Below are 71,841 nucleotides of genomic sequence, written 5' to 3'. Positions count from 1 at the left end.
TATGGGGATTTGCTTTCTGCAACGTGTTCCTCTCAGGGACTACTGTCTTGGTTACCGTCTTGATTTGGCATCCCCAGGCCCCACTGCCCCTCCAAATGGACAAGGGCCCCAAACCTTGCTCGCAAGCATTTCCAGGAAAGGACAAATATTGAGGTAGGCTTGCTTTGAAGTTTGACCCAGATACCTGAGGACTCGGTGAAAATTCTTCACTTCTGGCCCCATCGTCAGCAGCACCATGGGCAGCAGATTTGGTTTCCTCAGCCTCCTCTCAGCCTGGCTAGAGTGAGCTCACCTGACCAGCTTCCCAGAGCCCCTGGATTCTAGCAGAGTGGAGCAAAGCCACCATCCATTCTGCTCCTTTTCACCCCGGAGAGGTGTGCAAGTGTCAGAAGATGAACAACCGGTTCCTGGAAGAGTCCAGCACTACCTGCCCTCAGCAGGGACGCTCTATAACCAACTTGAGGTTTCTGCAGCAGGCAGGACAAGAGAGTCCATTTCTGCCTCTTCAGAGGAGTCCTCCCTGATCTGCCCAGTCAGGAGTAATGAACTGTCCTCTTTAAATTTGGAATACTCCTTGTCTGTTTCACTCATGCTTGCGCTGCCTTATTCTGTAGGTTAAGTCTCCTGATACATGGTGTTAGCCATCTCACCGCAAGCACACCACCCTCCCACCACCCACTCCCCTTTTCCTTAATAACTCCAGTGCAGGGTCCTTGGAAACACCAAATGTGTCTTATCCCTTGGGGTGTCCTCCATCGTGCCCAAACGTTTTCTTCTTGATACTTATTTTCATAACTCGGGAAGCTACCACATGGCTGGCAATGTGCTGGGTGTTTTGTGTATCTGCTTTCAGTCTACCCTTCCAGGCTTCTAAGCGGTATTCATTATCACTGCTTAACAGATGAGCACAATTGTTTCATGATCATTTAGTAACTTCCCAATGTCACTCAGAACCAAAATTTGAACCTGGGTCTATCTGATGGAAGCTTGTAGGAAACAACCCGTGGGCAGTCAGTCGACCGCCAGCCAGTGCTTGTTCTAGAGCACAACGCCAGCTTGCCACGTCTCCATGAGTCTCCTTCTGGCTCAGTTTCCCAACTCTGTGGAGGCCCTTCTGCCATACATAGGAATGACTCTTGGTCTATGAATCTTGCAGCGAGAAGAATGTCCAATAGTAGAGGGAGCTGTAGTGAGCCCCGTTCTGGCTCTGTCACAGAGCTCTAGCTTCCCTGTGTCCCTCTTTCACCTCCTCTAGGCAATCCCTTCCACCTCCAGGCTGGGACAGCTGGTGAAATGGGACTTCCTTCAGTTAATTAAAAAGGGCCTTCGCTGACTCCTAGCAGAGACCCAGAATAGTCATCCAAGAGGGCTTACAAAACACTCTCTGGATCCCTCATGCGCTGAGAAATCCAGACCAGCTGGATGACATTTTCCTCTGAATACTCGTAGGGCTACAACAATTAGGAGGAAAGGGCTTGGCACCACGGTGTTGGGGTGGAGTCCAGCGCAGAGCTCTGGAGGAGCTGCCCAAGGCCGGGGTTGACCTCCTTTCTCTGCCCCGCAGTGCGCCCCTGCCCCAGTGGTGCCTCCCGGGCTCTCCAGTGCAGTGCCAAAATGCTGTAGGTCACTGGTCAGGACTCCGGCTGGTTTTGGCTTCTTTTCCTGCAATTTTGCAAAGGAGGCAGTAGAATTAGATGGGGAGAATTGGAGATCCAGAGAAGCAAGCAGATTTAAGCTGGAGTGAGTGAATGATTTCACAGGTTTCAGAGTCTGTGAGTGTCTCAATTTCCATAGCTGTAAAACAGGAAGAAAAACTCGGCTTCTCTAGCTGCTCAGGGCATGTTACAGGTGAAGGAAATGATAGGGTAATGGTAATACTTCCTTAAATTTCCTGAACCCACGAGCGTCGCCATGCAGAGCCTTCCTAACCAGCCCAACATCCCCTGCACTTCTCACTCCAACAGTGGAAGTGTGCTTAGGAAATGGAATTATAAAGTTCCTCTGATTAAACCATAATCGGGAAGACAAATCTGCTGTGAAGACATACAGGATTTCAGTCCAGAAAGGAATCGTAGAGTTCATTTATTATAATGATATCAAAACTAAATAGAAATCGTATTTAGAGCATCTACTGTCTGAAGTTTTCCATTCCTGTAGCATGGAGAATCAGGAATCGATCAGGTAGTGGCAGCATCCTCTCTCTGAAGACCACTGTTTACTTCATAAGGATCACAATATTGTTCGCAAGACCCGTGTGGAGTGAAAGGAAGACAGGGACTGTTATCCTGATTTTTGCACACTTGCAAATGGAAATATAAAGACGTGAATCAACTTTGCCAGAGTCGCACAGTAAGCTGGGGCGGGAACTGAAATACAAGTCAGGCCTCTGCCCTGACATAGGGCCACATGCACAAGTTGCAGTAAACTTTTTTTTTTTTTTTTTTTTTGAGACAGAGTCTTGCTCTGTTGCCCGGGCTGGAGTGCAGTGGCCGGATCTCAGCTCACTGCAAGCTCCGCCTCCCGGGTTTATGCCATTCTCCTGCCTCAGCCTCCCAAGTAGCTGGGACTACTGGCACCTCCCACCTCACCCAGCTAGTTTTTTGTATTTTTTTTTAGTAGAGACGGGGTTTCACCATGTTAGCCAGGATGGTCTCGATCTCCTGACCTCGTGATCGCCCGTCTCGGCCTCCCAAAGTGCTGGGATTACAGGCTTGAGCCACCGCGCCCGGCCATCAAATTATAACAGTCCCCATCTCTAAATAAAATACAAAAGCTCTTCATCACAACGCATGGTAAGAACAGGAAAAGGGCCACTAAAAATACCAAAAATACGTTCTGCAATTTTATGGTAAACTGTGAAAAGCATGAAAAATTATATTATAAATTACAAAAATATGTGCTTGAGAAAATAAAATGTGGGTTACAGTTTCTGCTTTGTGCAAAATGATTAATGAACAATTGATGTGTTTGGGTGTAAATTTTCTTGTGCAATTTTATGACGGCACCATAAGGCATCTTTCAATTAATTTTTGCCTTTCGAAGTGCAGTTATGGAGAGGGTCACTTTATCCATTATGCTAGGGGCTCTTCCTTAATTCTTTGATGCTGAAATATGTCTGTTTGAAGCCCGACACCCTCTTTGTTAATTTCCCCTTTGGCGTCCATTCCCTTGCTAACTCCAGTTCCCGGCTCTGCATGTGATTTCAGGAGTTCCCCTGACATCTCTTTAATCAACCTGGTAAGATTCCGTATCTTCTGCAAGATTTGCAATTTTATTTTGCAAGGATACAGAAAGGGATGTTAAAAAGGGACATTTGAAGGTGTACTAATGTTAGGTCAGTTCATTAACAAGTATTTTTGTGTTGGTATGACATTTCCCCCCTGGTTTATTTCATAACTCAAAGTTTGGGACAATGAATTTTCAGATGACAAGTGTTGTTCCTCCACATGCCCCTTTATTCCTAGCCCACCTTGGGAGGATCAAGTTATGTTGGATTATTTTTCAAGCGAGGCATCTGAGCTTGTCCCTCCGGTCCTCGTTCATTCTTGATTCTCTTTGGGGCCTGAACAGTTGGGGAAGACTCCACGCCAAGCGCAGTCTCTGAACTCCCACCGATCTTTGCCTAGGACATTGTTTCCAGACTGAAAGTCTGAAAAAAGCAATCGTGCAATTTCTGGTTTTCATAGTTTTCCCTTTCAGGCCGCACTGCAAGGCTGGGCCTAGTGCTGCACAGCTGGGGAGAGGGAAGGCAGAGTCCTCTAATTTCAGGCCAGATGCTACTGCTTCTTTTCCACCACTCCAGTCATTCAGTGAATACTGACTGAGTGACCTGGAAGAAGGCACTCTCCTCACAGGTCAGGTAACACTTCCTTCATTCACCTTTTCAAGTAGTTATCTATCCAAGGGGCATGTACTGAATAACTAGTAAGTGACAGACATAATTCGAAGTGTCATGAAGGTAGAAACGAGTATGACATAGTCACTGCCTCCAAGGAACTTAAAACATAGTTGTAGAGAAAAGAGATATACTTGAGACATTTATTAACAGTTATCGTTAGTAGTTTCAAATGGTTATATTTTTAAAATGTATTATTATTTATAATTACATCTCCTTTTGTCTCTTAAACTTTCTTTGAGGTGAATTGGATTAGTATTATCACTGCCTACTTTATGGGCTAGAAAACTGAGGTTCAGAGTAACTTGCATTTGGTAGAGTCAGGTTTCTCCGTATTAAGTTCAGTGGTCTTTCTTTTTTTTTTTTTTTTTTTTTTTTTTGAGACGGAGTCTCGCTGTGTCGCCCAGGCTGGAGTGCAGTGGCCGGATCTCAGCTCACTGCAAGCTCTGCCTCCCGGGTTTTTACGCCATTCTCCTGCCTCAGCCTCCCGAGTAGCCGGGACTACAGGCGCCCGCCACCTTGCCCGGCTAGTTTTTTGTATTTTTTAGTAGAGACGGGGTTTCACCGTGTTAGCCAGGATGGTCTCGAACTCCTGACCTCGTGATCCGCCCGTCTCGGCCTCCCAAAGTGCTGGGATTACAGGCTTGAGCCACCGCGCCCGGCCTAAGTTCAGTGGTCTTTCTAAAACATCCATTTGTTAACCTTTATAAAAATGTCAGAGTTACTATTCAGCCATAAAAAAGGAGTGAAGTATTGATCCATGCTACATGTATGATCTTTGAAAATGTTATGCCAAGTGAAAGAAGCTAGACACACGAGGTCACATATTACATAATTCCATTTGTATGAAGAATCCACAATATGCAATTCCATAGGAACAGAAAGGAGACTGGTGTTTGGCAAGAGCTGAGAACGGGGAGGAATGGGAAGTAACGGCTTCATGGGTTTTATTTCGGGGTGATGAACCGGGTTTGGAACTAGATAGAGGTGGAATTGTACAACATTGTGAACGTACTAAGTGCCACTGAATTGTTCACTTTAAAATGGCTAATTTTATGTCACGTAAATTTCAGTTCAACTTAGATACTGTTAAAAAGATACTGGTTAATTTTGCTGTGAACCTAAAACTGCTCTTAAAAATAATGTCTTAAAGGAAAATATCAGAGTCAAATAACCATAGAAGAGATGACAGGAGCCCAGGTGTGATTAGGGCTGAGGACCACGTGCAGGGCACCCACCGGAAAGGTGGTACTGACTTTGCTTTTCCACTAATTGGCTTCCCCTGTGGACTGAGAAATAAAGAGGTTGGCTGGGCCATGCTTGCCTCTGACGTGCTGTCATGGTGCCCAGGCATTCTCCTTTGGAACCCTTCCTGTAGTTGTTTCTGCATGTGTGACTAGCTGTTGGCTGTCTGTCTTCACCGTTAGCCTCTTAGCTTCTTGAGGGCTGGCCGTTCTTTTTCTTGTTTTCTTTTCTTTTCTTTTTTTTTTTTTGAGACGAAGTTTCACTCCTGTTGCCCGGGCTGGAGTGTAATGGCGCAATCTCATCTCACTGCAACATCCACCTCCCGGGTTCAAGGGATTCTCTCCTACCTCAGCCTCCCGAGTAGCTGGGATTACAGACATATGCCTCCATACCCGGCTAATTTTGTATTTTTAGTAAAGACGGGGTTTCTCCATGTTGATCAGGCTGGTCTCGAACTCCTGACCTCAGGTGATCCATCCGCCTCAGCCTCCCAAAGTGCTGGGATTACAGGAGTGAGCCACGACGCCCGGTCGTTCTTTTTCATAACCATCTCCACTAACTGCTAAGCACAGAGCAGGAACCCAGTAAACAAAAGGCGCCCTGGTCCTAGTCCTCTTCCACTCCTTAATTGCTGTGCTGCCTGGGGCAAGTGATTGAACCTCTCTGGGCCTCAGTGCCTGGGCTTCTGATCTTCACTCAGTTGTCTTCCTTAGCTCTGCTGACGGATGTAATGCGAATGATAAACCTGGCTTAAGTGCGTTGCTGCTGAGTTACTCTCTAACATGATGTTGCTACCTCTGTGCATTTCTTCATTGCTGTCAGAAGCCTCGATTTGTTCTGAGTGAATGACACCAACGCAGTATCTTTGTGAAACCAGTGAGGATTTTCTCTCTCGGGATATATTGCCACTTCCCGTTGTAATCCATAGGGCAAGAAGGCGCAGTGAGAATAGGCCGCTGTTTCAATGAGTAAAAGGTTAAAATCTTAAACCTCAACGAGCTGATGGGAGAATGCTGTCTGGCCTTTTATGCACGGCCCCTTCTTGGGTACAAAGCTCTTTTCCGTTTTGTGTTACGCCTTAACCTCAGGGCAGCAAGGCAGGTACCAACCTTCCGCATTCTATAGATTGGAAAACGGGCCAAGACAAATATCTTGTTCAGTCCCCACAGTGGGTCAGTGGCTGGGCCGAAATTAGACCTAAAGTCCGTGAGCGCAGTCTCCTCTGGAATGAGCTGCTGAGTCAGGCTTCAAGGGTTTCTCCTGGAGATCTTCAGCAGACGGGGGACAGTCGCCATCTGGAAAGAGTTAGTTTCACTCCTGCCAGGAGGCCGGAGGATGGACTAAATGACCCCTGCAAGTCCCTTTCTGCCCTAGGCCTCTCCAGTTACCTTCTCTCATTTCCAGCAAACATGCTTTCTCTAGGGAAAAATGAATCCGGGGCTCTCGGGTCCCTTGGGAGTCTGCAAAGATTTCACTTTCCAGTTTGGGGAATCTGAGCTCCATGAGAGAAAATGCTCAGCGCGCTGTCAGAAGGAAACATTGCAACCACACGCTATATATTTAGATTCTTCCTAGCAACAAAGCCTCCTGGCGGATGCAGGCCGAGCTGGGAGGCAGGAAGCTTGACTCCTCCTCCTGGGTCCTCTACCCTCCCATCCCCACAAGGCCCTTGACTGGCTGACTTCTCCGCCTAAGGCCTGGGTCCCCTCCCTACCTGGCATGGTCGGTTGAGGTTAATGAGGCTGTCCCTACAGAGCCCCAGCTTTGTCCTTAGGGACTTCGGAGTCTTGTACAGCTCTGAGAACGTGGGCCGTTTGTTTCACATCTTGTCCTGTCCTGAGTCTTACTTCTCTGAGTTTCTATTTTCTGAACCTAACCTAGGACACATGGCCTGACAAAGGATTTCTCTGATGCTTTGGGGTTTAAGGTTAATGATGACAGTAGTCTCCATTTAAATGATTTGACACATCTCTACTTTGCTGGGCATTTTACACGTGTTATTTCATTTAATCCCATACCAACCACAGAAAGAAGTGAGGTTCAGAGAGCTTTCATCCAAGACCATCTTGCTGGTAAATAGCAAAGCAAGGATTGCAACCCCGTCCCGTCTGACTCCACAGCTCATACCCTTTACCGTAACACTAAGTTCTGAGATATAAGTCTGGGCTTTGTAAAGAGTCACATATCATTTTGACACCAAAACACTGGTATTTCCCAGACCTTCTTTTAAAAGCTTTTTATAATGAAAGTTTTCAAACATTCAGAAAAGTTATAGGAATAGGAAATGAACCCCCCATCCCCCAGGTCTGGCAGTTACCAATGTGCATCTCTCCATTTCTCCTTTTTCTTTTCTTCATGCAGTACTTTAAAGAAAATTCCTGACATTGTGTGTCATTTTGCTCCTAAATACTTCCATATGTAGCTCTGAAAAGAGGGGAGAAGGGAGGTAGGAAGGAGGGGCTTCTTATATAACTACAAAACCACATACCTCACACAAATAATAATGTCTTATCACCTAATACCCAGTTCAATTAAAATTTCTCCTAGTGTCTTAAAAACTGTCATTTTGTATTTGGCTTGTTCAAATAAAGGTCCAGCGAATTCACATACTGCATGTGGTTATGTCTCCTCCTAAGCCTTTTAATTTGAAACTGTATCTGGTTTTTCCCTTTTCTGTGGCATTGATTGCTAAAGAAAGTGTGCCCATCGTCCTGCAGACCATGCCACATTCTGGATTTGGTCGGGTTGCCTCCCCGTGGTGGTATTTACTTTGTTCTTCTATCGCCTGTATTTTCTGCAAAGGTATAGATCTAAAGGCCTCATGAGGTGCACTTTGCAGCAAGAACACCACATAGATGGCACAGAGTACTCCCTGTTGCCTCATTCAGGAGGCACATACTACCCGGTTGTCTCAATTTTAGTGCAGAGAAAGGTTCATGGGTTCAGACTGGTTTCCAGGTATTTTGACAGCTCGTAGAGACAAAAGATAGAACATTTAAATTCCACAGTATCTGAGATTATCTGGACTATCTACCATATTCCCTCGGATGCCAGGTTTGAAGGCTGCTCTGAGTTACATTTAAAAACCACAGTTTTGCAGCTTTAATGGGGCTGCAACCTTTGCCTAAAGCCTTCTTTGCTTAGGAGAGAAGAGTCTCATCTAAGATGTGGTAGAAGAGCTGTCAGCCATTTATAAGTATAGGCAATTTTTCCTTTAAATGGTATCCTGTGGGTGTGATCCGCATTCATGAGCTAGTCATCCAGAAATTAGAAAGTGCCGGGCGGACTCCCTCCAGAGGGGTGTCCCAGAGACAGGAAGCATGAAGCAATCGAGGAAGAGCCTGGTGCAGGTCCTGCCGGCTGAGGGAGGTAGCTTGAGAAATCGTGGGGCAGAGAACCTGGAGAAATGGAGCTACTGTCAGAAGAAGGGAGCTGGAGGAGGCAATACGTTGGCAGAACCTGGACTGAGGAAGAGACTAGTTAGAGAGGCTGTATGCAAGGAACTTGATTGAGAGTGAGAAACCCTAGCAAAGCACAGAAAGAGTGCTTGGGACTTGGGAATTATCTGTGGAACTCAGCCAGAAGGGACTCAGCAGCATGGAGTCCTCAACAGGAAGTGCTCTTATAAATAATCTATCCCACCCCTCTCTTTTGCAGATGAAGATAGTGCGGCTGAGAAAAGGGAAGTCTCATTTAAACTGATGTAGGACTGGGCGTGGTGGCTGACATCTATAATCCCAGCTGCTCAGGAGGCTGAGGCAGTAGAATGGCTTGAGCCCAGGTGGTCAAGGCTGTAGTGAACTATGATCCTGCCATTGCACTCCAGCCTGGGTGACAGAGTGAGACTCTGTCTCAAAAAAATAAATAAAATAAAAAGTGACACAGGGCTGCAGCTAGGACAAGAGCCTAGTTTACCTGGTTCACACCAAGCCCTTCCCACTCTACCACACTGCATGTCCTTCTTCCTCAAGAACCAGTGGCTGCCACAGGGAGAAGTCTGGCAGGCCTGAGGTGAAGAAGTTCCGAGCCGAGAAGCCAGACTTCTTTTGTGGTAAACCAGATCCAGCCGAACATCTGTGCCAAAGCTGGTTGCCTATAATTTGCTTAAGTCAGTATAGCTTGTGCCCTGTTACTCCTTTTACTGTGTGAACAAACTCACACAGATGACGATGTGCTGTGGATTAGAGTAACTATAGAAGGTGAGGTGCAGGCTGGGGCCAAACCGACCTTGGTCTAGGTCTAAAGAATGACATCTTCGCACATCCTCATCCACTGAGCCATTACGGCCATCAAGGCTGCAGGGCAGGAGTAGACCCAGGCACTCCACAGAATGGCGATGTTGCTCATGGTTTCTTGGCAAGAGACGCTCTCCTCCTGGAGGGCTGGGACTTTTAATTAGTCACCTATATATTTCTAGCCCTTAGCAAAGAAAGTGACACATGATAATAAATGGTACTTAATAAGTACAGGTGGTTGAGTGGGTGAATGAATGAATGAAGAAATACCCAAAGAGGTAGAGCATCTTGATCATGACTTCATAGTCTCCTTAATCTTCACCTCCTTTCTGATCTTGGCTTTGTATCCAGAACAGGGAGCTTCCCATAGTGGTGCTGACTTGACCCCCTCCCCGCAAAATGTGACAAATCATGTATTCCGTCATTTATTTTTGGTAAGTCAACATCCAAAAGCTTACGTAAAAAGTTTAATTATGTAGTTAAAATAGAAACACTTTTCAGATTATTATAAATATTAAAAATTTTAAATAAAATTATTCGGTCTTGCCAGGCGCGGTGGCTCACGCCTGTAATCCCAGCACTTTGGGAGGCCGAGGCGGGCGAATCATGAGGTCAGGAGATCGAGACCATCCTGGCTAACACAGTGAAACCCCGTCTCTACTAAAAATGCAAAAAATTAGCCAGGCGTGGTGGCAGGCACCTGTAGTCCCAGCTACTCGGAGGCTGAGGCAGGAGAATGGCGTGAACCCGGGAGGCGGAGCTTGCAGTGAGCCGAGATCGTGCCACTGCACTCCAGCCTGGGTGACAAAGCAAGACTCCGTCTCAAAAAAATAAATAAATAAATAAATAAAAATAAAATTATTCGGTCACATGTTTACATCATATATCCAATGGTAAATAGTTGCCATAAATATTTGCTATGCAATATCTCACGTTTTAAAAATTGTAAACCAAACATATTCTTCTGTTTGTTGTTGTTGTTGTTGTTGTTGTTGGAGACAGGGTCCTGCTCTATCACCCAGGCTGGAGTGCAGTGACGTGATGATGGCTCACTGCAGCCTCAACCTTTCTGGGCTTAGGCGATCCTCCCATCTCAGCCTCCTGAGTAGCTGAGACTACAGGTATGCACCACCATGCCTGGCTAATTTTTGTATTTTTAGTAGAGGTGAGGTTTCACCATTTGTCCAGCCTGGTTTTGAACTCCTGGGCTCAAGCCATCTGTCTGCCTCAGCCTCCCAAAGTGGTGGGATTGCAGGCATGAGCCACCAGACCCAGCCCAAATTCTTCTGTATAGTTGGAATTCTTATATTGTTTCCTTTTCATTTTAAAATTATACTTCTATTTCACTTCACCTGCCAAAATTTTCTTCAACAAAAATGTGTTCAAAAACATAATATTTTGTTAGAACTATTATGTTCTAGTTGTTGAGATTGTTCTGTATTAGGTTATAATGACCATTATTTTTAGTACATAATTGATGAAAATATAAAATATTATACGTTCTGATATGACTTAAAAAAAAACAAGTACCAATATAGACAACATCTTGGTTCATAAAACAACCTCAACGAATCTAAAAGAATTGGAATAATACAGTGTGTTCTCCAACCACAGTGGAATCAAAGAGAAATAAATAGCAGAAAGATAACAGAAAAATATAAAAACACTTCTAAATAATCCATGGGAAGAGAGGAAGTCTCAAGGGAAATCCAAAAATACATTGAACTGGAAAAAAAAAATGAAAGTACTGCATATCAAATGTTATGGAACAGAGCTAGGCAGTGCTGAAAGGAAAATATGTAGCCACAAATACTTATATTAGAAAAGAGGAACAGTCTCAAATCAAAAACCAAATACCCTACCTCAAGAACCTGGAAAATAAAGGGCAAAATAAACCCAAAGGCAAGCAGAAGGAAAGAAACACTAAAGATAAGAACAGAAATCAATAAAATTTAAAAACAGAAAACCAATAGATAAAAATCTAAAACAAAGAGCTGGTTATTTGAGAAGATCAATAAAATTGGCATACTTCCAGCAAGACTGACACAGAAAAGAGAAAAGACACAAATGACCAATATCAGGAATGAAACAGGAGATATCACTACTGACCCTGAAGGTGTCTAAATGATGATACACGAATGCTACAAAAAACTCTACTCTCATACATTTGACAACTTAGATGAGATGGACCAATTCCTCAAAAAACACACACTATCACAGTTCACCCAAAATGAAATGGATCATCAGAATGACTCTATAACTGTTTAGCAAATTAAATTCACAATTTTGAAACTACCAAAACACAAATCTGCAGTCTAGATGTGTTTCACTGGAGAACTCTACCAACCTTTAGAGAGGAATTAATGCCAATTTTATACCATCTCTTGCAGAAAACTGAAGAGGAAGAGTTTGGCAGACTTTATGAAGTGAATGTTACCCTGATACTGAAACCAGAAAGAGAAGCTACACAAAAGGAAGGCAGGAAAGGAAGGAGGGAGGGAGGGAAGGAGGGAGAGAGGGAGAGAGAGAGGGAAGAAAAGAAAGAAAGGGAAGCTACAGACCAATACCTCTCATAAATATAGTCACAAAAATCGTTGATAAAATATTAGCAAATAGAATTCGGGCAATATGTAAAAAGAATTATACACCGTGCCAATGCGATCTGTTTCAGGGAAGCAAGGCTGGCTTGATATTTTAAAATCTTAATGTAATCAATCATATTAACAAGCTAAAAAAGAAAAATTACATAAGTATATCAACCAATGGGGAAAAAAAGCATTTGACAAAATTCACCATCCATTTATGATAAAAAACGCTCAGAAAAAATTCCCGATATTGGTCATTTGTGTCTTTTCTCTTTTGTCAGTCTTGCTGGAACAGAGAGGAACTTCCTCAACTTGAATATCTACAAAAATCTGTAGCTAACATTATACTTAAAGGTAAATGGCCAAATGTTTTCCCTCTAAGTTTGGGAACCTGACAAGGATGTCTGTTCTCAACACTCTTAGTCAACATAGTGCTGGAAGTTCTAGCTAGGGCAAAAAGGGAAAAAAGGAAATAAAAAGCATACAGATTAGGAAAAGAAAGAAAACTGTATTGCAGATGCCATGATTCTCTATGAAGAAAGTTCCAAGGAATCTTCAAAACAACTTCTAGATCTAATAAGTAAGTTTAGCAAGTTTGAAGGATATGAGGTAAACATACAAAAGTCAATCAATTGTATTCCTATATTCTGGCACCAAGTATGTGGACACTAAAATTAATGACAATACCATGTACGATTGTTCAAAAAAGTACTTAAATCTAACAAAGCATGTATAGGATTTTTGTTACACCAAAAACCACACAGTGCTGAAGAAATCAATCAGATCTGTGTAAATGAAGAGATATACTGTGTTTATGTATTGAAAGATTTAACTGATGAGTGTGGTGGCTCACTCCTGTAATCCTGGCACCTTGGGAGACTGAGGTTGGGGGATTGCTTGAAGTCAGGAGATGGAGACCAGCTGAGGCAACAGTGAGACCCTGTCTTATGCACCTGTAGCACTAGCTACTTAGAAGCCTGAGGTGGGAGGATTACTTAAGCCCAAGAGGTTAAAGCTGCAGTGAGCTATGACTGCATCATTGCATTCCAGCCTGGGTAACAGAATGGGACCCTGTCTCTAAATTTTGAAAATAAACAAAAAAATTTAACATAGGCTAAGCATGGTGGCTCATGCCTGTAATCCCAGCACTTTGGGAGGCTGAGGCAGGCAGATCACTTGAGGCCAGGAGTTCAAGACCAGCCTGACCAACATGGCAAAAACCCACTTCTACTAAAAGTACAAAAATAAGCCTGGCATGGTGGCAGGCACCTGTAATCCCAGATAGGGGAGGCTGAGACAGGAGAATCACTTGAACCCAGGAGGCAGAGGTTGCAGTGAGCAGAGATCGCGCCACTGCACTCCAGCCTAGGTGACAGAGCAAGACTCTGTCTCAAAAAAAAAAAAAAAAAAAAAAAAAAGTTGTACATAATAAATATGTTAATTCTCCCCAAATTGATATATACATGTACAGCACAGTTCTTATTAAAAATCCCAGCAAGTTTTTTGGTAAATATACACCAGAGTACTCTAAATTTTATACTTTAAGGCAGAGGAGCTAGAACTGCCACAATTTGAAAGATAAATTGGGAGAAATTAGTCTACATGATTTCAAGACTTATTTTACAGCTACAATAAAATAAGATTGTGTGGTAGAAGAAAAGACATCTTTCTTTTCTTTTTTCTTTTTCTTTTTCTTTTTTTTTTGAGACGGAGTTTTCTGTTGTTACCCAGGTGGGAGTGTAGTGGCGCGATCTCGGCTTGCCTCAACCTCCGCCTCCCGGGTTCAAGCGATTCTCCTGCCTCAGCCTCCCGAGTAGCTGGGATTGTGGGTACGTGCCACCATGCCTGCCTAATTTTGTATTTTTAGTAGAGACAGTGCTGCTTCATGTTGATCAGGCTGGTTTCGAACTCCCAACCTCAGGTGATCTGCCTGCCTCGGCATTCCAAAGTGCTGGGATTACAGGCATGAGCCACGATGCCCGGCCGAAAAGTAGCCTTTTCTATAAATGATTTTGAAGCAATTAGACATCCACAGACAAACAAAATACAGAAGAATTTTTTTTTAAATCCTCAAGTCTCATACCTTATGCAAAAGTTAACTCAAAATGGGTCAAGATTTAAATGTAAAGCTATAAAATTTTTAGAAGAAAATCATCAGGGCTGGGCACGGTGGCTCACACCTGTAATTCCAGCACTTCTGGAGGCCGGAACGGGCAGATCATGAGGTCAGGAGATTGAGACCATTCTGGCTAACATGGTGAAACTCCATCTCTATTAAAAACACAAAAATTAGCCGGGCATGGTGGCACATGCTGTAGTCCCGGCTACTCGGGAGGCTGAGGCAGGAGAATCACTTGAACACAGGAGGTGGAAGTTGCAGTGAGCCGAGATTGGGCCACTGCACTCCAGTCTGGGCAACAGAGCAAGACTCAGTCTCAAAAAAAGAAAAAAGAAAGAAAGAAAAAAATCATCAGGATTTAGGCATAAACAAAGAGTTCTTAGCCTTGACACCAAAAACTTTTACTCTGCAAAAGACTCTGTTAAGAGGATGAGAAGTCAAGCTACGGACAGAGAAAATATTTACAAGCCACATATCTGATAAAATACTCATGTCTGGATTATATAAGGAACTCTGAAAACTCAGAAGGAAAAAATCAATCCAATTAGAAAATAAGCAAAAGACATGAAAAAAATTCATTAAAGAGAATCTACAGATAGCAAATAAGTACATGAAAAAATATTCAATATCATTAGTCATTAGGGAAATGCAAAAAATCATAAGATAGAATTACATACCTATCAGAATAGCTGAAATAAAAATATTTGAATTAGCTCATTGAACTCGCCTGCAGCTCTCGGGGTTCCTGTGTCTTTCTTCATTGTTGGAGCCAGGCCTACGTGCCAGCAACCATGTTGAAGGGACCTGCAGTTGGTATTGATCCTGACACCGGCTAGTCTTGTGTGGGTGTTTTCCAGCATGGAAAAGTAGAGATAATTGCCAGTGATCAGAGAAACCAAACCACTCCCAGCTATGTCACCTTTACGGACACTGAACAATTGATTGGTGATGCCGCAAAGAATCAAGTTGCAATGAACCCGACCAACATGGTTTTGGATGCCAAACGTCTGATTGCACACAGATTTGATGATGCTATTATCCAGTCTGAGATGAAGCATTGGCCCTTCGTGGTGGTGAATGATGCTGGCAGGCCCAAGGTCCAAGTGGAACACAAGGGAGAGACCAAGAGCTTCTATCCAGAGAAGTTATCCTCTATGGCTCTGACAAATACGATGGAAATTGCAGAAGCCTACTTTGGGAAGACTGTTACCCATGCTGTGGTCACAGTGCCAGCTTACTTTAATGATGCTCAGCGTCAGGCTACCAAAGATGCTGGAACTATTGCTGGTCTCAATGTACTTAGAATTATTAATGAGCCAACTGCTGCTGCTATTGCTTACGGCTTAGATAAAAGGTTGGAGCAGAAAGAAATGTGATGATCTTTGACCTAGGAGGTGGCACTTTTGATGTGTCAATCTTCACTATTGAGGTCTTTGAGGTCAAATCTACAGCTAGAGATACCCAGTTGGGTGGAGAAGATTTTGACAACCGAATGGTCAACCATTTTATTGCCGAGTTCAAGCGCAAGCATAAGAAGGACATCAGTGAGAACAAGAGAGCTATAAGATGCTTCTGTACTGCTTGTGAACGTACTAAGCATACTGTCTCTTCCAGCACCCAGGCCATATTGAGGTCGATTCTATGTCTGAAGGAATCAACTTCTATACCTCCATTACCCATTCCCGATTTGAAGAACTGAATGCTCACCTGTTCCATGGCACCCTGGACCCCGTAGAGAAAGCCCTTTGAGATGCCAAACTAGACAAGTCACAGATTCATGATATTGTCCTGGCTGGTAGTTCTACTTGTATCCCCAAGATTCAGAAGCTTCTCCAAGACTTCTTCAATGGGAAAGAACTGAATAAGGGCATCAACCCTGATGAAGCTGTTGCATATGGTATAGCTGTCCAGGCAGCCATTCTGTCTGGAGACAAGTCTGAAAATGTTCAAGATTTGCTGCTCGTTGGTGTTACTCCTCTTTCCCTTGATATTGAAACGACTGGTGGAGTCATGACCATCCTCCTCAAGTGTAATACTACCATTCTTACCAAGCAGACACGGATCCTCACTACCTATTCTGACAACCAGCCTGGTGTGCTTATTCAGGTTTATGAAGGTGAGCGTGCCATGACCAAGGATAACAACCTGCTTGGTAAGTTTGAACTCACAGGCACACCTCCTGCACCCCGAGGTGTTCCTCAGATTGAAGTCACTTTTGACATTGATGTCAATGGCATCCTCAACGTCTCTGCTGTGAGTACAAGAGTACAGGAAAAGATAACAAGATTACTATCACTAATGACGAGGGCTGTTTGAGCAAGGAAGACTTTGAACGTATGGTCCAGGAAGCTGAGAAGTACAGAGCTGAAGATGAAAAGCAGAGGGACAAGGTGTCATCCAAGAATTCACTTGAATCCTATGCATTCATCATGAAAGCAACTGTCGAAGATGAGAAACTTCAAGGCAAGATTAATGATGAGGACAAACAGAAGATTCTGGACAAGTGTAATGAAATTATCGACTGGCTCGATAGGAATCAGACTGCCGAGAAGGAAGAATTTGAAGATCAGCAGAAAGAGCTGGAGGAAGTCTGCAACCCCATCAACGCCAAGCTGTGCCAGAGTGCAGGAGACATGCCAGGAAGAATGCCTGGGGGATTCCCTGGTGGTGGAGCTCCTCCCTCTGGTGGTGCTTCCTCAGGGCCCACCATGGAAGAGGTTGATTAAGCCAACCCAAGTATAGATGTAGCATTGCTCCACACATGTAAAACATTGAAGGATCTAAATTTGTAGCAAATTCTGTGGTATTTTAAAAAAGTTCAGCTGCTATATAGTAAGTTACGGGGCATTCTCAATATTTGAATATGGAACACACACACAGGGGAAGGAAATAACATCGCACTTCATAAACACTGTATTGTAAGTGGAAAATGCAATGTCTTAAATAAAACTATTTAAAATTGGCACCATAATTATATTTGAATTAATAATGCAAGAATGTTTCTTCTCACCACTCCTATTTATCATCATACTGGAAGTTCTAGCTAGTAAGAAAAGAAAAGGAAATAAAGGGTATAGAAATTGAGAAGAAAGAAAGAAAACTTTATTTGCAGATTATATGATTGTCTATGTAGAAAATTCAAAAAATTCACATACACAAAAACTTGATCTAATAAATGACTATACAAGGTTGCAGGATACAAGGTTAATATACAAGTCAGTCGCTTTCCTATATACAAGCAGTGAACAGTTGGAATTTATAATTAAAAACATCACCGTTTACATTAGCACCCCCAAAAATGAAATACTTAAGAATAAATCTAACAAAATGTGTGCAAGGAAACTACATGAGAAAAACTATAAAACTCTGATGAAAGAAATCAACAATCTAAGTAGTTGAAGAGAAAGTCTACGTTCACCAACAGGAGATTCAATGTGGTTAAGATGTCAGTTCTTTCCAAATAATCCATCAGTTCAACGCAATCACAGTCAAAATCCCAGCAAGTTATTTTGTGGATATTAACAAACTGATTCTAAAGTATATATGGGAAGGCGAAAGACCCACGATACCCAACAAATATTGAAGTAGATAAAGCACAAAGTTGGAGAACTGACACTACCCAACTTCAAGACATGCTATAAAGCTATAGTAATCAAGACTGTGGTACTGGTGAAAGAATAGACAAATAGATCCATGGAACAGAAGAGAGAGCCAAGAAATAGACCCACATAAATATAGTCTAACGATCTTTGACAAAGGACCAAAAGCAATAGAATGGAGAAAGGACAGTATTTCCAACAAACATTGCTGAGAACAATCGGACATACAAATACCAAAAAACAAAACAAAACAAAATAGGAGAAAATCTAGATGATCTTGGGTTTGGTGATGACTTTTTAGATACAACATTAAAAGCACAATCTATGAAAGAAAAATGTGGTAACTTATATTTTATTAAAGTGAAAACTGTGAAAGATACTATTAAGGGAATGAAAAGACAAGCCACAGACTGGGAGAAAATCTTTGCAAAACACATATCCGATAAAGAATTTGTGCACAAAATATACAAAGAACTCTTAGCGCTCAACAATAACAAAATAAATAGTCCAATTAAAAAGTGGGCAAGCGGCAGGCGCGGTGGCTCATGCCTGTAATCCCAGCACGTTGGGAGGCTGAGGCAGGCGAATCACAAGGTCAGGAGATCGAGACCATCCTGGCTAACACGGTGAAACCCTGTCTCCACTAAAAATACAAAAAATTAGCCAGGCGTGGTGGCGGGGGCCTCTGGTCCCAGCTACTCGCGAGGCTGAGGGAGAAGAATGGCGTGAACCCAGCAGACAGAGCTTGCAGCGAGCTGAGATCACGCCACTGTACTCCAGCCTGGGCGACAGAGTGACACTCCATCTCAAAAAAAAAAAAAAAAAAGTGGGCAAAAGATCTGAACAGACATCTCACCAAAGGGGATATACAGATGACAAATAAGCATATGAAAATATGCTTAATATCACACATCATTAGGGAATGCACATTAAAATATCAAGATACCATGGCATAGTCATCAGAATAATAGTGAAAATTCGTAATACTGACACACCAAATGGTGAGGAGGAGGTAGAACAGTACCAACTCTCATTCATTGATGGTGGGAATGCAAAATGGTATAGCCACTTGGAAGAATATCTTTTTTTCTTTAATAGTTTTTGGGGGAACAAGTGGTGTTTAGTTACATGGGTAAGTTCTTTAGTGGTGATTTCTGAGATTTTGGTGCACCCATCACCCGAGTGGTGTACACTGTACCCAATGTGTCGGATTTTATCCCTCATCTGAATGTCTGTTTCTTAACGTAGTCTTCCCATATGACCCAGCAGTTACACTTCTCGGTATTTACCCAAGTAGTTGAAAACGTAGCCACACAAAAATCTGCATATGAGGCCGGGCACGGTGGCTCATGCCTGTAATCCCAGCACTTTGGGAGGCCAAGGGGGGCAGATCACGAGGTCAGGAGATTGAGATCATCCTGGCTAACACGGTGAAACCCCGTCTCTACTAAAAATACAAAAAATTAGCCGGGCGTGGTGGTGGGCACCTGTAGTCCCAGCTACTCGGGAGGCTGAGGCAGGAGAATGGCGTGAACCCGGGAGGCAGAGCTTGCAGTGAGCTGAGATCGCGCCACTGCACTCCAGCCTGGGAGACAGAGCGAGACACCATATCAAAAAAAAAAAAAAAAAAAAAAAAAAAAAAAATCTGCACATGAATGTTTATAGAGGATTTATTCTTAGTTGCCACAACTTGAAAGTAACCAAGATATCCTTCAGTAGATGAATAGATAAACTGTGAGACATGAATTCAATGCAGTATTATTTAGGGTGAAAAGAAATGAGCTATCAAGCCATGAAAAGACATAGAGGAACCTTAAAAGCTTATGGTTATGTGAAAGATATCAATCTAAAAAAATCACGTGCTGTGTGATTCTAACTAGATGACATTCTAGAAAAGGTGAAATTATAGACACAGTAAAGATAGTAGTTGCCAAACGGTGAGGGGGACGGAGGGATGAATAGGCAGAGCACAGAGGATTTTCAGGGCAGTGAAACTATTTTGCAGAGTGTATTTGGGTGCTGTGTACCTATTTTGATATTGTATGGGGGATGCATGATACATTATGCATTTGATAAAATCCAGAGAACTTTATAACAGGAAGAGAACCCTAGTGTAAACTGTGGACTTCAGCTAAAATAGATCAGTATCTAGATTATAATTAAGTTCATAATGTATCAAATTAGTTAACAAAAACTGTAACTAATAATTTAGCGAATAATACATCCATGTTGATTTGTTTATTGTAACAAATGTACTACATTAATGGGAGATGGTACTAATGGAAACTGCTGAGGTGACGGGGGAAGAGAGGGAGAGGAACTCTGTGGAGACTCTGCACTGTGTTCAATTTGTCTGAAAAAATATAACTGCTCTAAAATACATCTATGAACTCTTAAAAATAGTTAAATCTTCCATAAAGGAGAATTTTTTTTTTTTTTGAGACGGAGTCTCACTCTGTCACCCAGGCTAGAGTGCAGTGACGCGATCTCAGCTCACTGCAAGCTCCGCATCCCAGGTTCAAGTGATTCTCCTGCCTCAGCCTCCCGAGTAGCTGGGATTATAGGCGTCTGTCACCACACCCGGCTAATTTTTTGTATTTTTAGTAGAGACGGGGTTTCACCATCTTGGCTAGGCTGGTCTTGAACTCCTGACCTCGTGATCCACCTGCCTTGGCCTCCCAAAGTGCTGGGATTACAGGCGTGAGCCCGGCGCATAAAGGAGAATTCTAGTAATTCTAAATAATGTATGCAGATATTTCTCCCTCGAGGAGATGGGGCTTAACTCTTAACCATTTGAGTACTGGTTGGCACTTGGAAACTGGCCTTTGGACCGTAAAGTGTGGAAAGGGAGGAAGAGGTGAACTTTATAGGAGACAGACTTGGCAAACGCCCTTAGCCAGGTGATAAGGTCGACATCATCAGTCATGTCAATTGCATGTGTGCCCCTTCAATACCATGTGGTGGGACTGGCACTGCCCTTTGTGGCTATCCTTCCAAAATCCATTACCCCAGGCTTGCCATGAGAAAAACATCAAACAAACCCAAATTAAGAGATATTCTACACAGTACCCAGCCAGCATTCCTCAAAACTGTCAAAGTCATCCAAAACAAGGAAAGTCTGAGAAACTCACAGACAAGAAAAGGCTAAGGAGACATGACAAAGAAAAGTACTGTGGTATCCAGAGTCAGAGAAAGGACAGCGGGGCAAACTAGTAACGTGAATAAACTGCAGAGTTTAGTTAGCACAAGTGTGCCAGTGCCGGCTCCTTAGTTGTGACAAAGATTCCATAAAATGAAGAGATGTTAACAGTAGGGGAAACCGGGCGAGGGGTGTATGAGAAATCTGTACGATCTTCGCAACTTTTCTGTAAATCTAGAACTATCTTAAAATTAAAATTTGACTTAAAATAATGTGGGAAAAAATGGTGACAGGCCAAATGCTGGTGAGGATGTAGAGAAACTAGATCACTAATACATTGTGGAGGGAACGTAAAATGGCACCACCACTCTGGACGCGTTTGGCAATTTCTTTAAAATTTTAAACACACAATTACCACGTGATCCAACAATTGCATTTCTGGATATTTATCCCAGAGAAGTGAAAGCTTATGCTCACGAAAAGCTTGCACACGAAAGTTTATAGAAGCTTTCTGTGCCATAGTCCCACGCTGGAAACAACCCAGGTGTGTTTCAGTGGATGAATGGTTAAACAGACCATGGTACATCCACAGCAGGGAGTACTACTCAGCAGGAAAAAGGAAGGAGCTATTCATATACTCCACAACGTGGATGGCTCTCCAGAGACTTAGGCTGAGAAGAAAAAGCCAATGTCAGAAAGTTCAATGTGTATGAGTCCATTTATTTAACATTCTTGAAATGACAAAATCACAGAAATAGAGATGCAATGAGTGATTGCCAGAGATTAAGGGTGAGAGAATGCAAGGAAAGCAGTTGTGATTATAAGAAGGTAACTTCAGGAATTCTGGTGGTGACAGAAATGTTTTGTATCTTGACTGTATCAATATCAATATCCTGGTTTGCCCCACAGTGCAAGACCGTCTCAAAAAAAAAAAATAGTAATGTATCTCTTTTATTTTATTTGAGACGGAGTTTCACTCCTGTTGCCCAGGCTGGAGTGCAATGGCCCGATCTCGGCTGAACGCAACCTCCGCCTCCCAGGTTCAAGCAATTCAAGCGATTCTCCTGCCTCAGCCTCTGGAGTAGCTGGGATTACAGGTATGCACCACCACGCCTGGCTAATTTTGTATTTTTAGTAGAGACGGGGTTTCTCCGTATTGGTCAGGCTGGTCTCGAACTCCCGACCTCAGGTGATCCACCCACCTCGTATCTCTTAATGAAATGAATAAGGCATTTTTTTGTTTGTTTGTTTGTTTTGAGACGGAGTCTCACTCTGTCACCCAGGCTGGAGTGCAGTGGCACAATCTTGGCTCACTGCAAGCTCCACCTCCCAAATTCTGGCCATTCTCCTGCCTCAGCCTCCCGAGTAGCTGGGACTACAGGCACCTGCCACCACGCCTGGCTAATTTTTTGTATTTTTAGTAGAGACGGGGTTTCACCATGTTAACCAGGATGATTTCGATCTCCTGACCTCGTGATCCACCTACCTCGGCCTCCCAAAGTGCTGGGATTATAGGCGTGAGCCACTGTGCCCAGCCAAATAAGGCTTTTATCTTTAATTAATTCATGTATTCATGCATGATACTACTTGTTATTAGAGTTAGACAAGGAATAGCATCCATTCTATTCCTACTTTTCATTTTTATAGAAGTAATGCTGGGAAACCTTGTTCACGTAAATAAGTTTGGATGAAGTTTTTTTATAGCAATATGATTTAGCTCTCTGAACTCTTTCCAAGTTCTATGCCAAAAATAACATACTGCCCTATCATCAAGAATTATTTTTAATAATCTATCAGCTGACAACTCCATTAGGTCCTCTCCTGATATTGTTGAAAGCAAAGAATTGGAAAACATCTGACTTGCAAATATTTATTACCTAGTCTTCGTGGTCATTAAGTCCTCTTTTTCTGGGAAATCACCTAAAATACTTTATCAAGACTTATTAAATGATTGTTAATTATGCTTGTTATTCTTTCTCATAAAGGCACCTTCTAACTTGATATACTTTAAAAGGGTCGAAGAAATAGAAGTATTTTTCATTTCAATATAAGTTTACCAAAACTTTTTTGTACATTGATTTTGTACTATCATATACTTTATTATGGAAATTTTAAGAGCTGAAAATTTAGCACATTCAATTTATGGCCCTTTAAGGTAATGGTTGAAGTGGGTCATAAAATTAATTGCCCAGAGTAGACTATTCTTCGTCCCCCACCAAAACACTTAGTTTTTCTTTTTCTTTTTTCTTTTTTCTTTTTTTTGAGACAGAGTTTCTCTCTGTTGCCAGGTTGAAGTGCAATGGCGCTATCTCGGCTCACTGCAACCTCCACCTCCCGGGTTCAAGCGAGTCTCCTGCCTCAGCCTCCTGAGGAGCTGGGACTACAGGCATGCGCCACCACACCCAGCTAGTTTTTGTATTTTTAGTAGAGACGGGGTTTCACCATGTTGGCCAGGATGGTCTTGATCTCTTGACCTCGTGATCTGCCTGCCTTGGCCTCCCAAAGTGCTGGGATTACAGGCATGAGTCACCGTGCCCGGCCAGTTTTTATTTTTCAAGCCAAATCAATGAGTTAATATATGTCCCCAAGACAAGCATTCTGCATTCTAAGTCTAAGACAGTAGATAGATTAGATTAGATAGATGATAGATAGATAGATAGATAGATAGATAGATAGATAGATAGATAGATAGATAGATAGTGATAGAGCATGAAACTGTACCATGAATTTATCACCGGGATGAAATAATGTGCCACCACCCTCAATACTTCCTACCTTCACTAACTTTATTTTCATGAGATTTTCATGATGACAACATGTTCTTTGACAATCCTTGGGGGAACGATGAGGGGAGTCATTAGACAAATATTGTTATCATATTTTTGCCTTACCACACAACCTCTCTGAATTCAAAATACTCCCAAAATAGGTTAAACCACCCCGCATCTAATGCCATGCTTTGCCTGTCACAGACATATGTATAAGACAGAGGGAGACACAAGACCTTAGAGATCTATGTTGCCTTCATTAATATTTTCAGTTGTCCTTTTTTGGATGCCATGGAAGTTTGGCCTACACTTGGCCTAATGCACCATAGTAAGTAAGATTTGGGATGAGAGAGAGTTAACAGGTTTTTTCCCCCTTTTTGTAAAGTAGGAAAAGGGCTATTGAGAAAGGGCAACCAGGACTAGAGAACCAGCCTGACCCCCCAGCTGCAGGTGCACTGTCTGCTAGATCAGTTCAGGGGAAGGCAGATACGGTATTCAGGGTCTGGAAATGGAGTGCCTTAAAACAATTCATGCCCAAATACCCCCTGGGAAGTCTTCCTGTCTCTTCAGGGACACTCACACTGCAGGTTGTAAACCGTGGTTCTAATACCTGCTCCTTGCAAACCACACCTAGAAATAGGTGTGTAGAGACCTAGAACATCTTTTGAGCTTCACCAAGACCTTCCGAGCCACCATTTCCCCACTGTTCAAACCCTGACCAGGGAACGTCCCACAATGTGCAGGCAGCACATACCATGAACAGTGCCACAACTTAGACTTAGCGCAATGGTGAAATACTGAGAAAGAAAAACCAAAGTGTCTCCAGGAAGTAAACAGCCCATGACAAGAGGCCAGACAGACCACACATGAAACAGACGCACCACACATGAAATGTGCATAAGAATACAGTGAAGATATTTACACTTCTTGTTAAAAAAAAGATGGAGCAGACAGCTGGAGAGGTTGAAGGAACTGGAAATATGGGATCTCAGAGACTGGGGAGACTTCCTGGAGTTGCATTTGTTTTAGAGACTCCGAGAAGGGCACAAATGAGATTTGATGGAGTAAGGAAGGCCAGTGTACTGATACCTTTTTAAACTTTCCACAGCTGTCTTCTGGTATGAAAATGTTCTGAAGTCCTTTCCTCTCCAGAGTTAAGATGTGTTTTTGAGCCTGACTTCTATATTCAGTGATAGGAGAAAGAGAGAGGAAGAAAGGGAGAAAAAAGGGGACAAATTGGAATTTCTTAACTTCTGGACTAGTGGTAGTCAAATGAGTTAATTCATACTAAAGTGTTAATGACACACAACAGTTATACCCTCCAAAGATCCCTTGTAGCATAAAGGCTCTGTGAAATGTTGTATATGTTGAGGAATCAGAGTAACAAAGGAATAAATGAAGAAGGCAAATTAGGCAAAAGGAATGGGCGAGAGGACTGGTTCTCAGCATTCAAGCAATCCAATCAGGAAACCCCATGCAATGGCAAAACTTATCTAGTGCACCAATGGGGTCAGTAGATACCATCTGCCAGTAGATGGCGGTCTTCATATTAATTGATTCTTTGCTGGAACAGCCCTTCTTTCTACCAGATATTTGTGGGGTTGGTTGGTTTTTTGCATAGGTGGAAAAGGAAGCTACCTCCACAGTGTATATTGGAGAGCCCTGCGTGAGAGCTCCCCCTGCTCAAAATTTAGTCCCTCACAGACTCTGCCACTTATGTCTAAAATTCCTATTTATTCAGCCCTTTGTGGAGGAGGGCAGATGGCTGGCAAGAAGGGAAACTGAGGTTAGTCATTAACACTTTAGCAGGAACTAATTTGGTGTATTAATTCAGGAAAGAAAGGAACTTTCCAGGCACTGGGCACTTAATAGCCTTCTTTAAAAAAAAAAAAAAAAAAAAAAAAAGGAGGTGCCTGGTGCCTGGGCACAGTGGCCCATGCCTGTAATTCCAACACTTTGGGAGGCCAAGGCAGGATGATTGCTTGAGCCCAGGAGTTCCAGACCAGCCCAGGTAACATAGCAAGACCCTGTCTCTACAAAAATAAAATAAATGAGCTGGGTGTGCTGGCATGTGCCTGTGGTCCCAAGCTACTCAGGAGGCTGAGGTAGGAGGATCATTTGAACCCAGGAGATTGAGGCTGCAGTGAGCTATGATTGTGCTGCTGCACTCTATCCTGGACAACAGAGCAAGACCCATTCTCAACAACAACAGAAGAAGTAGGCAGAAAAGAAATGATAGGTTGGAATAGATGGGTTTTGGCTTGGGCCAGACCTGAGTTTCCTTCAGCTCCCATCCCACGATGGAGGACCGGGTCCCCACAGGTTTGTTGAACAGACCATGAAGCTTGTTAACCTTGGCTGGGTGCAGAGGCAGGAGAATCCTAATTTCTTGGCAGTCTCTACACGGATGCCCATGGATCTGTATGGCCCAGTACTTTCTTTTTTTTTTTTTTTTTTTTTGAGATGGAGTCTCGCTCTGTCACCCAGGCTGGAGTGCAGTGGCCGGATCTCAGCTCACTGCAAGCTCCGCTTCCCTGGTTCACGCCATTCTCCTGCCTCAGCCTCCTGAGTAGCTGGGACTACAGGCGCCCGCCACCTCGCCCGGCTAGTTTTTCGTATTTTTTAGTAGAGATGGGGTTTCACCATATTAGCCAGGATGGTCTCGATCTCCTGACCTCGTGATCCGCCCGTCTCGGCCACCCAAAGTGCTGGGATTACAGGCTTGAGCCACCGCGCCTGGCCTGGCCCAGTACTTTCTTCATCCCTAGGATGGCCTGAGAAGTAAGGGGACATAGCAAAAGAGGAGTTATTCAGAAAGAAGCCAAGATGGTGAGAAGACCTGAAACTGGTGCAGTAGCTATCTGTCCCATGGTAAGCTAGAGAAGAGAAGACACGTATTCATCAAGGTGCTGGCCTCTGACACCAGTGGTTGTCAGGTGGAACTTGCAAACCCAAAGGGAGAATCAGAAGTTAGAGAGAAATTGATCAAGATGCAATGTAAGAACAACTTCACCTTCTGTCGTCACCATCTGAAGACAGACTGATGACGGTTACGATAAAATAATAATCGGGACAATCAATCACATGTATTTAACCATCACTTGGTGCCAGGCGCTGTGCTCCACATGCTTAATCTCATCTCACAATTGCAGCATTGCTGTGGAGTGGGTATTATTATGACCACCTTTTCGCAGTTGAAGAAACAGAGGCTGAGAAGAGTTAAATAACATATTGGGTATGACCCTGAGCATTTAACCATGTCGTGAGGCTGCCTCCTTAGACAGAATAGGCAGCCCTGGGGGTCTACAAGTTCACAGTACAGAGGCATTGCAGCAGAGGCTAGGGACATCCGGCCACGGTGCTGCAAAGGAGACTCATGGGATTCAATCATCTTAAAGGTCTTCCCAACCCCTAGGGCATACAGAGCCACACACTCATTCAGCAAATATGCACAGAGTGCCAAGCTGTGTCCTAGGAGCTAAGAGGATGATGTTATCGAAGGAGGAGGAGGAAGAGAAGGGCGTGGAGGAGGAGGAGAGAGGAAAGAAAGGGGGAAGAGAGAAAGTAGGAGGAAGAGGAGGAGAACAGGAACAGCAACTAAAAATTTTTTAAACCATTTTTTTTAAATTCACATCACTATTAATATAATAGAGGCTACCTTACAGAAGTGAAAAAAATGCTATGAAAAAATATAGTGGGGCGTATAACCTAATCTGAGGAACCCAGGAAACTTTCTTCAGACTAGAAGGGAAGTGACTTTTTTCTTTTTTTTTTCAGCATCCATTTTTAAAATTTATTTTTATTTTTAGTAGAGACATAGAGATGAGGTCTTGCTATGTTGCCCAGGCTGATCTCAAACTCCTGACCCCAAGTGATGCTCTCACCTCAGCATACCAAAGTGCTGAGATTACTGGAATGAACCATTGCTTCTGGTCCTAAAATCTTGAAATAAGAGGATATGACCCAGGGTTAGTTTTTTTTTAGCTGTGACTGGCCCTTGGGGTGGACATAGGGTTTGATGTGGCTATGTGGGGTTTCCCAGGCCTGGCCGAAATGCCTGTACACTTTGGCCCTTGTAAGGATGGGAGAGCAGGCTGAAGCCACAGGCCTAGGGGAGGCCAGGGCCAGCTGGGCAAAGGTAAGGATTTTGCCCCCAGACTTGAGGATATGGCTGTGGGTCTGCTGCTCACACGCAATGCACCCACCTTGAGTTTGGGCACCTCCAGCACGGGCTCCACATCCATTATGACCCCCACAACCACAGCTGTTTTGTTCTTCCAGCCAGAAAGTTTCATCTTCCCCATCATCCGGGAAAGAGGCAGAGGTGGTCAGTTTTAGCGACTCATTAACATCGTCTTCAGCACAACGTGGTTGATGGTGGAGTTGGTTCATCTGGCCAGAAACCTGAACAGCTTGACCAACAGCCTTTGGTAGATGTCCTTCTGAGATGGGAGCATCGCTTGAGCCCAGGAGTTCAAGGCTGCAGTGAGCTGTGATCGTGTCACTGCACTCCAGCCTGGGCAGCAGAGTGAAATCTTGACTCAAATTAAAAAAAAAAAAGCCCATGGCGGGAGACTTTGGCTCTTTGAGGATCAGAAGGAAGTGTGGCAGGAGTCAGGCAAGAAGAGCTGACCCGGGCTGCTGCTGGAGAAGTAAGCAGGGGTTAGAAGCCATGTTGAGACTATTCTTAGAGCAAGGGTGGGGTTTTGAAGGATTTTAAGCAGGGTAGAGACACGAGATCTATGTCTTCAACGACTACTGTGATTGCTGTATGGTGCCTGCAAGGGAAGAGGGTGGAACCCAGGGGAGTCATTGCAAGGAGATCCCCGTGGAGGTTGGTACAGAATAGGAAATTGCCTTCTTTTGCATGGTTCATGTGGCACTGCCCATCCACACTGGCCCTGCACATCTTCTTGAAGGGAAGAAAACCCAGGTGGAGAAAGTAGAAGCTGGGCTTGGGAGCTGGGGTAGATCTCCACCAGCCTGACCCACCCAGCAGCTGTCCTTTCTGGTCTTCACTCTTGCTGTGGTTTTCAAATCTGCATTCAGCAACTGAGGCAAAGCAGCGGGTGCTTGGGGACCTTACGCACCCTTCTGTAATCAGTGACAGCTGCGCTGAGCTGCAGCCCCGAGTCTTCGCCTCCCACACTGCCCGTGCTTACGGTTCCTTCCCTGCCACCCAAGAAGAAGATGTAGGAAGCTGGAAGCTGGAAGCGAAGAAAAAGAAGGCTAGGCAGTGGCGAAGGCGCCGCAGAGAAGGAAGGTTCAGACACTTTTTGAATAAAAATTCTAAGTCAGATATTTATTCTAACGCACGAAAAAGTTAAGGATGAATGCAGTTCATGTAGATCTGGCAAATTATGCTACCAACCCTGAATTAGGAGAGCTCCGTCTACTCCTGGTTTCTGCCCCAACTTCCCTTTTCTCTCAGTTTCCTCACTCTCGAACAGAGTTAATAGCCGGCGTCGCTTTTATCGCACACACTCAGGCTGGAAGGAAGAGGGTTTGGATGGTTAAAACCTTGATGGAGAAGTGAGGCCGTGGTGTTGCCAGGACTGTTATCAGATGGCAGGGGTGGGAAAGAGCCAGCTTTTGTTTCCAACTGTCCACCATGTCATTCCATGCTTTTCACTGGAATTAAATCCTGTGTGTTCTAGAACTCTTTAGAGTCTCATTCTGCAGGGCTCCTCCTCAGTGTTTTTCCACCATGCAATCCCCACCTGTCCCTGTTCCATAAGCCCCCGATTCTTAAGATCTTTGTGAGGGAGACACTGCAGATGCATCTTCAATCAAGTCAGAGAGCACCCTTACCCATTCTCTGCTAAATTCAGTCAAGAAATCCCTCAAATACAAGTTGAGCATCCCTAATCCAAAAATCCAAAATCTGAAATGCTTCAAAATCCAAATTTTTGAGTGTGGACCTGATGCCACAAGTGAAAATTTTTACACATTAAGTAATTAGCACAAACCTTGTTTCATGCCCAAATTTTAAAAAATATTTTATAAAATGACCTTCAGGCGGCCGGGCACGGTGGCTCACGCCTGTAATCCCAGCGCTTTGGGAGGCGAAGGTGGGCGGTTCACAAGGTCAGAAGATCGAGACCATCCTGGCTAATATGGTGAAACCCCGTTTCTACTAAAAATACAAAAAATTAGCCGGGCTTGGTGGCGGGTGCCTGTAGTCCCAGCTACTTGGGAGGCTGAGGCAGGGGAATGGTGTGAACCCGGAGGTCAGAGCTTGCAGTGAGCTGAGATCCGGCCACTGCACTCCAGCCTGGGCAACAGAGCAAGACTCTGCCTCAAAAAAAAAATAAAATAAAAAATAAAAAATAAAAAAATAATAAAAAAAAAAACTTCAGGCTATGTGTATAAGGTGTATATGAAAAATAAATTAGTTTTGTGGTTAGACTTGTATCTCATCCCCAAGATATTCATTGTGTGCAAAATACGCCAAAGTCTGGAAATATAAAAAATCCAGAGCACTGCTGTTCCCAAGCATTTTGGATGAGCGATACTCAACCTATAGTAGTTGGCTAGTGTATTTGGGTTAGGGTTAGCCCTCAAATTGAGATACAGTTCCTGACCTTAAGGAGCTTACCCTTGTGCCATCCAAGAAAGGAGGCAAACCAGTGCTCCAGAAACATTTACACAGGAGAGGTGTTTCACAACCCGCAACGGGAAAACCAGTGACATAACCATGCGGGCAATGGAAGTTTTCTTTGTGCTTTGTGTTCTCTAGAAATGATTGAAGCCTGGCTCCCTCTGTCAAAGCAGTACATTCTCCCGCTGTGCTTCACCCGTGCTACATTCATTTCCCTCAAGCACCATCACGAAACCCTTTTAGTCATTTGTTCGTATGGTCACTGCCTGGTTCTCCACTAGAAGTAAAGCTTTTTAAGTTGAGAAACTATGTGTGTCTTGTTTAACGCTGTATCCCTAATACCGAAAACTCTGTCTGGCACTACGACATGCTCAGTACCTATTTGATCAACGGAATGCACGTTGTCTTTGTTGTTGTTGTTTTTTTAATTGTAATTGCCAATTGTCAGTCTCTACCCACCAGACTACAAAATTCAAGGGCAGGTATTTTGTCTGTGCTGTTCATTATGGTGTCTTCAATATCTGGAACCCACAGCACTGAAAAGGGTTTGCTGAGTGAATGAATGAATGAATGACAGAGATTAATATAGGCTGAGGCATCCAGGCATCCAGGAACTGACATTTACTGAGTACCTGTTCTATATGAGACACCCTTTTAGGCACTTTATTACTATGTTTTATGTTGCAGGGAACATGTTTAGACTAGTTTAGAACTCAACTTGAAATAATTTCCTGCATTAAGAAAAATTGGTTTTGACACATTCTTGTCATAGAAGTCAGCCTTTGTTCCCATGATGCTCTGAACAGCTGCAGTCCTGAGGAAGCCAGGGGAAGCTCCCCCTGCCTGCTGCTGAAACAGCTGGCCGGTGAACAGAGACCACCCCAGACCCTTCAGCTCTCAGCACAGCTGTGTGAGCAGATGGAGATTCTGCCACCCAGAGAATCCAACAGCTGAGAATAGAGTGGGTGGACTTGACCACTGGTATGACCTGTGCATGTCAACCCTAATGTGGAGAAAGGTTTTTCATCTCTACAGGTCAACCAATTAGCATGGTTTGACCTAGAATTCTTCAAAAGTTGTAGCAAGAGCCTTTCTTTATTGTCCCTGCAGCCAGGCACCACGAACACCACTCCAGCTGCTGGGATGCAAGAGGTCTGCGGGCTTGATTTTGCTATAACCGTCAGTTTCCACGCTTTTTTCAGCCCCTTGCCAGGTTACAAAGCCGAATTCCTAGACTTGTAGAATGTTGGAGCTAGAAGGAGCCGTAGAGATCCTTAGACTCTAGATACTTAGACGGAGGCCTCACTTGAGGGATGAGGACCCGGAAGCTCAGAGGAGCGTCCTCTTGGCCCAAGCTGCATGGCTGTGGATGGCAGCCAAAGGGCCAACCTCTTAGCTCTATGGCCGATGCTCTTGTATGAGTTTTGTTCTAAGTTGGGTTTGGAGTATTATCATTAGCAGTTCTATTGTTTTTACCCTTTGTCAAACAGCAGTAATTAGTGTGCTATTAATAATAGTATTGATTATTAATAACATTGATCAAGCAAGTCTATGTCAGACAAGGTGCTAGAGGTTGTGTTTAATTCAATGAAAACCCCTAAGAGTGGGAAGGACGCTGGTCCTAACCTGGAGGGACCCAAGGAAGTTTTCAGGGCATGGCAAATGTCTCTACCTTGGCCTGGGTGGTGAGTACATTGAGAAATACGTATGTAAAATCCATCCCGCTGTATACTTAGTACTTATGCTCTTCAAGTAGGTGATGTCTCCATTTAAAAAAATGAATGCAACTTATACATGCATAAATCTGCCACAGTAACTTTCTAAGAAGTAAGAAAAAAAGCCCTGGCCGGGCGCGGGGGCTCAGGCCTGTGATCCCAGCACTTTGGGAGGCCAAGGCAGGTGGATCACGAGGTCGAGAGATCAAGACCATCCTGGCTAAGATGGTGAAACCTCATCTCTTCTGAAAATACAAAAAATTAGCTGGGCGTGGTGGCACATGCCTGTAGTCCCAGCTACTTGGGAAGCTGAAGCAGGAGAATCGCTTGAACCTGGGAGGTGGAGGTTGCAGTGAGCCGAGATTGTGCCACTGCACTCCAGCCTGGTGACAGAGCGAGACTCCATCTCAAAAAAAAAAAAAAAAAAAAAAAGGCCCTAAGAGGTATCTTTATTATCCCCACTTTATAGATGAGGAAACTAAAAAAGTAATATTAACATAATTAATCATCGTATTAGCTCCTACATGCCAGGCATGAAGATAAGGGTTTAGGTACAATACCTTGTTCATTGTTTCTTTTTGCCATTTTAGCCACTTTTTATTGTGGTAAAACATACATGACAAAATTTACCATTTTCACCGTTTTAAAGGATTCAGTGGCATTAAGTACATTCACATTGTTGTGTAACCATCACCACTGTTCATCTGAGATTTTTTTTCATCTTCCCAGACTGATATGTGTTCTGATCTGGATTCTATCACCTTCTAAATGTGTGACCTCAGGCAAGTTGCTTAACATCTCTGAGATTCAGGTGCCTCCTCTTTAAATTGGAGGGCCTGAGGTGAACCACTCTATGGGGGGGATTGTGGCCACACGCAGGATGTGAGCGGTGGGCAAGAGTAAAGCTTCATCTGTATTTATAGTCACTTCCCATTGCTCGCATCACCACCTGAGCTCCACCCCCTGTCAGCTTAGTGACTGCATGAGATTCTCATAGGAGCACGAACCCTACTGTGAGCTGCGCATGCGAGGGATCTGGGTTGCGGGCTCCTCATGAGACTCTAATACCTGCTGATCTGTCACTGTCTCCCATCACCCTCACATGGGACTGTCTAGCTGCAGGAAAACAAGCTCAGGGCTCCCACTGATCCTACATTATGGTGAGTTGTATAATTATTTCATTATATATTGCAATGTAGTAATAACAGAAATGCAGTGCCCAATAAACGTCGTGTGCCTGGGTCATCCTGAAACCACCTTTTCCTCCCCTGCCTCATTCATGGAAAAATTGTCGCCCATGAAACCCTTCTCTGGTGCCAAAAAGGTTGCAGACCACTGCCTTACAGAATGTGGGCAGCCTAAAAACTAAGCTGGTGAGACTGAGACCAAAGGTATCTCCAGATTTGGGTTGTTACTAACCCATCAGGGACTCTCTCAGACACCCTCAGCAGGAATGGAGAGTGAGGTGGCCCAGGTGCTTAGAGACACAGAAAGGGAGCCAGAGAAGCCATTAGGAAACAGAGACGTGGCACAGGGAAGAAGAGTAGAGAAACCTGAGTCATGCGGTAGCAGCTTGAAGACAGGGCGATGAGTAAGGTGCAGGCATTTGCAGAGAGGGGGCAGTAATAGAGGTCACGAGGCTGGAAAAGCGTCTGGTGGGCAGAAACCAGGAGGCAGCTGGGAGAAAAAGAAACAGCCATGGGAGAAGCAGGGTGAGAGCGACCTGAAAAGTCTATCTGCAGCGTGGACAGTTCCAGGGTTGCTTTTGGTCCCTGCAGCTGCAGTGGCCTCCAGATCATCCATGGGCAGCCGCCGCCCACCATCTCAGCATGGTTTGGCGGGTGCATTTTAAAATGAGTTCCTGGCATCTTATAGAGATAAATAGGGCAAAAAGTAATAATAATAATCAGACATAGCCTTTACCCTCAGGGAGCTTAGTCTCCGGTTCTCATAAAAGCTGAGCTACTACAGTGCACACAAAAATCAGAGTCCGGTGGCTAAACTCATGTGTTTTATAATTGAGCAGAAATGGACTTAATTCCCAGCTCTGCCATTTGCTAACTATGTGATCTTGAAAGCATTTCCTGGTCTCTCTAAGGCTCCACTTCCTCATCTGTAAAAAGGTCACAAGAACAGCACCTGCACAACCAGGGCACTGGAAGAATTGAGGGAGGCAGAGCCTGCAGGGCTGGGCACGCACCTGGCATGTGAGGCTTCCGCGGACGGCAGCCTTTATTACCCAAGCTCATTAGACCAACAGGCATTTCCTCCATTCACCTGCATTACTATTGTGTGAATTCTGATTCCTCAGGTGCTGCTGTCATGCAGGAATTTGGCTCCTGAAGCAGGAGAGGGAGAGGAGACCAGGGAAATGGGGACAGCTACTCCCGGAAGTTATCACAGGGGAGAAGGGCTTAGAGCGCAACTTAATAAAAAGAGCCTCGCATCAATGCTTCCTGGGGCCCACTGGCACCCCCTGGAAGCTGCACATTCCCTCCCCAGCCAGGCCTCTGCTAGCAGCCTCTCTGTGCTAGAGGGAACCTAGGGACAGGGACAGCTGCAGGCAAGTTCCTAGAAAGTCCAGTGGAATGGATGTCATTCCTCTACTGTGAGTAATCGGCCCAAACAAAGCCCACTGGTATTTCCGAGTCCATTCCCAGTGCCCAGAGCTGGACCCAGTAGCTCAGCAGCTGCGAGGAGTGGAATGCAGATCTCGAGCTCGCTGCCCTAGATTCAGCCTTGGGAAAAGACTCGTGGCCCCAAGCAGGGAAGGCACTCTCAAGGTCATCTCGTCCATGCTCCCGCCTCTGGGCCCAGACATTGTGAGACGCGGGGCCTGGGGACCCACGGTAGCCCAAGCGTGGGGACCAGGGAGTCTGCGGGAGGATTCTGAGGATATAAAGTGGAGCCAGGAAAAGGATGTTCCTTTCTCCGTCACCTCCTTGAGCTTCCGTTCGAAGGAGTTGCAGGAGAGGGGAAAGAAGTCAGGAAAGGAAAAGCGGAGCCTCCGAGGTGCCTCAGCCCCGACTTCTCTCCTGCTCCTCCTCTGGTCTCGGGGCAGGCCAGCCCTGTCTGCCTCTTATCGCTTTCCTCGCTTCTGGGCCACCAGTCGGTCGCATCCACCATTTCTGGAAGTTCAGGGATAAAGCTATCCTTATTCTTTCGGAATAGCGGCAGCTGCTCTGTCAGTTCGGGGTGGCAGGGGTTTCCCTAACTGGGTTGCCGATAAGCCCAGGTCCCTCACACTGGGGAGGCAGGTCTTTGGCCTTAGCTCACTGGGTCACCCCAGCAGTTGTTCCAGGGAGGTCTTATCGCCACCTCTTGACAGACGAGGAAGCAGGAGCACAGCAACATGAAAGGACTTGCTCGAGACCCCTCGCCGGTCCTTCCACTGACGGGACACACCCGCGTCTCAAGGCTGATTTTCAAGGAACAGAAACTTCCACTGCTGCCTGTGCCTCGCCTGGCTCCCACCCAATATGAAAGAGTGGCACACTGATAGGTCACACGCCCCAGTTAATTGCTCCCTAGCTCCCACGGGAAAAGCCATAACGTGTCCTTTCCAAAATGGTGACTGTCATTTCCCCCAGCCTAATTTAAGGCTGGCATTAACATTCCCCAGAGTTAACCTGGGCTGTGCTCCTGTGCAGTTGCTGTGCAGAAATGTTTCCTCCGTGTGCATTGCCTGCCTGTCATTTCTTAGCTTTTGCAGAGTGTAAGCTGTGGTCCTGGGGGAACAGGGCAGTAGGTAGGGTTGGGGGTCCAAGGGTCAGTGGCCCTCAAACCTGGTACCCTGTAAACACCTTGGTCATTTTGAATTTACCAGCTCAGGAAAGAAGATTCCTTGCAAGCGCACAGTTGCCTGTGGTCAGAGGGATGATCTCAAAGTGCTCGTACTTCCTGGGCCAGCAGCCAGCTGCCTTGGATGGTCAGAAGGTGAAATTTGAATGCTGGTGAATGGGAGAGCGGAAGTTCAGCAAGGCTGAGTTAAGCCCATTCATGAAAAAGATCTGGTCTCACTTCCTTATTGCCAGGAGTCGTGTGTGAAGTGTGCGTGTGCGTGTGTGTGCGCGCGCGTGTGTGTGCGCGCGCATGCATGTGAGCTTGATTACTTTCTGCCTCACTTCTTCCTCCACCTCTACTCTTTTCTTTTTTTTCCTCTCTCTCTGAAAATCTTAAGTTCATCCTCAGGAAACTGCCCAAGAATGTGTATCTGGTCTGTGGTTTGCTGAAAAAAAGAAAGAAAGATTCATACAAAAGCAATTATCTCTCTCTTTCACCCTGTCTCTCTCTGTCTGTCTCTCCCTCTCTGTCTCTCTCTCTCTGTGTGTCTCCCTCTCTCCCTCTCTCTCTCTCTCTCTCACACACACACACACGCACACACAAATACACACACACGCAGTTTCCAGGCTGTGCTGCATGCGCCTCCCTGGCTGTTCTCCCATCCAGTCGTGTCTGGCTTAGGGAGGTGAAGTCATCTCTGGGTGGGAGATATCCCGGTCAAAGGTGCGGTGGGAAGGCCATCAAGATTGACCCACAGGGAAAAAATTCAAGGTTATCCAGCTAGCTCCCACCTCAGTGGATCACATGGTGCCTCTGGCAGGCTGTGCCTCTGGCTAGTGGCGTGATTCCCAGCCGACTAGAAGCCTGCTGTGTGGCAGGTACCTCCCCTGTTATCTGTGAGATGGAGGTGATCATGATAGCGGGCTCCTCGTGGGTTATTGCAGTGATGAAGGTGACACACACAAGGTGCTCAGCACAGCGTGTAGTCATAGGTGATCTTGCTGAATGCCTCCAGGGCAGGGGAATCACCAGCTCCAGGGCAGCCTGTCCCATTTTCAGCAACACAGCAAAGAAGTCACCAACCCTGCTGGGGTTTTCAAGTCTTGGGAGGAATCGAGGCACTTCCTTTTCCTTTAGAAACAGAAACCGAGATGCTGACCAAGACAAAGTATGCACCCAGTGCAGTTTGACCTACCCAGATTCACAGGGGCCTCGCGGACATGTGCCTAAGAAGACGCACCTCAGGGAAGGATATGACACCAGAGCCCTCGAAATGATTGACTGGAGCAGGTGATTTTGAGCCTCAAGTACTTTCAGTTGTGACTCTCAGACTCTGATCAAGAAGTGCTTACTGAGCAGCCACAATGATTTCAGAGTAATCTGGAAGGAGTGCACCTGTCCTTCCGCTGAGCCTCCTCCGTGGGTGTGGCAGGTAGAAGGGCACATAGGTGCTTTCCCCGCCTGTAGCCAACATCCCCTGGCTGTTGATGCCCTGTGAAATCTTTCTCGCTGATCCTGCACATTTGGAAAGCGCTGTCATGACAATTATTACTCACAACGTTCTCTTGCTGAGGGAGGATAGTCACTTGACATGTATTATTCTCCCCCATTTTACAGACATGGAAACAGAGATCCTGGTGGTGGAGTTTGAAGCTGCTGGAATTCTCCAAGCTGCTCTCCCTGCCTTTTAGGCTGTTTCTCCAAGTGGTGCCGGTGACACAAAGAGCTGTTCTTATCCTCTCTCGTCCTGAGTTATTATCCAGTGAGTCGAGCGGAAGTTTCTAACCACCCCTCAAGTTTCCTACCAAGGAACTTAGGGAGGTGAAGTCATCTCTGGGTGGGAGATCATCCCGGTCAAGGCTGACCCAGGGGGAAAAAATTCACTGTTATCCAGTTAGGTCCCACCTCAGTGGACCACATGGTGCCTCTGGCGGGCTGTGCCTATGGCTAGTGACGTAATTTCCAAGCTGTAGGAGGCTGCTGTGCGGCAGGTACCTCTAGGTAATGTGCCATCCCACATCCATGCGCTTGGTTTGCCTTGACCCTGGCTTTGGCCATGTGATTAACGTCCGTCGGGCGCTTCCTAGAACACCAAGGAGTGGACACTGAGGCTGCAGACCCCAGGTGGAGAAGGATGGGCTCCCAAATAAGGATTCTCTCTCACTGCCTTCTTTTCCTTCCCCCTCCCTTCCCCAAACCATCCATCGATAGTGAAAGAGAGGAAACATCTGGTCTGGGTTCCTGTGTCAGGGGGCTTGTAGGAAGAGATGGTTGGAGGTCTTGGAACCCTGAAATAAACCAACGGTTCAGCTGCCATCCTCCCCACCCACCATCCTGTCTTCCTCACCCCACCTTCATATCAGCCATCCTCCCAGCAACAGCCTGCACGGTGCCACCACCCAGCAGACAGCTGCTGCTGCCAGTTCCAGAAACGAGAGAGATCCATGACCAAAGTGAGGCTCCAGAATGTCTCTGTCAAGACAGTGGAGATGCTACGGTCACAGGGCCAGGGGACCAGCAGCGGGGGGTGGGACTGGAGGGACACCTCTGCACATACTTCCAAAACTCCGTAAAAGAAGTCTTCCTCCAAACATCCTCTTCTTCCTTCCCTCACTGATCATCATGAACTATCTTTTATGGAATATTTCCTCCATGCCACGCACTTAAACAAATTATCTTGTTTAATCATCGTAATGGCCCTACAGGGTTGGTATTCATTCTCTTCTTACAGATGGAGTCGAAGCACAGAGAGGTTAGTAAATTGGCCAAGTTCGTACAACTCTTGAGTGGCAGAGCTCGGATTCAAACCTTGTCAAATTCCGAAGTTCAGGCTCTCAGCATCGACAACAAACTGTCTCTCTGATGACTCCTCAATCCTTTGTCTCCCAGTTAGGCACACCAGGATTTAATCACCATCTCAAAAAGACTGGTCTCATTCAGCTGTCCTCTTCTTCCTTCCTTCATTCACTTCAATCACGCATTCGTATACCAAGTAAAAGACTTACTGTCTACCATGTGTGTGCTAAACACTGAGAAAGAACAAAATATTTTCAACTCCATTCCTCTACTAGAGATGTGATCGTTTGGGAAGCATGATCGATGGCACAGCAGAGAGTAAATATTCCCAGACCTGAGAGCAAGAGGGATCACCTCATTAGCTCTGACCTCTTCTCGCCTCCCTGCCTCCCGGTTCGCTCTGTGGCTTTGAAAGATGAATACCCGGTAAGCCTCAAGAGTGAGGGATGTGATGTGGTGGTTGTTCAGAGAAAGACAAGGTCCAGGGGCTGCCTGGCCTTGCTGTAGGGGTGGGGCTCCAGCAGAACCTTGAGTGATGGCTGGTGACGCTCTTCAGCCACAAGCATAGGCGCAAATGCTTGATGCCAGTTGGAGGAGCAGTAAATCCAAGAGACACTGAGAAAGACAGACCATGTGCAGGAGAAGCTGTGGTTTACAGGCAGAGACGAGATTATAAAGGAGTGTTGGGGTCTTGTTGGGTGGGGTCCCAAGTGGCTGCTGAGTGGCTGGCTTTATTCCTGCATGCCACGGAGAGGTCACACTTCCTATCGTGTGTCAGGATGTCATCTCCGGAAGAACAGAGGGAGGAGGGTGGGCTTAGTGACTGTCCTGTGGCTGCAGCCCCCATGAGGCTGCAGATGCCATAGTTTCTGGGTATGCTAGAGAGTTGATGAGGAGCCTGGGGTTGGCAAACCTGGGTTTGAAGCCAAGCCTCACTGTCACTAGTAGAGGTGAGCTTGAGCAGGTGTTTTAACGCCTCCAAGCCTTGCTCTGTTACCTATAAAATGAGCCTACTAATACCTACTCTACACGCTTGTTGTGAGAGTTCAATGAAATATGGGTGTCGAGAATGTATTAGTAGCATAGTGCCTGGTACATCAAACACTTCTGCATAGGCAGCTATTGGCCCAGATTGTCCTCCTATCCTGGTGTCTGGGTGATTGGCCAGTTTACTAATTGGTTAAAGAGTATGAAAATGTCCAGCAACTAGTGTGACTGGATTCTTACAGACTCTCCCTCATTCATTTTGTTTTGTTTTGTGTTTTTGAGACAGAGTTTTGCTCTTGTTGCCCAGACTGGAGTACAGTGGCACGATCTTGGCTCACTGCAACCTCCGCCTCCCAGGTTCAAGCAATTCTCCTGCCTCAGCCTCCTGAGTAGCTGGGATTACAGGCTCCCACCTCCACACCCAGCTAATTTTTGTATTTTCAGTAGAGACAGGGTTTCACCATGTTGGCCAGGCTGGTCTCAAACTCCTGACCTCAGGTGATCCATACATCTCGGCCTCCCAAAGTGCTGGGATTACAGGCGTGAGCCATGGTGCCCACTCTCTCCCTCTATTCTTTTTTTTTTTTTTTTTTTTTCCTGAGACAGAGTCTCTCTCTGTCGCCCAGGCTGGAGTGCAGTGGCACATTCGTGATCTCGGCTCACTGTAAGCTCCGCCTCCCGGGTTCACGCCATTCTCCTGCCTCAGCCTCCCGAGTAGCTGGGATTATAGGCACCCACCACCACTCCCAGCTAATTTTTTTTGTATTTTTAGTAGAGATGGGGTTTCACCATGTTAGCCAGGATGGTCTCGATCTCCTGACCTCGTAATTTGCCCGTCTCGGCCTCCCAAAGTGCAGGGATTACAGGCGTGAGCCACCGCGCCTGGCCCTCTCCCTACATTCTTAAGAGGTCACCTAGGAAAATGCCTCCATGTTCTGTGATGTTGTGTTTTGGCTGGGGGTGAGGTGGACTTCTCTCCACCAACAGAAAACCCTCAAGCAGCATAATGGGCCGTCAACATCTTGCTAGAACGCTGCACAACAGTGTGCACGCACACAAACACACACACAGCCTCAAAAAACAGCTTGCCTGATGAATGAAGCCTTAGCATATGTAGAAAGAGAATATTTCTCAAAGACATACCATGGATGTGCATACGGGTGGATGGTACATACATTGGACACTGAAATGCACCCTTTTCCCATCTACTGTGCCCCAGATATTTGGAAATGAAGGGAATAAAACTGCTCTTGGAAACCATGAAATGAACACACAATGCATCAGAGCCAAACTTGCAATCACTCAAGAAAGAATGATTCTCAAGGCATCGAGCCCCCTGGAAGTTAATTGAAAGGCTGTCTACAGAAAAGATGGTCAGTCCTTAGGGAGAGGTAGGTCAGTAATGACAACACCGAAAAGGAGAGTCCTCGAGAAAACCCAGAGCCCTGACCTGGAGGAAGAGGACATTGGTCCTAAAGGTGCCTGTGTCTTTTTTGTGGAGATGGGCACTCAGGTTATCATCACCTGATACGATTATGCATTTTAATTTTCCAACTAACCTCAGTGTTTTCACTCTGTACTCAGCGAGCAGCCATGTGACTGTAACCTGGCTTCCCAAGTACTTGGTCCTCAAGGAGAGAATGGGTGTTAGCCCCTCGGCAGTTCCATTCCGATGTCCACGGCTGGCTGGTAGGGTAAGTCAGCATCCCCCACAGCAGTCCCGTCCGCCCTGGGCCACTGCTAGGACCCAGCATTTGAACAGTAGGACAGAGGGCTACAGGCTGGCCCAAGTCACACTGCGATGAGCTGGTCTTCCTAGGAAGCTCCCAGCCTTTCCGTTCTATGGCGCTGTCAGACTGTACCTCTCTATTTCAAAACCCATCAGAATACATCAAAGCCCTGCCTGTTAGGTAAGTATTATTATGCTCAATTTTATAAGCAAGGAAATAGAGATTCCAAAGGGGTAATTAACTTGCCCAAAGGCACTTAACCTAATAAACCAGCCTGGATTCCAAACTTGTTCTGACTCTAAAGCCTGTGTTCTTTTTCTTACTTCATGAGGCCCCTGACTTCAAGGACTTTCCTCTCCAGTGTATCTTTAAGTAAGAGAGTGTGTGTGGGAGGTGAGGTGGGGGAGAGGGATGAGAATGGTCCCCTGCCTGAAGCTCCCCTCTGTGACTGAGAACCCAGTCTGTAATCTCTTCTTCACTTTTTTTTCCTTTTGAGACGGAGTCTCGCTCTGTCGCCCAGGCTGGAGTACAGTGGCGCCATCTCAGCTCACTGCGACCTCCACCTCCCGGGTTCAAGCAATTCTCCTGCCTCAGCCTCCTGAGTAGCTGGGATTACAGGCATGTGCTACCACGCCCGGTTAATTTTTATATTTTTAGTAGAGATGGGGTTTCACCATGTTGGTCAGACTTGCCTCGAACTCCTGACCTGGCGATCCGCCTGCCTTGGCCTCCCAAAGTGCTGGGATTACAGACGTGAGCCACCATGTCCGGCCTCTTTTCTTTCAAGGGTAGGATGGGGACAGCATTAAGGGCTACCTCTATCTCCAGCAACATTCTCAGGTGCTCCACAAGGAGGAGTGGAAAATGATGTTTAGGAGTGAGCAGTGCCTGTCCCTCCTTTTGTTGCTCAAACTTCCACACCTGCAGTCACCCTCACTTCCCCAAGATGCTTCCAGGTGGATGGAGGACTGATGACCCTGACTCCAAGCCAAGAGGACAGGGTTAGTGCTTCATCCCTTTCTCCCAAATACCATCCTGTTTGAACAACTGATTTTCATTCAGTTTCCACCTTAAAACACAGAACACTATCAAACCATTGAGGTCACCTGTGTCTCTCTCCTGAATCCTACTGAACTCCCTCACTCTCAGATATTTCTGAAATACCTACTTATAAAAATAGTTTTGGCCGGGAATAGTGGCTCACTCCTGTAATCCCAGCACTCTGGGAGGCCGAGGTGGGCAGATCACCTGAGGTCAGGAGTTCGAGACCAGCCGGACCAACATGGTGAAACCGTATCTCTACTAAAAATACAAAAATTAGCCAGGTGTGGTGGCGGGAGCCTGTAATCCCAGCTACTCTGGAGGCTGTGGCAGGAGAATCACTTGAACCTGGGAGGCAGAGGCTGCAGGGAGCTGAGATCACACCATTGCACTCCAGCCTGGGTGACAAGGACAAAACTCCATCTCAAAAAAATAAAAATAAACAAATAAATAAATGTTTAAATTTGCATATTCTAATGACCAATGATGTTGAACACCTTTTCAAGCACTTTTTTGTAATTTGTGTCTCTTCTCTTGGGAATTTTCTGTTGGAATCTTTGTGCCTCTTTTTTATTGGATTCTTTACTTTCTGATCATCGTGTTGTGCGTGTTCTTTATATATTCTAGATACCAGTACTTTATCAAATATTATATATATAAAAAACAAATATTTTCTCTCATTCTGTGACTTGTCTTTCTAGTCACCTAATGTTAGCTTTCAAAGAGCAGAAGTTTTTAGTTTTGTTGAAGCCTATTTTATTCCTTTTTTCTTTTACAGTTAATGCTTTCGGTGTCTTCTAAGACACCTTGAATAACCTAAAGTCACAAAGATTTTCTCCTGTTTATTTTAGAAGTTTTATAGTTTTAGGTTTTACATTCAGGTCTCTGATTCATTTTGAGTTAGTGTTTATATATGGTGTGAGGTCTGGTTTATTCTTTTTTCATTTGGGTGTCTAAATGCGCCAGCACCATTTTTGTTGAAAAGTCTGTACTTTCTCACTAAATTACCTTGATATGTTTGTCAAAAATGAGTTGACTACATATGTGTGATTGATTTCTGGGTTCCCTATTCTTTTCCATTTATCTATGTCTCTATTATACCATAGACCAATACTACAATGTCTTGATTGTTGTAGCTTTCTGGTAGGCCTTGAAATTAGGATATTGTTCATTTTTTGATGTTTATGTAAGTGGAATCATACTGTACATATTCTTCATTTACTTTTTTTGCAACGTTAATTTTGAGATCTATCCGCGTTTGGTGATAAATCTATCTATCCATCCAGGTGATGCATACCTCCAATCTCTTCATTTTCATAATTGTATAGTGTTCCTTTGTGTGTCTATACCGTAATTTTGTGTCATTCTACTGTTGGTTGACACGTAGATTGCTTATAGATTTCAGCTGTCTCACACTATGCTGTGTGAACATTTGTGTACATGTTTAATAGTGTACATGTTCAAAGTTTCTCCCAGGTTAGAACCTAGGTATGGAATTACTGGGTCTCCAGGTAGCAAGGTTCATATGCCGTGAGCCTTCGCCTGTGCTAGAGAAGACCAGACCGTTTTCCAAAGTCTCATACCCATCTTCACACCTGGCAGCAGTGCACGAAAGTTTTCAGTGTTCCTCCTTATCTAGGCTTGGTGTTGGTAGACTTTTTAACTTAAAAATCCCACTTTGTGAGCTGGGTGCGGTGGCTCACACCTGTAATCCCAGCACTTTGGGAGGCCGAGGTGGGTGGCTCACGAGGCCAGGAGATCAAGACCATCCTGGCTAACACGGTGAAACCCCATCTCTACTAAAAATACAAAAAATTAGCCGGGCGAGGTGGCGGCGCCTGTAGTCCCAGCTACTCGAGAGGCTGAGGCAGGAGAATGGCGTGAACCCAGGAGGTGGAGCTTGCAGTGAGCCGAGATCCGGCCACTGCACTCCAGCCTGGGTAACAGAGCGAGACGCTGTCTCAAAAATAAATAAATAAATAAATAAATAAATAAATAAATCGCACTTTGTGGTTTCAGTTTGCACATCCCTGGATATCAGAGAGGTTAAACATCCTTTCTTAGACCCTTTGGCTTTCCTTTTACATAAAACACCTGTTTGTGCTTTTTGCTTATTTTTCTATTAAGTTGTGTTTTTCTTACTGATTAGATGAATTCTTTACATATTCTGAATACTAATACATTTCTCAGTCTGTAGCTTTTTGTTCCTTTAATGGTGACTTGACCAGAAGTTCTTCATTTTAACATGATCAAAATTATCAATCCATTCTCTTTTGTTATTTTACATAATGTGCTCTGTTTATAAAATCTTGCCATATCTTAAATTCATAAAGATCCTTGCTAGTGTTTTCTGCTAAAAGGTCTAAAGTTTTGACTTTTGTATTTACCTTTTAATTCATCTTAAGTTTTAAAAAATTGCATATATTGTGTGAGCTATGGATGCAATTTCACATGGAAAACGAGTTGTCCCAGCACCATGTATTGAATACTGTGTATTTTCCCCACTGAGCTTCAATGACCATTCTGTATTATATCACATTTCTAAATATGTATGAATTGGTTTCTGAACTGTATCATGTTCCATTGGTCTATTTGTTCTTTTATCAGTATCAACTGTCTTAACTACCATAGTTTTATTTTTGTTTTTTGTTTTTGGAGAGAAGTCTCGCTCTTGTCCCCCAGGTTCGAGCGCAATGGCTTTATCTCGGCTCACTGCAACCTCCACCTCCCGGGTTCAAACAACTCTCCTGCCTCTGCCTCCCAAGTAGCTGGGATTAAGGCGCCTGCCACCATGCCTAGCTAATTTTAGTAGGGACGGGATTTCACCATGTTGGCCAGGCTGGTCTCGAACTCCTGACCTCAGATGATCCGCCCGCCTCGGCCTCCCAAAGTGCTGAGATTACAGGCGTGAGCCACCGCGACCGGTCAGCCATAGCTTTTGAATAAGTCTTGATGTTGAGTAGGATAATCTCCTCCCCTTGACTTCTTTAGGAGTTACTCAGCTATTCCTGGTCTTTTGTGCTTCAGTTAAATTTTGAGATCAGACTGCTACATTCTACCAAAACGAGAAACAACCCAACGCTGGTGTTTTTGTTGCAATTTCACTGAATCTAAAAAAAAGAAAAAATCAAACTCAGGAGAATTTGCGGTGGCTCATGAGTGAATCTTCCTACGCCAGCCGTGGCTTGTCTCTTCGTTTTATGCAGTCATTCCAAATGAGATTTCAAAACTTTCTGTGTTTTTCCTCATAAAAGGCTGGCACATCTGTACAATATTCCTTGGTATCTTATTTTTTGTTTCCCTTGTGTTATCTTTTTTTTTTTAAGTGAATTCCCTGGTGGTGCATAAAAATGAACTTTTGTATTGTGATCTTTTATCTGACAACTTTGATAAACTTCCCTATTCATCTTAGTTTTTTTGTTTTGTTTTGTTTTGAGACAGGGTGTCGCTCTGTTGCCCAGGCCAGAGTGCTGTGGCAGAATCTCAACTCACTGCAGCCTCAACCACCTGGGCTCAAGCAGTCCTCCCACCTCAGCCCTGAAAGTCGCTGGAACTACAGGTACGCACCATTGCACCCGGCTAATGTTTGTATTTTTTGTAGAGATGAGATATCATTATGTTGCCCAGGCTGATCTCGAAGTCCTGAGCTCAGGTAGTCCACCCACCCTGGCCTCCCAAAGTGCTGGGATTACAGGCATGAACTACCATGCCTGACCTCATCCTACTAATCTGACTTAAAAATACTTTAGGTTATCTCTTTCTTTCCTTTCCATTTCTTATAACTTTCCGTTTCCTTTTCTTTCATATTGTACTGGCCAGAATTTCCAGCAACATTGAACAAAGCAATGAAATAATAGCCTTGGCCTGCTATTGATCCCAAAGAGAAATTTTAAAATATTTTACTATTGAATATGTAGTTACAACAACTGTGTGTGTGTGTGTGTGTGTGCGCGAGCATGTGCACACGCATGTATGCATCCACACACGTAAAACCCGTAACAGGTTAAGTCACCTTTGATTCCTAGTGGGGCAAGAATGGTTATCATAAAGAAATACTGAGGCCAGGCGCGGTGGCTCACGCCTGTAATCCCAGCACTTTGGGAGGCCGAGGCAGGCAGATCATGAGGTCAGGAGATCCAGACCTTCCTGGCTAAAACGGTGAAACCCCGTCTCTACTAAAAATACAAAAAATTGGCCGGGTGTGGTGGCGGGCGTCTGTAGTCCCAGCTACTCGGGAGGCTGAGGCAGGAGAATGGCGTGAACCCGGGAGGCGGAGCTTGCAGCGAGCCAAGATCGCGCCACTGCGCTCCAGCCCAGGCGATAGAGCAAGACTCCATCTCAAAAAAAAAAAAAAAGAAATATTCAATGTTATTCAACACTTTCTGCCTCTATTGAGATGATCATATGACTTTTCTTCTTTTAATGAACTGTCAAGTGGTGAACTACATTTAGAAAGGTTCTAATGCTAACCTGTTTTGCATTTGTGGAATGAATTAAACTTGGTCTTCATTGATTATCTTTTAAACACATGGTTAGTGTCAATATGCTAATGTTGTATTAAGGAGTTTTGCGTCTGTGTTTGTTAGTGAAATGGTTCTGTGATTTTTTTTCCTACAACTGTGTCTAATTTTAGTATCAAGCTTCTACTGGTCTCATAAAAATGACTGGGGGAGTTGTTTCCTTTTCTTCTACTCTATAGAAGAATTTAAATAATACTGGAATTATCTTTTTCTTTGATGTTGGACTTATCTCACCTACAGAATCACCTGGGATTGATTTTTTTTGTTTTTTTGAGACGGAGTTTCGCTCTTATTGCAGGCTGCAGTGCAACAGCATGATCTCGGCTCACTGCAACCTCTACCTCCTGGGTTAAAGTGATTCTCCTGCCTCAGCCTCCCGAGTAACTGGGATTACAGGCATGCGCCACCATGCCCGGCTAATTTTGTATTTTTAGTAGAGATGGGGTTTCTCCATGTTGGTCAGGCTGGTCTCGAACTCCCAACCTCAGGTGATCCACACCCACCTTGGCCTCCCAAAGTCCTGGGACTGCAGGCATGAACCACCACACCCGACCTCCAGTCCTGATATTTTCTTTGTAGAGAGATTGTTAAGTGTTCATTACCTCAATTAAATGGTTTTAAATAGTTATATTCAGGATTTTTACTTCCTCTTGAACCTTTTGGCAATTAATATTTTGCTAGCCATTTGTCCCTTTTTTTAATTTTCAAATTTATTGGCAATAAATGTCATTATTTCCTCATTATATTTTAATTCCCACTTCATCTGTAGTGTATTAATTTCCTAGGATTGCCTTAACAAAGTACCAGAAACTGGGTGGCTTAATGCAATAGAATGTGTTATCTCATAGTTCTGGAAGCTAGGAATTCAAGCTGCAGGTGTTGAAAGAGTTGGTTCCCTCTAAGCACTCTGCTCTGTTCCATGCCTCTCTCCCAGTTCTGCTGATGGCTGGGGTCTTTGGCATTCCTTGGCTTGTGGATCCATCACTCCAATATCCACCTTTATCTTCACACGCTGTTCTCCCTGTGTCTGTGTCAACCTCTTCTCCTCTTCTTACGAGGACATCGGTTACAAGGGATTAGAGCTCACCTTATTGACCTCGTCTTAGCTTGATGACAGGTGCAAAGACCCTGGTTTTCTTTTTTTCTTTTTTTTTTTTTTTGAGACAGAGTCTCACTCTGTTGCCCAGGCTGGAGTGCAGTGGCGTGATCTCAGCTCACTGCAACCTCTGCTTCCTGGATTCAAGTGATTCTCCTGCCTCAGCTTCCTGAGTAGCTGGGACTACAAGTGTACACCACCACACCTGGCTAATTTTGTTGTATTTTTAGTGGAGACAGGGTTTCACCATATTGTCCAGGCGGGTCACAAACTCCGGACTTCAAGTGATCTGTCTGCCTCAGCCTCCCAAAGTGCTGGGATTACAGGCGTGAGCCTCGGTGCTCTGTTTTCTTAATAAGATTACATTCATAGGTACTGGGAGTTAGGAACTCTACATAGTTTTTGAGAGGATACAATTCAGTCCCTGATAAGTAGTGAAATCCTCTTTGTCATTACTAATCTTGCCATTTTTTTGCCTTTTCTCTTGATCTCTTAGTTACCTTTGCTGGCGGTTTTCAATTGCATGCATATTTTTAAAGAAACATTTTTCAGCTTTGTTAATTCTATTTAATTTTTTGCTCCTATTTCAGTAAATCTGCTCTTTATTAATTCATCCCTTCTATTTTTAAAAAGATTATTCTTTTGTTTATTCAAATTTCTTAATTTGGATGTTTACCTTGCTGCTCTTCATTCTTCTTTCCTAATATATTAGCATACATGATATATATTTTCCTCTAACCATCTCGAAACACTTTATTCCCTGAATTTAAAGATGAAACATTATCTTTATCAATCAGTATTAAGTATTTCCTCATTTCCATTACGATTTCCTCTTTGACTCTGAAGCTATTTAGAAGTGTGTCTTTGAATTTCCAAACACAGGATTTCTTTTTACTCCTCTTTTTGTTATTGATTTCTTAAATTCTTTGGAGTCAAAGTATGTAAACTGTAAGATACTGGTTGAAATTTGTTGAGACTTGCTTTATGGCATACTATAGAGACAATCTTCTGAAATGCTCCAAGTGTACTTCAAAAGAATGTGTCTTTTTTATTTCTTGGGTACAAAATTCAATATACATCCATTAGATCAAGCTTATTAACTGCATGTTCAAATATTCTAAAATCTCTGGTTTTTCTGTTGCTTGAGCTATCAAATAATGAGAGAGGATATTAAAGTTTCCCACTACGATGTAAATTTGTCAGGTTTTCCTTGTGGTTCTTGCAATTTTGTTTTATATATTTTGAAGCTGTGTTACTGATTACATACAAGTTTAATACTATTATATTCTTCTGGTGATTTGAACTTTTTATTCTGTAGTATCTCTCTTTATGTCTACTAAGGCTTTTTGCCTTATAGTGAAATTCGTCTGATATTAATATGATTATTTAGCTTCCTGTTTTAATACTCTTTATCAGACATCTTTTTCTGTGTTTTACTTTCTTTCTTTCTTTTTCTTTTTTCTGAAACAGGGTCTCTCTCTGTTGCCCAGGCTGAGTGCCACGGTGTGGTCACAGCTTACTGCAGCCTCGACCTCCCTATCTCAAGTGATCCTCCCACCTCAGCCTCCCGAGTAGCTGGGACTGTAGGTGCTGACCACCATGCCGATCTAATTTTTTATTTTTTGTAGAGACCAGGTTTTGCTATGTTGCCCAACTGGTCTTGAACTCCTGGATGCAAGCAATCCTCCTGCCTTGGCCTCCCAAAGTGCTGGGGTTACAGGCCACTGCACCTGGCCATTTTTGTTTTCAAAATTTCGGTGTCTTTATGCTTTAGTGTATGACTCTAGAGAACAGAATAAATTAGATTTTCAGATCCAGCCTAGCCATATTTTCCCTTTCACAGAAGAGTTTTATCAATAATTACTACATTCTTATAAATAGAACTTTAGTCCATTTACATTTATAGTGGTTACTGATACAACAATATATTTCTACCATATTATTCTTTGTTTCTTCCCCTTCCTTTTTGCTTTTGTTTGTTTCTTTAAAACATTTTTATTCCGGTTTTCCTTCTACTAGTTTGGAGGTTATACACTCTATTTCTATTATTTAAGTGGTTATTTAACTTAAAACATAAAGTTAGTAGTTATACTCATCTCGTGAATGGAAGGACCTTACCAAGTTTCATCCATATTTGCACCCCACTCCAAATTTTATGCTTCTTAAATCTATTTCAGTTCTGTTTCTTAACTCCCCTGAGTTACTCATTATTATGACCACTTTGTTCTTTGTCTAGATTTACTCACGTGTTGGTCTTTTCCTCTGTCACCTCTCCTCCTTGCATCTCAATTCTTCCTTCTGGAATCATTCTTTTTCCTGAAATATACCCCACTCTAGAAATTCCTTTACTGAGGATCCAGTAGTAAATTCAGCTAGCTTTCATTTGTTGAAAATATCTTAACTTTATCCTCATTCTTGAGAGATCGCTTTGCTGGGTATATACATCTAAATTGAGAGATAACATTTTCTATTATCCAAGGCTGTTCACCATGTAAAAATCCTTAAAAAGTCCAGAATGAAAGGCTTCTGTGCCTTTCTTCACAAGACATGCAGAAACATGAGAGACCCATGGAAAATTGTCTCCTAATAACTTCAAAATCAAAAGTTTAAAAAACATCTAATGAAAACAAATGGAAGTCCTACGAATGGTGCTTCTACGTCTGTGTTAAAAATGAGAAGCTGAATTACAGAAAAGGTAAGAGACTTGCCTACATCCTACTATTAGAAGAATCAAAACGAAAACATGCAAGTCGCCTAAAGCCCCAGCCTCATCCCTGGACTCTCTGCCCACAGAGGCCCATCACCAAGTTGTCTGTGCCTCCACATCATGCAAACCCCTGGACCACAGTGGGCCCCCCTGACGCAGGGTCCCGGTTCTGTTACTGAACTGATGATCTAACCTAAGTGTCTCCTGCTGTGTTATCTGTTATCCTGTGTTCAGGGCATAGAAACTCTCTTCCTTGCGGTGTGTCTTCTAGGCTTGAAATTCTTCAAACCACGTGTCTGAAAAAAAATTCTGAAAACATTTGCCCAAGGGGGAAAAGAAGGAAACGCTGAAAATGATCAAGTGAAAGAAGGAACAGGGAGTAAAATGAGCCATCCTTGATCACTCTTATTCTCAAAAGGCCGAGCAAAGGGTCCAAAGACCCCAGATCACTCCCCCTGAAAAGGGGAGCTACACCCAGGCCTGCTGCAGGTGAATACTCCACTGCCTTCTGTGGTGACATCCTTGAAAGAGAAAATGGAGCTCAAGGCCTGGAGGGCTGTCCTCCAGCAGGGAAGGCCTAGTGAGATCCCTCATCTAGGGCCATGCTTTCAAATGTTAGTGAGCCTGAGGATCACCTGTGGGCAGGGATGGGAGGAGTGCAGATCTCTGGGCACCACTCTCAGTGTCTCTGATTCAGCCGGCCGAGGTGGGGCCTGAGAGTCTGCGTTCCTAAGAAGTTCCTAAATAATGTTACTGATGAGTAGGGGATCACACTGAGGGCCTGAGTTCTGGAGGTAGCGTAGATTAGGGCCGGAGTACACTTATCTCCACAAGCTCTGATTCCAACACTTGCCAGGGGCTTGGTGAATGTGTGGTGAGTGCCTGAGTTGGGAGCTACGTTCTTTTACCTCCTGTCATCTCAGTGTCCTCATCTGGATAACAGTCCACCATTAAAGGAGAGAGGCTGAGGATATCTAGTACTCAGACCGGGGAGTGTGTCCAGAGAACAGGGGACAGATGGCCTCTTTCCAGTGTGCTGTTTGATTCTCCCACTGCCTTTCAGGCCTGCCCAGCTCTGAACGAAAGGAGAACTAAGAAATGAAGGAGAAGTGAAGAAGAAACAGGAGGGCAACTGGAAGTGGAGAGTCACCAACATTAGAAACCTTAAAGAGAAAAAACAGAAGCAAGCCTGGAAGCTGAGCAGAGGTCATAGTGACAGAGCCCAGGCAGAGCTGCAGAGTCCGGTCAAGCCTAAGGAGGAGGGAAGGACAGGAGAGTTAAGGCCCAGGTTTCACAAGCAGGAGAGAAAGCTGAGGCTGGCCAGCTCTGAGTAGAGCCCCACAGCCCAGCCAGATGGTAGCAACCAGCCTGGCTCTCCTTGTCTATCCTACAGTCGGCAGCTCCCTTGCCATCGGGCTCTTCCTGGCTTGCAGCTGCTCCCAGACACTGTCTCCTGGGGAAGCAGCTGCTGCTTCCCCTTCCTGAATGGAGCTGCTCATGCTTTCCACCAGTCTCTACTGGTCCAGTCCTGTGGGGAGACACACGCACCCACACACGCATACGCACACACATGCAAGCATCCATAGCTGCATGTGATCACGGAGTTCTCTCTCTTCCTTCTTTCTCCCTCCAACCACCCTCGCCCCGAGCAATGGCCCCAGCTGGTCAGCCACCAGCCCCTGCCAGCCTCTCTCTCCCATCCCCAGCATCCTGCTTTCAAAACCTAAGACTTCGTATTTCACGGGGCTGTCCCCAGGAAGAGGACCCAGGTTGTCCCAACTAACACGAACGCCCCGTCCCCAAGATGGTGGGTGGGAGGTGGGGGAGGGGATGGCAACTCTGCAGACTGCAGTTGATTTGCTGCTCCGTAGAGGACCCAAAACTTTTTCTTAAAGGGAAAAATGCAGAAAGGCCCCAATTCCTGATTGGCTATCAGCTGGACACTGGAATGCCTCCATTACCGTATATGCTCACATATGAGATGCTGCAGCAAAAGAAAAGTATCCTATTTTCCAAGCCATGGTGGAGTAAAAATAGCAAAATAGCACATTTATTTCCCCATGAAGATCCTGTCTCTCTTCCTAGTCTCCACCCCCCAGGCATGACGATTGCCCTAGAAATCCTGGTTTGGCAGGGGCCCCTTCTTGGCTGGAAAGGAAAACTGAATATATCATTGACAAGAAGGAGAAGGACTTCTCTGATGGTTTTCCTAGAGGCTCATCATTTACACACACATTACTGTTTTTCCCGGGGCTTCTCATAGGCAAGGATATACGGTATTTCACGTGAGGAATGTGCTATTCACAATCTCCCACCTTTCTGGATAGGGGAAGGGATTAGAATGATCTTATAGCTGATCGATTCTCGGGTGCCTGGAGCACTCCTCCCCCACAACCTCCCTGCCCCCAACCAGAGGATTCCTGCATCCTCTCTGCCTTTCCAGCCAACCTCACATTCTTCCACCCCCACCCCTGGCCAGGAGGGCCAAACAGAGGAGCAAGGAAAGGGGGCAGGGAAGGAAGGAAGTTTGTGAGTGTCTGAATGTGTGCTCTAGTTACATTCCAAAGGCAAACAAAGTAAAACAGAAAACATTAAATTTAGGTCACCACTGTTTTGTATTATCCATGCCCCGCAAATCTTCATTCATGTAGGTAGCAACCAGTGAACATTCTCATGACAGAAGGTCCGAAATGGAAGGCCTCAGAGACTGTCATTATGTGCCCTGTTCATTTTACAGCAGACAGCTCTAAGAATCAGACAGATTGGGTAACCTGGCTAAGGTCACACAGCCAGTTCCTAGCACTTCCAGGACTAGAACTTAGGCATCCTGAGGTTTGGGCCAGGGCTCTGCTCTTTCCACATTCCATACTTGTTGTGTTTTTTTGTTGTTTTTTTTGTTGTTGTTGTTGTTTGTTTTGAGACAGAGTCTTGCTCTATCGCCCAGGCTGGAGTGCAGCGACGCAATCTCGGCTCACTGCAAGCTCCGCCTGCCGGGTTCACACCATTCTCCTGCCTCAGCCTCCCAAGTAGCTGGGACTATGGGTGCCCACCACCACGCCTGGCTAATTTTTTTGTATTTGTAGTAGAGATGGGGTTTCACCATGTTAGCCAGGATGGTCTCGATCTCCTGACCTTGTGATCCGCCCACCTCAGCCTCCCAAAGTGCTGGGATTGCAGGCATGAGCCACCGTGCCCGGCCCACATTCCATACTTGTTTTTTATTCACATATGAAAGTGCTTCTTGGTTGCCTCTGCCTTCAGTCAGCCTCATGGGCTAAACCAGTGGATAGGGTAACAACACGAGGACCTTTGATGCCTCATGACAGAAAAAAGGAACTACTAGTTGCCCTGGTCTAGGTGCAGACTGAACCACGTGCGGGGCCTTTGAGGACGTGGGCAGCAGAAGTCTCACAATGACACTTAGTTGCACAAACCCAGAGCAATTGAGGGGAACTGAAATTTGATCTTTTTCTTTCATTCTTTCTTTTTTTCCTCCAACAATGTATGAAAAAGCCAGTGAAAACCCCAACCAGACATTCTGAATCATTGAGAAACACAGATAGAAGAGGGAGGCGCCCATCGCTTCCTGGTGATGGGGGAGCTGGAGGGCAATGACTTCATCAGCTGTTGTTGCTGCCACAGTCCCAGTGTCGCGAGGCGTTCCCTGTTCATCTCTGTGTATCCACAGTTATGTGAATGGTTGTGTGCATGAATCTGTGGACAGGCGGCTTTGGCCTGTTTCTCTGTGTGTGTGTGTGTGTGTGTGTGTGTGTGTTCTTTCAAACACACTCACTTCCTTTTCTGCTGCTCACTGCCACAATGCTCCAAGAACCCAGCACGAGGTTTCCATTAGTGAAGCACATTTTTGTGCTATGGATGTTGAACCAGGGGGGAAAGAAAGCAGACTGTTGTCCGTGATGGATGGGTTTTCTAGAGAACTTCCCAGGGTGGTCCTTAAGGGGGCCGGGACGGAGGCATGCTGGACGCACAGCCTCAAAACATTCCCTTGTTTGGGTTTGACATGTGTGCCGGGGGTCTGTCTGCTCTGCCGCTGGGCCCTGCAATTCCATTCATCCCTGGGCCCTCCTTTCTGCCTCAGTCCTTCCCTTCCCCCTCAACATCCCCCACTTCCAGTTTACCTGAGTTCAGAAACGCCTTTTTCTCTTTCTAGAATAAAAAGTAGTTTGTCCTGCGTGCTAGCTTTTGGCTGTGTTTATGGCTGTCCCTAAGAGGAAGGGAAGGTCCGGGGACTGGAGCGGATGCGATGTCACCGTTACTCCTGCATGTGAACATTCTCTGTGTATCTCTTCAGAGTGCTAAGCTTCTCACAGACCTTATCAGCATGATTTTCCAGGATCATCACCCTACAGGCGAATATAGACAGAAGGAGAGATGAGGTGGGTGACCCAGGAGAGCATCTCTGGATTCCCAACATCTCGCACAACGCCTCAAACACAATTAGCGCGTGTTGGATAAATGACTAATGAAAATAACTAGGATTCTATGGAAACTGAGTTTATAAATCACTTTCCCTCTGCTCGGTTAGCCCCACTGTTTTAAAGAAGAAGGAGATAATCCTCCAGGGGCTTGAGTGACTTGTCAGATGACAATTAGGTGGCAGAGTGGGGAAGCAAATCCAGTCCTCGGACTTGAGGTTCCCCCAAGATGTTTACATCTTGTCGCAGGGTTAGGGGAGCCTGGAACCACTATCCGAAGAAGAAGGGCTGCTGCCCTCAAGGTGCTTTCAACTCAGCTGAGGAGACAGAAACTGCAGAGGAAATAATACAGGACAATTCAGGGAAATATACAGAAACGCTTTGGGGACTCCAAAGGACCCGCGAAGACAGGAATGCACTGGGGGCCATTATCCCAGTTCAATGAGGAGAAAATGGAAGGGCCATAAAGAAATGGAGCAGTTCACCCAAGGTCAAATCACTGAGAACAAAGGCAAGTTAATCAAAGCCTTAATCCAGTTGAAGGGTTTTCAAAGAGCTTTTGGGAACAGGTGGGTGGCAGACTAGAGGCTCAGACCTCCCAGGAAGGGCGTACCACCCAGTCCCCCACCCACATTCTTTTCTTCACTTCAACATAGGAAAGTTGTTTCCATCACTGGAGCAGAATATCCCAAAGTAAGTTGCGCGATATAGTGTTAACTCAAAAAGTTTGATGAGGCCGGGCGAAAGGGCTCGCACCTGTAATCCCAGCACTTTGGGAGGCTGAGGCAGGAGGATTGCTTGGGTCCAGTTCAAGACCAGCTTGAGCAACATAGGGGGACCCCATCTTTACAAAAAAAAATTTTTAATTACCTCGTGGTCCCAGCTACTCAGAAGGCTGAGGCAGGTGGATTGCTTGAGAACGGGCAGTTGAGGCTGCAGTGAGCTGTGATCACATTACTGCACTCCAGCCTGGGTGACGGACTCAGACCCTATCTCAAAAAAAAAAAAAAAAGCTATGAGAGAAAGCAAGTTTCAGAGTTACCTCATACTATCCAAGTCTTAGGAGTGGACATATTAACCGCTCTGAGAAAACCAAAAGTAAACAAAAAAATACCCCAAATAGCAAACTCCTCCCACCGCCAGAAAAATAATAATAATATTAAGGAAAAAACTTTATTTAACCCAATGTTATTTTTCCAGGGCACTCGTTTTTCCCCATCCAAGGAATGCCCATTAACAACACCAGGATCTCAATAACCTGAGGAACACACTTTGACAAACAATATCCGCAGCCTTTTTAAAAAATTATTATTATACTTTAAGTTCTAGGGTACAGGTGCCCAACGTGCAGGTTTGTTACATATGTATACAGGTGCCATGTTGGTGTGCTGCACCCATCAACTCATCATTTACATTAGGTATTTCTCCTAATGCTATCCCTCCCGCCTCCCCGCTCCCCACAACAGGCCCCGGTGTGATGTTCCCCACCCTGTGTCCAAGTGATCTCATTGTTCAATTCCCACCTATGAGTGAGAATATGCAGTGTTTGGTTTTTTGTCCTTGTGATAGTTTGCTCAGAATGATGGTTTCCAGCTTCATCCATGTCCCTACAAAGGACATGAACTCATCCATTTTTATGGCTGTATAGTATTCCATGGTGTATATGTGCCACATTTTCTTAATCCGGTCTATCATTGATGGACATTTAGATTGGTTCCAAGTCTTTGCTATTGTGAATAGTGCCGTAATAAACATACGTGTGCATGTCTTTTTATAGCAGCATGATTTATAATCCTCTGGGTATACACCCAGTAATGGGATGGCTGGGTCAAATGATATTTCTAGTTCTAGATCCTTGAAGAATCGCCACACTATTTTCCACAATGATTGAACTAGTTTACAGTCCCACCAACAGTGTAAAAGTGTTCCTATTTCTCCACATCCTCTCCAGCACCTGTTGTTTCCTGACTTTTTAATGATTGCCATTCTAACTGGTGTGAGATGGTATCTCATTGTGGTTTTGATTTGCATTTCTCTGATGGCCAGTGATGATGAGCATTTTTTCATGTGTCTGTTGGCTGCATAAATGTCCTCTTTTGAGAAGTGTCTGTTCATATCCTTTGCTCATTTTTTGATGGAGTTGTTTTTTTCTTGTAAATTTGTTTAAGTTCTTTGTAGATTCTGGATATTAGCCTTTACCATTGCAGCGAGGGGGTTTGGTAGGTAGCAAGCTTCCTGGCCCTGGGGGTGGCATGCAAATATTGCATGCCTTCCCCTGAGTAGGAGATTACTGCTTTGGAGAGATGATGGAAGGAGATGGCCTCTTAAGCCTCCTCTTACTTGCATTTCCCTATCTGACCAGTAGAACCAATGTCTCCTCTCCTACCCTGTCCCTGGGATCAGCTGGAGTACTGCCCTCTCTGAGGCTTCTGCTAGCATATAAGAAGGAATCTTTCATCTGGATGTTTTTTAGGGACCATCCTACAAGCTGGCTTTCTAAGGATCATCCAGCTCTTAGATCCCCTAGCTCATACATAAAAACAAATATGTATTTTTTTCTTCTGGAAGGAGTCTCAGTGCCCACAGTCCATCACACATATTCACACACACAGCCTGCTGAACATACTGCACATCCTCCCCAGAATGTTGCCAGAGATTTCATCTCATTCACCTGTGATATGCCCAGCACCTACTATGGAGCTTGGCATATAAAAAGTAGGTGCATAAATAGTATAAGCTAGGCTGAGCATGGGGGCTCATCCCTGTAGTCCTAGCACTTTAGGAGGTCAAGGCAGAAGGATTGCCTGAGCCCAGGGGTTCAAGACTAACCAGGGCAAGATGGTGAGACCCTGTCTCCACACAAAAAAATTTTTTTTAATTAGCTGGGCATGATGGCGCATGCCTGTGGCTCAGCTACTTGGAGTCTGAGCTGGGAGGATCGTTTGAGCCAAAGAAGTCAAGGAGGCAGTGAGCTATCATGGTGACACTGCACTACAGCCTGGGCCACAAAGGGAGACCCTGTCTATAAGAATAAATAAATGACTTTTTAAAGTATGAACTAAATTGAATGCACAGTGCCTGTGGGTTGCTACAACACTTTCTTTCTCTCTTCACCCAATGAACCCCCTCGCAGAGACTGTCTGGAGTCCCCCAAAGAGCTGGGTTTTGGAGCGGTTGAGGTCCTACTGTAAGAGTCAACTGTGCTAAGCACAGTTCACTGTCACTTCCTCCCCACCCCCAACCCTGCCCCCACCCTTTGATCTCCTATAGGCCCATGATGAACCCCCTATCCTGAAATCTGTTTCCTTAAGTCGATGCTGGTGGATCTGGCAGCATCACTCTCCCCTTTCTCCTGTCCCCCCACTTTTCTCTTCTCGTCTTCATCCTTTCCGTTCCACCCTGTGTTCCCTTCCTGTCTCCTTTCACTCTGTTCCTTGTCCTCTCCTTGCTTCTCACTTCTCTTTTTCCCCTCTAGTCTTTCTCCCCCTCTCTCTCCCCGACTAGAGGGGAAAAAGAGAAGTGTCAGTTTTGCTCCAGCCAAGCAGCTGGGCCCTCGGCCAGTGCCTTTCCTCCAGCTGCCTGATGGAGGATGATTGAAATAAGAAATGTGGGGGTGGGGGTAGTGTCTTCCAGGGACTCCCTTCACTAGCCTCCTGGGTTCAGAAGCACACTGGAGAATCTCTGCTTTTGGCTGGGCGGCGCCTCTGGCCAGTTTGGGCACCACCCTCCGCCATCATGGCTACCGTCTCTGCTGACCTGAAGAGGAGGCGTGTTTCCAGGTGACAGGTTTGGACGCTGCCTTGACTCTTTTTTAGGGAGAGTGGGTTCTGCTCCACGTCCCTAAAATGGTTTGGTTGCCGCAAAAGCCCCAGGCATGGCTGGGGAAGTCCAGATGTGTGTTAGGGGTGAAGTAGAGAGAAGACGAGGGGCTTACTTTCTGCATCTACCCAAAGCTCCTCAGGGAAGACTCCAGAAAAGAAAAGAGCTCAGGGGCCTGCCGGTGGGTGGGAGTGAACGCCAAAGAGGAGACTGGGAGACCCAGGGAAAAGGTCATGACCTCCTAAATACACAGGCAAACGGGGCCCCACAGCCTGGGTCCCCAGGTGAAAGAGCAGGAAACAGGAATGTCCCCAGGTCTTGACATGTGGTTGTAATGATCACAGACCTCTTGGCTCAAAGGGACCTCAGAGGTCATCTCCATCCTCCGGCTTCCCGGTGGGGCTGGATGTAAATTAGTCAAGATGTACAGGCAGCTCTGTTCTCAAAGGTCCCTGGAGAAGGAAAACCGGACTTCTTTTCACTGCGGATTAGGCTCAGGATCCTGGTGCTGACTTTTTCCAGATCATCCAGAAAGGTCACAGTTTACAAAGGCTACATCCGAAATTGCCCTGTGACTTGCTGGCTGGCTGGACTCCTGGGCCTTCGGTCAATAGTGCATTGTCATCACAAGTTTCCCACGCAAGAGTTCTTACTGTCCAGCTCAATTCCTCTGGCTGCTGTTGAGGGTCTGTGCTCATCTACATGACATATGCAAAGTGCTTAGAATGGTGCTTGGCACATAGTGAGTACTATGTGAGTGTCGGATATTATCATAATCGCTGCTATGGTTGCAGCTTTCAGTGGAGACGGAGATCAGTTATGCATCAGTGTTCTTCCTAGCAGTACCCATTGCCTGTAATGCTGTCCTAAAGGCAGAGAAGGGATTTGAGAATCATCCATAGCTGAGGTGTCTCCCCTGACCTACCTCCCCAGCCAGGTTATGCCCCTTTCTTCCTGTGTGTTCCCAGGACCACCTGAGCTGACCTTTCTGAAGGGGCAGTGGTGCGGCACTGTCATGGCTAGGGGCTCTGAATAGGGAAGACATATAATGTATTATCCAATCCAGGATGCTTTTGCAAGTGAAAATGGCTACTGTTAATGACGTATGCCAACAGGCATAAACCAGGATTCTCCCAGGCAAAGTGGGACACCCGTCCCCCTAGCTCTGGGTTTGAATCAAGTCTCTACAATTTGTTCCTTGGCAGATCCTGAGCAGTGTAGTTCGTGTCTTGAGCTCAGGTTTTTCTTTTCTTTTTGAGATGGGGTCTCACTCTGTCACCCAGGCTGTGGTGCAGTGATGTGATCACAGCTCACTGTAGCCTCAGCCTCCCTGGGCTCAGGTGATCCTCCCACCTCAGCCTCCTAAGTAGCTGGAACGGTGGGCCCACACCACCATACCGGGTTAATTTTTTTGTATTTTCTAGAGACGAGGTTTTGCCATGCTGCTCAGGCTGGTCTCAAACTCCTGGGCTCAAGCGATCCGCCTGCCTCAGCCTCTCAAAGTGCTGGGATGAAGGTGGGAGCACCTGTTTCACCATTGAGCTCAGGTTGCTTGTTAGTAGAACCTACCAAGGGAAAAGCTCTACCCACTAGGATGGAGGATCTCAGCCTTTGAAGTAGGTGAAAGTTTATCAAAAAGGAAGGTGCTCAGCTCCACTCCTGGAAACTGGTCCAGTGGGTCAGGGGGTGGCCTAGGAGTCTGCATTTGGACAGTCACCTCAAGGGATTCTGGGAGGGGATCTGCAGGTCCCAGAAGCATTGCCTTTGGGCCATGGTAAAGACCATGAAAGAACTTGAGGAGACGCCTGGAAGAGCGCGGGCCACGTTTCTGGAGTACAGAAGAGCGATGTCTTGCCCATATTCACCCGAATCTAGCAGTAGAGCTGATCACAGCCCACGGGTGACAATCTGCGGATATGCGGATGACGGACAGCTCCCAGGTCCAGGCCAGGCACTGCGGAACATTCTATTCCTGCTGCTCACCTTCCCCCATCCACCCCCAAGCTCCACCTGAAGGACCTGGGTCGGGTGGAGCGCAGGTTTGCTGAGAAATCTGGCTGAGAGATCTGACCGTTAAAGGGGTTTCATCCTGAAATGACTTTGAGTGAAAACTGAAAGTAAAACTGAAAACCACCCACTTCCCGCTGCTTCCTTCCCTCCAGCGCTGAGTGCAGCCAAGCCACGCCTGTCTTTAGGGCTTGCTCCTGCCTCGCCCTTCCCAGCCCAAGCCCTGAACCCCACTGATGGTTGTGTCTGAGCCCCACCCTTGGCACCACCTCAAGGACTCTGTTCCTCCCTCTCCCACTGCCCAGGCGGAAGTCAAAACCGTGGGTACTGCGGGGGAGGCACACCCTTCGAGCACAGCGGACACCCTAGCCTTCTTATCGACTCTGACTCTTATTCGTATCCTCACTCTATTACATAAGAACCAGTTCTTTCACTTCAAATATGTATCAAAGACGGCCGGCCGCGATGGCCCACACCTGTAATCCCAGCACTTTCGGAAGCCGAGGTGGGTGGATCACCTGAGGTCAGGAGTTCGAGACCAGCCTGGCCAACATGGCGAAATCCCGTCTCTAATAAAAATACAAAAAATTAGCCGGGCATGGTGGCGGGCGCCTGTAATCCCAGCTATTCAGGAGGCTGAGGCAGGAGAATTGCTTGAACCCGGGAGGTGGAGGTTGCAGTGAGCCGAGATAGCGCCACTGCATTCCAGCCTGGGTGACAGAGCGAGACTCCATCTCAAAAAATAATAACAAAACAAAATAAATCAAAAATTATAAAAGGCGTACATAACGGCCAAAGACTCCGAGCTGCATATTAAGCATAATGCAATACTGAGTGGGCACCATTTAAGTCAAAAACACAAAATCACAACATTTTAAAATATACATTTTACTGTGAACGCAAGGCACAGGCTCACAGCAAAACCTCAGACACCACAGAAATGTAAGACATAGTTTCGAGAATCTCATCCTCCAAAAGCTCCCTCTTTTAATAGTTTAGCATTTTAAAAAATCCTATATTGTAGCATTTTTTAAAATCCTATATTGTAGTGAGTCTGTGCAGCAGAATTCCTCTTGAATGCACACTGTTACCTGAAGCTCTGAGGGGCCAATTTGTCCAACATCCCCAGGCTAGGAAGTGGTAGTGCCATGATATTGGCATGATATTGGTGGTATTGTGAGACAGAGAGAAAAAAAAAACCTGCTACTAGGGAGAGAGACAGGTGGGATCCAACACGCTGAGAAGTGGGGGCATTGCCCAGTCTGTTCACACTTGCCTAGGAGACAAGAATGACCGTGGCAGATGCACACGTTAGCCAGGAACCCAGGCTAATGGATGGAATTAAATATTGAAAACTGAAATGCAGTTTAGGGATCATGGAGTTACACCTCTTAATTTTATAGAAAGGAAAACTGAGACCCAGAAAACCAGTGCCAAATAGGCCAGTGATCTTCAAACACTTCCCAAGAAATATGCCAGCCGGGGCAGTTTCAAGGCACCCCTTTCCCGACCTCAGCTTCCATAGTGCTCGTTTCTGTCTGGATCTGCCTGCCGCCCCACCTCACAGTTGTTCTCCTCTCACTTTACAGAAAGAAATGCACCTCTCACCCATCCTGCGTCTTACTACGTCCCGGGTATAAACAGTCTGGGCCCCCAAACAAGGAAATAAACAAAACCTTGGCATCAGTAAAGGGCAGCCTTCTTTACTTAAGGCTCTTCTTGCCTTACATATATTTATTCTAAGGTCGAAGGTCCACGGTGGAAATGGGAGTGTTTTGTCTGCTATGGGATACACTTAATTCAGATACAGTATAGAGCAGGGGCAGGAATGCTGACAATTTCTATTTAACCACCTTCCTTCTTTCCTCCCACAAAAGTCAAAAGAGGCCTTGTCTCAAGGAGAGACCTGTGAGAGCACAGCAAGCTGCTATCAGTGTGAACTGTCAGGTAGTCACCTTATTTCATCCAGGAGATAAGCATATGGCAAGTCCATGCCTTTCCTATCAGTCTATCTGAAAATCAGAATTCAGAAAAGAGAGGGTTATTCCTAAGGCATGTGTGAATTCTTGGCCTGGCTCATGCTCCATCATTTCTCCATGATTTCAGCTCCCAGCCCACGGTCACTCTCTCCGGTCCTATCTTTTGTCTTGGAGATTTTGAAATACAGTAAGCATGTTTCTTGGAACACCTCTTTTCCCCTGCCACATCGTATCCACCTGCCATACACTAGACCTTGTTATTACCAATAATTTCAATCCCACTATAACCTAAATTTCTGGGTTGGTTTTTTTTTTTGAGACAGAGTTTTACTCTGTCGCCAGGTTGGAGTGCAGTGGCTCACTGCAACCCCCGCCTCCTGGGTTCAAGCGATTCTCCTGCCTCAGCCTCCTGAGCAGCTGGGATTATAGGCGCGTGCCACCACGCCCTGCTAATTCTTTATATTTTTAGTAGAGACAGGGTTTCACCATGTTGATCAGGCTGGTCTCGAACTCCTGACCTCGTGATCCACTAGCCTCGGTCTCCCAAAGTATTGGGATTACAGGTGTGAGCCACCTCAGCTGGCCAGGCATGCCACTCTTTAATTCCACCTCCTGCCTTTCCAGCTTACCCCTCTAGAACCTCAATTCCACTTAGCCTTGGACCTCACCAGATCCTGCCATCCATTGATGTTAATCTCTTCTTCACTGGCCTCACTCCTTCTCCCCCTCTTACTACCCACCGTCAATTTCATGGGCAGTCATCGTGACCACCCCTTTGAACACCTCAATTCCTTACCTTTTCTTGCTTTACCACAGCAAGATACAAGCCGAGGAGCATGAGACAGCTGGCAGAGGTATCATGACCACCATAATGTGTGAGCCTTCCCGGGTGCTCCTTGGAAACGCTGGGGGTCCCTACAGCTACAGGGGATAGGGAATGCCAGCTGATGTTACTAGGACACGAAAACAAATCACACTCCTTGAAGGCTGAAGAAATGGGGGAGTCTTGAGTTACATGAGGATTTATGAGGACCCTAAACTATCCCTGGAGGAGACCCAGCAACTGTACTTAGTAGATCCCCTGAAGTCAGTACTTTGCAGATCATCCCACCTAGAAACCCACTACCATCACTCATCCTTTCTCAGGGCACAGCTCCAAGCGACAGTGACTCACTTCTCAGTGTATATCCTGTACTCACACTTTCCAAGAGAAAGTGTCCGATGGAGTCATTGTGTCACTGTCTCACGGGGAAGACCCCTGTGGAATGCAGTGTTTTACCAAGCCAAAAGGAGCCAGACTTCTTTCTGGCTTGGGCGCCAATCCCTCAGCCAGCCTTCTGCAACCTGAATGGCAGAACTCATAGCACAGGACCTGACCACTGGCTGTGGAAGGCGCTGTCTGTGACAAGTGAGTTGTGGTCCTCAGGGCATCCTAGATCACACTGGCTCACACTCAATTCTGAGAACCAGCTCTTAGTTTCATCTTTCATGAATCCAGGAACTCTGTGCATTCACCTTCAAGGGGAATTTCGCCGGCAGTCCCCAGGCTCAGAGACTGACTCGTGATGTCTCGATCAGACACAAAAAAAGATACCTGTTCCACTCGCCTCCCCACACAGTGATTTCTTGTGCAAAGCCTGTGAGAAGAGTTTGATGGGAAACTTCATGTTCTGTTTCCAGTCCTGAGCTTTATTGTGAAGAAAGCAGATGGATGTGGGTTCCAATTCTGGTTTTATCTCTTGCCAGGTGTGAGACCCTGGGCAGTTTACTTAAGCTCTCTGAACCTCCATCTCCTCATCTATATGGGGAGAATGATGTTTACGTTTCTGAATCTTAGTGAGGTTTCAATGACTTGTATTTAGCACCCTGCCTGGCAAGTTCACACCAACACTTGTCTGTTGACCCCAACTCCCTCTGTATCTACGTGTGCAGAGACACAAACGAATCCACAGAAAACATTCCGTTCCTATTTGCTGAAGCTAAAAACCTTGAGAACCTCTATTGCTACTTGTCCTAGAGAGAAGCTCTGGGTTCAAGTCTCAGCATTGTAGTAAGTGGTGCTGACTGACCCTTGATGGTATCACTCTCATTCTCCAGCCCTCCATGTTCCTCTCTGTAATACTGGAGATGGAGTAATATTGAAGGGGAAGTCCCATACTCTTGCAGCCTAGCATCCCAGGATTCAAATAATCTGGTTCATCCAACACTCCTCTTTTAAAGTTGAGAAAACTGGTTATGTAACACCCAGAGTTGGTTCCACCCGGAGTGGAAATGGGAAGTGAGAGGGGCCACATGTCGGAAATGCAAATGATGAGAGTGGACCCCGAGTAAGGGAGAGTGCCCCTGAATGGGGTTCAAGGAATGAAGCACTGACTGCTTCTCTGTCCCTGTGGGGGCTGCTGTCTGTCAACCTTCTTCAATCCCACACCTGCCACAAGACCTGCCCTTGTGAGAGGTCCCAGGCATCTCTGCCAACCTGACTCCACAGCCAACGCAGAATGGCCTTCATACCAGGGAAGCATGACCACAAAGAGGTCAAGTCAGAAAATTAGAAGACCCGAATTCTAGACCTGTTCTGCCATCACAGGTGTGACCCTAAACAGGTCAGCTCCAGTTTCCTCATTTGTAGAACAAGGGTGCAAAACCTCCCCGGCCCACACCAGGCTTGTTGTTCAGCGGAAGTGGGCTGAGACGGAAGCTATCCCCTTGTAAACTTCCATGCCCTACACATGGGTTATTGTTCCTTGCTGACATTGTCTTCCCAATTTGTTTCTGAGCTTCTTCAAGACAGGGAGCTGAAATCTTATATGTCTCATGACTAATTAGTTTCTACTCAGTGAATCCTTATGATGCTGCAGGCATTGTGCTCAGCTTTTTATATATTATTTTCTCATTTAATTTTCACTTACAACATTATGGGACATTTATCTTCATTTTCTAGATGAGGAACTAAAATCAGAAGTTCTATCACAGGCCCAAACATGAGTAGTTAGTAAATGGCTGAGCCAGGACTTTTTGTAAGTTGATTTTGATAATTCTATTGGTTCAAAAGTCATGTACAAAAATTTATACAGGGCCGGGCACGGTAGCTCACACCTGTAATCCCAGCACTTTGGGAGGCTGAGATGGGCGGATCACAAGGTCAGGAGATCAAGACCATCCTGGCTAACACGGTGAAATCCTGTCTCTACTAAAAATACAAAAAATCTTTGGGAGGCCGAGACGGGCGGATCACGAGGTCAGGAGATCGAGACCATCCTGGCTGACATGGTGAAACCCCGTCTCTACTTTAAAAATACAAAAAACTAGCCGGGCGAGGTGGCGGGCACCTATAGTCCCAGCTACTCGGGAGGCTGAGGCAGGAGAATGGCGTGAACCCGGGAGGCGGAGCTTGCAGTGAGCTGAGATTGTGCCAGTGCACTCCAGCCTGGGGGACAGAGCGAGACTCCGTCTCAAAAAAAAAAAAAAAAAAAGTTTATACAATGAAAAACCTCTCTCCCATCCCTGTCCCCCAGCCTTACCTCAAGACTACCAGGATACATCAGACATATCACTCCAAAACTTATTCTTTGCATGTACATTCTTTCTTTTTCTTTTTGTAGAGAAGGAGTCTCACTCTGTCACGAGCATAACTCACTGCAGCCTCAAGCTCCTGGACTCAAGCAATCCTCCCACCTCAGCCTCCCAAGCTGCTGGGACTAAGGCACACGCCACCTTGCCCAGATCCACATTTACATTCTAATATGTATAAATATTTTTTGTATCATCTTTTACCCCAAACAGTAGCATATTATTGTCTTGCACTTCGCTTTTAGACTTCATAAATCATTTGAAGTCTATTTCCCTCTCTTTCTCTACATGTGCAAGACTTTGAAACTGGAATTTTAAAGTCCTGTGCTTTTATCAGAGCCCATCCCTGGGTGACAGTCTTTAGTTAAGGTGAGTGAAGCTGAGGCCAGGGGATGTTAATGCTTAGAGATCATGGGATCAGCCTCTTCCACTGCAGGTGAATACACGGATCCCTACAGAAGGGAGGGATCTCATTAAACTACTGCTGCCAGCACTACCCCCAAGAATAGTTGGGCGAGCCCACAGATGGTGGCAGATCTTGGCAGCCAGCCCAGAGTGCCTCAGCCCAGTGCCCTGGGCCACAGCCTATTAGGGAGAACCCCAGACCTGGCTTCAGTTCCTCTTAATCAGAGAGAAATCTGGGCGTGTGGCCTTGGCCCATAGAGACCAAGTTCATGTTGAGAAGCACCTGAGCCTCGGTCCCAGCCTCTCCCCTGGCCTCCCATTTGTGAAGGTAAAGTTCCCATAAAGCCAGTCCAGGGAGAGCAAAAGAGAGCCTCAGAGAACCAGGGGCCAGTGAGCCAGGCTCCGCAGTAGACCCAGGAGTCCACTCCCTTCTCTGGGTCTTGATCCTCCAAATTTCCCCCATTTACATGGTAAAAAATTCAGAGTTATACTTGAAAGGAGCTTCCACGCATGAAATTCAAAGAAGACTTAAAGTAACCTTTCTCTCTGAAACAGAACTATATTTAGAGAGAACATCCTATACAGATTTAACCTTGAGGCTACAAGATTGAAGGACAGGTTTTCCCCTTGGGAAGCCCTGAAGGAGTTCAGGATCTGAAGGATAGATTAGATTCCATTTTTCGAGGATGGTTTAGGGACCATTTTACTTGAAAATCAGAGATAGCCTGAAACTCAGTGGTTTCGAGACTTTTGCCATTTGGTAGATCGGCACAACTCGACACACACACAGGTTTAAGGACCAACAAAAGGCTGGTAATTTTGTATTTTGCCAAATAAGGATCTGTGTATGGCTAGATAGAGGTAAAGAAATACTGTTTGCTTTCACTGTTGTTCCACAAAGAAAAGACGTTTTATTTATGTATGTATATATTTATTTTTAACTTTTAGGTTTGGGGGTACATGTGAAGGCCTGTTATATAGGTAAACTCATGTCACAAAGGTTTGTTGTACAAATTATTTCATCACCCAGGTATTAAACCTAGTATCCAATAATTATTTTTTTCTGCTCTTCTCCCTCCTCCCACCCTCCACCTTCAAGTAGACCCCAGCATCTATTTTCTTCTTTGTATTCATGAGTTCTCATCATTTAGCTATCACTTACAAGCGAGAACGTGTGATATTTGGTTTTCTGTTCCTGCGTTAGTTTGCTAAGGATAATGGCCTCCAGCTCCTCCATTTTCTTGCAAAGGACATGATCTCATTCTTTTTTATGGCTGCATAGTATTCCCTGGTGTATATGTACCACATTTTCTTTATCCAATCTGTCACTGATGGGCATTTAGGTTGATTCCAGGTCTTTGCTATTGTGAATAGTGCTGCAGTGAACATACACATGCATGTGTCTTTATGGTGGAATGGTTTCTATTCCTCTGAGTATATACCCAGTAATGAGATTATTGGGTCAAATGGTAGTTCTGTTTTTAGCTGTTTGAGGAAACCCCACACTGCTTTTCACAATGGTTGAACTAATTTACTCTCCCACCAACAGTGTATAAGTGTTTCCTTTTCTCCACAACCTCACCAGCACCTGTTATTGTTTGACTTTTTTTTTTTTTTTTTTGAAATGGGGTTTCACTCTTGTTGCCCAGGCTGGAGAGCAATGGCACGATCTCAGCTCACTATAACCTCCGCCTCCCAGGTTCAAGCGATTCTCCTGCCTCAGCCTCCCAAGTAGCTGGGATTACAGACATGTGCCACTACACCTGGCTAATCTTGTATTTTTAGTAGAGATGGGGTTTCTCCATTTTGGTAAGTCTGGTGTCGAACTCCCAACCTCAAGTGATCCAACTGCCTCGGCCTCCCAAAGTGCTGGAATGATAGGCGTGAGCCACTGCTCCTGGCCTGACTTTTTAATATTAGCCATTCTGACCGGTGTGAGATGGTATCTCATTGTGGTTTTGATTTGCACTTCTCTAATGATCAGTGATGTTGAGATTTTTTTTTTCCATATGTTTGTTGGCTGCATGTATGTCTTCTTTTGAAAAATGTCTGTTCAGGCCGGGCACGGTGGCTCACCCCTGTAATCCCAGCACTTTGGGAGGCTAAGGTGGGCAGATCACGAGGTCAGGAGATCAAGACCATCCTGGCTAATACAGTGAAACCCTGTCTTTACTAAAAATACATAAAAAATTAGCCAGGCATGGTGGCAGGTGCCTGTAGTCCCAGCTACTCGGGAGGCTGAGTCGGGAGAATGGCGTGAACCCGGGAGGCAGAGCTTGCAGTAAGCCGATATTGCACCATTGGACACCAGGCTGGGCAACAGAGCAAGACTCCGTCTCAAAAAAAAAAAAAAAAGAAGAAAAAGAAAAATGTCTGTTCATGTCCTTTGCCCATTTTTTTATGGGATTGTTTGTTTTTCTCTTGTAAATTTGTTTAAGTTCTTATAGATGCTGGATATTAGACAAAAGGACATTTTAGTAACAAAAAGCAAACTATAATCTCACAATTAAGATATCCTTCAAAAAACATTTTCTACCCACATGCATAGTCTTTATTTTTTCTCAGACCAGGCAGTATGTCATTGAGAGCCTTCAGAGATCCATCATGGCCTCTTATTTAGGAGTGAATGAAGTTGAAGATGTCAAGTAGGCATTCTTAACCAATTGTCTATTTTCTCAAATTATTCTTACTCTTGGCTGTGCGCAGTGGCTTGCGCCTGTATCCCAGCACTTTGGGAGGCTGAGGCGGGTGGATCACCTGAGGTGAGGAGTTCAAGACCAGCCTGACCAACATGGTGAAACCCCATCTCTACTAAAAATACAACAAATTAGCTGGGCATGGTGGCACACGCCTATAATCCCAGCTACTCAGGAGGCTGAGGCAGGAGAATCTCTTGAATCCAGGAGGCAGAGGCTGCAGTGAGCAGAGATCGTGCCTTTGCACTCCAGCCTGGGCAACAAGAGCGAAACTCCGTCTCAAAAAAAAAAAAAAAAAATTATTCTTAGCCTTTCCCTCCTTTCCTCTTTCTTTCTTTCCTTTCTTTCTTTTCCTCTTCCTTCCTTCCTCCCTCCTTCCCTCTTTCCTTTCTCCTTTCTCCTTTTTCCTTCCTTTCCTGTTTTCCTATACAAATATTTACAGAGCGTATACTATGTTCTAGTCTACCGTCTTTTCTTCTACAATACATGTTCCTATAGTAACTCATCCACAGCTAATACATAGGGAAATTACGTGGTTGTAAAGTGAAAGTGGGTTGGTTCATATGGAATTTTTCCTAGGAAGGAGAGCTAAAGTAGCAGGAGTAGAATTCTAACCTTTGACAAGAAAGGGAAAAGCCCTCAACTTGCCTTCTGCTTAGGTAAGAGCCCCGTCAGCTCTATATTAAGAAAATTGCAAATGCATGCCTGCACCTGGGGTTTGCTCCCCAGAAAGATTCATCCTAGGAAGCAGGTTGCACTTCCTCCTATGCCCACCTGGTGCAGAGTCCACTCCCATCCGCACCGTCTCAGCACCTGCAACAAATAGCACCACTCTATAGTTTTGTGCAAGTTTTGGTATCCCCAGAGGCAACTTTCCAAAGTCGAGTTGTTGCCTGGGCTGTCTAGGTTTTCTCTGAAGGCACCAATTACTGTTTTTATTAGTGCTCTGTTACCAAGTTGCATAGCTTTCGCAGGCCTGCCCAACCCTATTATTTTTAGCCTGTTATTTTTAGTGTGCAATTGTACAGAATGCAAAGTTTTTCAGGAATATATGTATTATGTTATAGCACATAACCTGTACCAAACCAATAGTGCTTATCTTTAACTGAACTAAAGTGTAATCACACCCACAGGATACTAAGCCATAGTGAAAAACAAAAACATAGAGCTCTGTGGAAAAATCCCCACTGCAGAGCTACGTGAACAAAAGCAAGTTGAAGCACAATACATACAGTATGATGTTATTCATGCAGTGGAGGGAAATAACCTTTGTAACGATGCTTTTCATTCTCTATGCAGAAAAACAGCGTATTACATATGTCAGTAAATTAGAGGGAAACCTGGTAACACCTTCGACTTTACTGAGAGAGGGGAGAAGGATCCCAGCAACATTGCCCTTAAACCCAGGTCAATGATGTCCTACTCTGGTTCCACTGGATCCTTCCCTTGGGCCAAAAAGTTCCGCATTTAATGGCACTCCCCTTTCCAGATCGCAGTCCCTGGAAACGGGGACCCCAGAATTCTCTTCCCAAAGACTCCTGAGCCTACTACATTTCTGGATCCATTTCCTTGACACCTGTTGCCTTTGTGCACACCCTTAGGTCCAGGGAAGGGGCAGTGGGAAGAGAGATGGGAAGGCAAGAGGCCTCCACTGGTCCTGTTTTAGAGGCAGGCCTGGGTACCAGGAGATAGACTAGGTGCTGTCTGATCCTACAGGAGTTTTTGTTTGTTTGTTTGTTTGTTTGTTTTTAAGACAGGGTGCCCCTCTGTCACCCAGACTGGAGTGCAGTGGCGCGATCTGAGCTCACTGCAACCTCCACCTCCCGGGTTCAAGTGATTCTCCTGCCTCAGCCTCCCGAGTGGCTGGGATTACAGGTGCCTGCCACCACACCTGGCTAATTTTTGTACTTTTAGTAGAGACAGGGTTTCACCATGTTGGCCAGGCTAGTCTTGGACTCCTCACCTCAGGTGATCCCCTGCTTCAGCCTCCTAAAGTGCTGGGATTACAGGGGTAAGCCACTGCGCCCAGCCTGGTCCTACGGTGCTTGGACTGTAAGGTCCAAGTTTTATAGGGAGAATTAGTTTTACGTTGTTTATGTACTTAACAATTAATTAAAACCTAACAAAAAGTTGCAATACTTTCTACTCATCTAGAAACTGGAACTAACAAGGTCTTTCATGGTAACTTTTGATTACTGCTCCTGAGTTCGATGGGGGAAGAAATGGGACAATTAAGACGTAAGGGGAATAGAGCTCTGATGACTCTTAAGTGACAAGCGTCAGTGACTTCCTACTTTTAAAGAAAGCAGGCTGTGATGTGATGGCTGCAGTGGGCTATGGGGTGAGTGGAATTCCCCAGAAGCAAAAG

At 45.2% G+C, this 71,841-nt stretch overlaps 3 long non-coding RNA genes and 1 pseudogene across 4 annotated transcripts; 3 read left to right on the top strand and 1 right to left on the bottom strand.

The window, feature by feature from the left end:
* The first annotated feature begins 14,870 nt into the window (after positions 1-14,870).
* On the top strand, positions 14,871-16,871 carry LOC105484146 (heat shock cognate 71 kDa protein-like; annotated as a pseudogene).
* A 15,834-nt stretch (positions 16,872-32,705) lies between these two features.
* LOC139356580 (uncharacterized) lies at positions 32,706-37,267 on the top strand. Its single transcript, XR_011608606.1, has 3 exons — positions 32,706-33,061; positions 35,728-35,837; positions 36,822-37,267. It is a non-coding gene; the product is annotated as an uncharacterized lncRNA (long non-coding RNA).
* A 43-nt stretch (positions 37,268-37,310) lies between these two features.
* LOC105484145 (uncharacterized) lies at positions 37,311-41,612 on the top strand. The gene is made up of 3 exons (XR_988782.2): positions 37,311-37,446; positions 38,756-38,906; positions 40,687-41,612. It is a non-coding gene; the product is annotated as an uncharacterized lncRNA (long non-coding RNA).
* An 11,546-nt stretch (positions 41,613-53,158) lies between these two features.
* On the bottom strand, positions 53,159-59,635 carry LOC139356917 (uncharacterized). 2 transcript variants are annotated; one of them, XR_011609450.1, is made up of 4 exons: positions 59,163-59,635; positions 55,868-55,986; positions 54,701-54,925; positions 53,159-54,431 (listed from the first exon to the last, which is right to left on the bottom strand). It is a non-coding gene; the product is annotated as an uncharacterized lncRNA (long non-coding RNA). The 2 variants fall into 2 exon arrangements; XR_011609449.1 differs by having other exon boundaries at positions 53,159-54,925; positions 59,163-59,599.
* Between the last annotated feature and the right edge of the window lie 12,206 nt (positions 59,636-71,841).

The sequence above is a fragment of the Macaca nemestrina genome, chromosome 10, assembly GCF_043159975.1.
Source record: "Macaca nemestrina isolate mMacNem1 chromosome 10, mMacNem.hap1, whole genome shotgun sequence".
Classification (NCBI taxonomy): Eukaryota; Metazoa; Chordata; class Mammalia; order Primates; family Cercopithecidae; genus Macaca; species Macaca nemestrina.
This window is presented reverse-complemented; position numbering and strand designations above follow the sequence as displayed.